Source organism: Protopterus annectens, chromosome 6.part1, assembly GCF_019279795.1.
Source record: "Protopterus annectens isolate FY-2018-M chromosome 6.part1, PAN1.0, whole genome shotgun sequence".
Classification (NCBI taxonomy): domain Eukaryota; kingdom Metazoa; phylum Chordata; order Ceratodontiformes; family Protopteridae; genus Protopterus; species Protopterus annectens.
The window spans coordinates 531,453,329-531,525,417 of NC_056738.1; positions in this window are offsets into that span (position 1 = coordinate 531,453,329).

A 72,089-nucleotide genomic window follows, 5' to 3' on the forward strand; every position below is an offset into this window, starting at 1 on the left:
GACCGCCCTGTGGAATGATCTTGTCCACAGGGTAAATGATGTCTGCCTGCATAACTGCAGTTATGAGGAGGTCCAGCATCGATGCACAGATCTACTTCACCATGCCTGTCTATGTGCTGCTGCAGTCAGGGGGGACCAGCTTGCAACAGAGGGGGTCATGCCATCCAGCCCTCCCAACATGTGTTGAGGAGCTCCTTGCCAGCCTCGTGGCACCTGCCCACCTGCACACACAACACCTGGCGGAGAGCATAGTGGAGATGGGTGCTACCCACACAATGGCAGAGGAGTGTGCAGGTAAGGCCACAGGGCACATCAGTAGACCACTGTTGTGTATCCATCCACATCTGTACAGTTAGATCATGTATATGTGAGATGATATATATATATATATATATATATATATATATATATATATATATATATAGTCTGTTGCTGTGTAGTAGTAATAAACAGATGTGCATAATCTGTAGTATTGTGGGCTTGTACTGTTGATGTACTGTAATGCTGCACCCACCCTGTACCAATGCCACAGCTGTGGCTAATGACATCACATTTCTCACACACTTATGTAGGTCCCTTTGGTATACCTCCAGTGAGTATGTTATTTGTTCAGGTTTGCCAGTACACCGGTCATGTTATGGCCATGGTATATTCCATGCACACATTTAACACACCTACCCATAATGCATGCTGTACATGTTCACATATTGTTGCTGTTAACTGCACTGCATCACAGTGGTCACCATGATGGTGTATCTGAAGGGTATGTATTAGGTGTGTTCCAGGTTACATAGGTTACATGTTACATGAAGAACATCCCCAGGCATGTACAGTATGGTAATGGGGGATGTAATGGTTGCTTATGGACAATACATAGTGTGACATACCGTCATATACATATCGACAAACACATAACAGGCACACATCTGAGAGACCTGGGCCTATCAGTGATAACTACCTTGTCAGTGTGGCAATTGTGTTACAAGTAGTTTGCACACTGCACATGCATAACTGGGCTAGGTAGTGTTATCAGTTACCTGTATGGTTGATGGTGACAGTGATCACCATACAGTGGTACATGGGACATGTACCGGGGGTACCATGGTGTAATGACAGTATACCCAGCACCCACACCCACTGTGGATATTGTATGCACTGGAATCCATGATGACACTCTGACATACCCACCATCACACATTGACCAGGACTGCAATACAACCGCTTGTCCATCCCAAGAGTGCTACTACAGGGATATGCATCTTATGCACATGCCATGGCATAGTAGGGTGATGCATTGTCATTCCTTTCCTATGGTCAGCAACATCACTATCCCTAATACTGTGTGGCAATGTGTATTGTAATAGGAGTATGTGGTTTTGGAATGCTGTACCCTACATATATACACACATGCACACATACACATACTTGCCAGAACCCAGTGGGTATCCCTTGCCTATCAACCCATTTGTACAACAGTGTTGTGCTGGTACTGCAAGGCTCATGTAGCCCTTAGGGAGAAGAGCATAACAAGGTACATATAATGTCCGGTACTGCAGCAGCAACATCTAACTATGGCAATGGGGGTGCGGTGGGTGTGAAGGGCTTCAGGGTATTCCCACCTACAGGTCTACAAACACACAGACACTGATATTCTCAGTAATGCACACGTACACATTTTTCAGTATTGGGGAGCAGCGGTGCAGGTGCTCATAGGTGTGTATCAGACTATTGTCCATGGAGAGATGGGAAGTGTAGGGGATGTGTGTATAGTGGTATCATGCCACCTGCCATGTGCCAGCAGGCCATCTATCAACAGACACCACTAGGCTGATCCTCAGGGTGAGAGTGATATGCATCAGCCAATCATTTGGGTGCCTCTTGCAGAGGGCCAGTGAAGTGTGCTAGTTGACATGTATGCAACATGTAATACATAACATGGTTAGTGTCTGTCTTGGAGACCTGTATTCATGCATGTTCTGTTGACTGTGGTAGTGTAGCTCAGGTATCCATGGCATGTGGTGCTTACAGGGTGTGGAGTCCTATCTGTGGCATTTATAACACAGCTGGGCAGACATGTCAGTGTCAGTCAAGTATAGATTGCCTGTAAGTATCCAAGATGGATACCTGACATCTGCACATCTGTACAGAGGACTGACAGACATCAGCTAGCCAACTAGCTATGCATTAGGATGAATGTGTTGACAGATAGATGTCTGACACAGACAGGTATGCCATTACTACTTGACAGCAGCCCTCACTGACATGATATACACACAGTAGTCTACAGTTATTTTTCACGTCAGATCATTATCCAGTCAGAAATATTTAATGAGACACAGCTCACACACCAGGAACATGACACTGAGGACTCAGAGTCCATCTTTGCATGCAGGAGTGTTTGTTTCCAGTACTACAGTTAGCAAACTACTCTTACTTGGGAAAGCACTGTCAACAGTAGTAATGAAATGATACATTACATGCCAGTGTGACTGCATATAACCTGGGATACTACCCATATATGTAACACATTCACATGGATAAGAGTGTTGTACAAGCCATATATAATCAAGTGTCCCAGAAAGTAGACTCACACCCCTTGCTATTGTAATGACAGCACATAGATGCATGTTATGTACATGCATTACATATACTTATTTCAGATGTCATTGCCCTGCTGTTTTATCAGACTGGAATGTGAGCACTGGTTACCCGGGCTGAGCCATGCTTGGCAGGTGTCAGCATTGCTGCAATATAACAGCTAAGCACATTTGCACACTGGTAAGTGAAACCTACATGGTGTAAGTGCCTATATATTTAACCATATGTTAGCACCGCTTAGCTTTGTGCAAACAAGCCCAAACATGCTTAAAGCAGCATGTAACATCAGATAGAACAGGACCAAGAACAATGACATCTACCACAGTCTGTTCACAGACCAAGGTACATATTTGCAATACACACACTGTCAATAATCAGCATAAGTACACAGACCTCACTACTGTACACACTACCACAGAATGCCCAAGTTATGTCCTTAAATATAACCCCTACTATACATAACATGTCTAGCAGTCTGATATCTCACTGGCTTGTTATCAGATATTATGTCAATAAATAATGATGTACAGAACATATGCACCTCTTACTGCATGACACATGTACAAAGGTTGAAAGAGTTGTGGCTGAGGCACAAACACAGGGTCAATATTGACATGTTGCTGTGATAACCGCATACATTTACAGTTGTAACAGGGTTTGTTGTGACATATGTTCTATGAGGGATATGAAGTCAGTAACTCTCATGGCCATCACCATGTACTGACTACAATCCTCAGACTATGCTTCTGCAGTTCTAAGATAGGTAATCTGTGAGTATCAGACCACAGATAAGACTCAAAAAATTGACTAGTCTGCAGATAACCCTACAAGTGGAAATTTCCTCACACACATAACACTGTCATGACAGGTATTAAATCATGTAGACCAGCCATATCCCCACAAACCCTTTTAAACCAACATTACTCCAAATGCAGAAGAGCAAAACTTACATTCTGTAGTCATGTCTGGAACATCCCCCTCCTGTTTGTTGGCCTGTCTCCACAGTGTATGTTGTTAGAAGTATATCTCACTACCATCTGTGATGCTGTTTGTCAAACACTGACATGAAGCCCTGCTCGCAGTGAATGAAAAGGGCCAACACCCACATGATGTTCCAAGTTATAGGAGCGTGTTTCCATTCAATTGGCTATGGGAATGTTACTATAACTGTTCCACATACAATCAGCTAGTGGGGGACTGCAATTCATGCACAGGCCATCAGCTGATCATGAGCATTACTTACAAAACACAAGCTGCTGCCTAAGCAAAGCAGGTGTACTTCTCCACATCCACCAGAGAGGGAGTGACAGAGACAGACAGAGACAAAGTAAGACAGGGAGGGGTTAGGTGAATAAAAGCTAAGCATGTTTGTGTCACACACTTACCAGTACAGGGTTTCAAATGACTGCCTGACTGTGTATTGCTATTACGTATCTATGCAGTTATTGCATGCACCACAGAGCTTACATGTTGAGGAGCTGTCCAAAGGTATATTTGACGATGAGTGATATCAGCAACAGTGATAAAGGAGGGATAAGGTAGTTTTAGTACATGTGCCTGTCCACAAGAACTGGTGTCAAGGACAACACAGCCACACTCTCTCAGGGACTCACACACATTATCACAGTTGGCAGGGTCAGGATTAGATTTCCTAACTAACTAGTTTGCCACACTACAGTAATACGCAGGTATCATATGCACCACAGAGGTTATCAGGCTGATATATGGGCAAAGGGTATGTCAAGGTGTCTGACATCAGAAGGCATGCTTCAGTAGGCCAATGGGAGGTGTAGTGAGTGTGAATGGTGTCCAAATCATTATACTCCACACACACACACACACACACACACACACACACACACACACACACACACACACACACACACACACACACACACACACACACAGGTTTGCCAGTACTGACATGCATGGGTGCACTGCTTCACAGGTGTGCAGTGGTTGCTGTGCCAGAAAGCTGTATAAGGCTAGGTAAAGGGTATAACTTGGCATCAGGCCACATGACAATGGTCTGCAGTGTGGCTCAGGGGTGTAGTGTCTGGATTGGCCCACACAGGTGGGTATTGTACTCACCATCCACTCATCTGGGTTACTATTGAGGGTGGCCAGTGCTGTGCAATGTTTGCCATGTAGGTGTTCTATATTCCATAACATGTATGGTGTCTGGGATGTGCACACATCCCACATGCATGTTCTGTGACATGTGGAAGTGTACCTGGGGTGTTTGGGGCATGTTGTATAGACAGATTGTTATCATCAGATGTGCCATTCCTGACCTCATGTGTTGAGAATTGGCAATGGAAACCAGGTTGACCCTGCACTTACACTGACAGCATGATACAGTTATTCACTGGTGTCAGTGGCATCTGTCCATACAGGGCATGTGTATAAGGCATGGTATGTCCTTTGTGGGTTACATTTGCTGACTCTACAGTTGTTGCAGTCGTCCAGTAGGGAATATAGAGAAGGAGCACTGTATGCAATGATTTGCCTATTGTAGGGATGGGACAGGGTGCCATGTCCCCTGTAGACCACTGCAGTCACACCATGGTTACTATCTGTGGGCAATATGCAGAGAACTACCAACATAGTGATTGTTGCCTAGCCAAGTGTGTTTGTGTATGAGACATGGGTGAAGAGTGTTCTCTGGGTAATACAAGGGTTGCTTATATTGTTCCCCAAGTCATGATGTCACATGTAGGGATATGGAATATCTACCCCAGCCTCTCTGCTGTTTGACATTTGTGATCCTTGTAAGGTGGACATTGTGACATATAATAGGCCCACAATATAAGAAATTTGCAAAACCTGCTCTACAATGAGTCCTGTTATTACACACTCACTGCTACCTCCACACAGGATACTAATGATAAACACACACCCCAAGTCTCACAGTTGCCAGGTCTGGGATTAGAACTCCTACCAAACTAGTACATCACACTATAGTATTACACAGTTATAGCACACACCACAGAGCTTACTGAGCTACTTCTTCCCCAGAGGTGTATTTCAAAGTGAATGACATCAGCAGGCTTGCCAAAGTAGGGCAGTGGAAGTTGTAGTGACTGTGAATGGCCTTAAAAGCATTGATCCCTACACAGACAAACAAACACACAAGGTTTTACAGTTGCCATGTCTGGGATAAGAATTCTTACCTAACTAGTAAATCACACTACAGCATTATGCCATTGTAGCATGCGCCATGGCGATTACTGGGCTATTCCTTCCCCAAAGGTGTATTTCAAAGTGAATGACATCAGCAGGCTTGCCAAAGTAGGGCAATGGAAGTTGCAGTGACTGTTTATGGCCTCAAAAGCATTGATCTGTACACAGACAAACAAATACACACAGTTTTACAGTTGCCATGTCTGGGATTAGAACTCCTACCTAAATAATCCATCACACTACAGCATTATGCAGTTATAGCACATGCCAAAGAGATTATTGGGCTAATCTTTTCCCAAAGGTGTATTTCAAAGTGAATGACATCAGCAGACTTGCCAAAGTAGGGCAATGGAAGTTGTAGTGATTGTGAATGGCCTCAAAAGCATTGATCCCTACACAGACTAACAAACACATACACAAAGTATGACAGTTGCTATGTCTGGGATTAGAACTCCTACCTAGCTAGTACATCACACTACAGCATTATGCAGTTATAGCACACGCCATGGAGCTTAGTGGGCTAATTTTCCCCAAAGGTGTATTTCAAAGTGAATGACATCAGCAGGCTTATCTAGGTTGGACAATGGGAAGTGTAGGTCATAGGTTCATCGGTGGGTACTAAGCTATCAGCCCTAGGGCCTATACATGCTTAGCCATGACAATTCCCTGGCTATGTCTTCCCACAATATTTACTACCCTGGACCCCTGTCAAGCAGGGCGACTGACATGATCCCTGGGGTCAATTTCCTATCACCCATCCAATCATCAAGGTTCCTTTTGAAGAGGGGTAAAGAGGTGCTCTACTTGACATGTATGAGCAGTCTATTCCAGAGTCTAGGGTGTCCCTGGGTCAAGAACACATCCCTCCAGCATGGATTGTTCATTGTGATGACAAGATTTGGATCCCTGGAGCATGTGGCTGTGAGGGATTTGGATTTCTTTAAGTGTAGCATGTCCAACAGCTCTGGGTTTGACATGACATTGTATGTAAAGCAGAGGTTGCCTCTGAGTACACGATATGCAACAGAGTATAGCTGGATGATTTTCAGATGGTCAGCATAGGGCATCTGGTTTAGGCCTGTGATTCTTTTAGTGAGGTATGTCTGCAGCTTTTCTAGTTGCTGCAGATGTCTTGTGAGGTACATACCAAATGGGCCGTTGTAGTCTGTACTGGGTCTACTGAGAGATGACTACAGTGGGACAATGACCTCCTTCTGCCTGGATGTAAAGCCCATAGTAATGAGGTGTGCCACAGAGGTGGATTTCCTGACTGTTGTGGTGATGTGGTTATCAAAGGTGAGATCACTGTCCACATGTGTCCCTATGTCATCACACTTTAGGTGTTTAGTGTACTGCCACTTATGTGGTGCTTCATGGTTACATGTCTCTTCCCAAAGGAGATAACTATACATTTCTTGGCATTGAGCTTGAGGCCATGGCTCAGGCACCAAGCATCTCTTTCTGTAAGGCCCTTCTGTAGAATATCCACATCATGTGGGGATTCAATATTGGCTTCCAGTGTGCAGTCATCTGCGACCTTTGTTAGCCAGAGTCCCTTAGTGTTGGCCTGTACTTCAGAGCAGTAGATGCCAAACAAGAGCAGTCCCAGGACTGAACCCTGAGATACTGCAACTGTCACTTGTCTGGGGCTGGATTTGGTGTCACCTACTTTTACAGTGTGGGTTCTGTCAGTACAGCAGTTGGCAGCCCATCAGGTGACGTAGGGATTAATGGCCAGCTTGGTATGTTTATCTCTGATTCCAGACTGGGGGATGGTGTCGAAGGCCTTGGTGAGGTCCGGATAGGCTGTGTGAACCACCTTACCTTTGTCCACAGCTCTGGAGACTGATTCAAAGATGTCAATCAGCTTCAGAAGACATAATTGGCCCTTCAAAAACCCAGCCTGGGTGGGGTCCAGTGTTTGCAGGTTGCCAATGTCTTTGTTTATAAGTTCCATGATAATACATTCCATGGCCTTCCAGATCAGGCACGTCATACTGTCGGGGCTGTAGTTCCCAGGATCCAAGGTGGACCCCCCCTTGTGGACTGGGATAACTGTAGCTGTGCACCATGCAGTGTACACAAAGCCTGAGGTGTGGCTATGATTAGACATGGCATGTAGGTGAGGTGCCAGTTCATTTTGTAGTTCATGTAGTACACAGCCCGGAATGTTGTCTGGTCCCATGGATGCTGTTTTCTTAGCTCTGGAGAGTGTGTTTTTTACTTGTGTGGCTGTTATTACTGGGATCTGGCAATCTTTCAGTGTTGAGATGGACCCTTTAGAGGGTGGGAGGGGGTGCAGTTGGCACTGAATCAATCTGCCAGGATATTGGCAATATTCTTGGGAGCAGTATATTTAATACCATCTTGTTGTAGCTCAGAGCAGATCTGAGCATTGCCATTTAGATTCCTGACATAGCTATGGAACGGCTTGCAGTTGTCTTTTACATCTTTGACTATATTATGTTCTTAACTAGCTTTGGAGGATGTTATGAGGGATCTCAGCTTCTTACTGAGGCTGGTAAGGGAGTATTTTACATCCTGGAAATTCTCTTGTTTCTGCAACAGTTTCTTCCTTTTGTTGTACAGTATGTTTATGGCAGGGGGCCACCACATTGGCTTCCTTTTCTTGGTGGGGAGCATCTTGGTTCTATACTGGATGGCATGATTCATGCACAAGTGGATATGCTTGTACAGTGCCTTAGTGTAGGATTCAGCAGTCATCCTTTCAGTTCCCATCTGCATGGGTGTCATGACATTAGTCACATCTGACATGTGCAGCATGATGTTAGATTTGAAGATGTGTGTTATGGAGGATTCCTTACTGGGGTGTGGGGGAGGTATGTGGATGTTAAGAGTGATTAGCTTATGGGCAGACCTGACAAATGATCTGGTACCATAGGTGTGGACCACTTATTTCCTATGTTGGAAAGACCAGGTCTAGGATATTTGAGCTCCTGGTGGGACTATGGGTTACTTGATCCAGGGCATTGGGAATTATGACTTCCAAGAACCGTGTTGGTACAAAAGTAGTTTTCCCAGTTAATGGCAGGGTAAAGTAAGTCACCCAGTATTAGGGTGTTTGGTTGTATCATAATATTTCCCAGGATGTCTAGAAAGTTGTCGTGGGAATCCTGGGGCATGGTGGGGGATCTGTAGCAAGCTATACAATTTGGATTGCAGTCTTACTTAGTGTAAGTTACACCAGGGATATTTCAGATACATTCTGTTGGGCAAGTAGCCTGATGGTTTGAATATCCTTGGTGAATATGGACACTCCCCCACCTTTAGTGTTTTGGTCTTGGTTTGGTGGTTGACAGGTGTGGTGTGAGCTGTACATGGTATTGCAGGGGTGCCCTCTGGAGCCTTGGATCAGGTCTCTGTTACTGCACAGATATCGATGTTCTCCATTTTTAGGAGTGCCTAGTGACTGTGAATGGCCACAAAAGCACTGAGCTCTACACACACACAAAGCTTTACAGTTGCCATGTCTGTAAATAAAACTCCTACCTAACTAATAGATCACACTATAAGTGTAATGCAGTTATAGCATGCACCATGGAGTTACTGGGCTACTCCTTCCCCAATGGTGTATTTCAAAGTGAATGACATCAGCAGCCCTGCCAAAGTAGGGCCATGGAAATTGTAGTGAGTGTGAATAGCCTTAAAAGCATTGATCCCTACAAAGACACATACATACAAAGTTCTACAGTTAAAAATAATAAACTCGGTGATAAACCAAACTGTGCTTTAATGCAGAAATTCAGTAAAAATCCAGTAAGCACTTTCATCTTTTCATACACAAGACTTCTTCAAACTGAATTAAAACCTCTCACTTCATTCATTAAATACTAAAAGATATCATCACATGACATTCCCAATTAATGTCTTAACCCTTTCTTTCTCAAATAGGCTACAAAATCTTCTCTGTTGTTTAGCCCAGGGGGATAGCAGGCATTCAACTTAACCTGCCATGTATATTCCAACCATCCCAACTCCTCCTCAGCATTCAACTTGATCTCATAGTCAGCAATATTTACCAAAACCAAAAATTTAAAATTGATTTTGCAATCCCCCGTTTTATAATGTTTACCTAAAGCATTAGCTTCATTGCCAGTTTCCATAGCTCTTTTATGTTCATACATTCTTTTGAACAGCTCCCTACTAGTACGGCCAACATAGAATGCATTGCAAGACTGACATACAATTAGATAAACAACAAACTTTGATTTGCATGTGTAAACCTTGTTGACATATATTTTTACATCATTAATAACAATTTCACTGACTCCTTCATAAATTAAATCACAGAAATTGCATGACAAACATTTTTCCATCCTGCCTCTTGTACTAAAAGACCTGGGATTCAAACTGCTTTGGAAAAAGTTTTTAAAACTCTTTCCCTTTTTGTACAGAAAGCATTGACCATTATCATCTGCTTCTAGTACTTCTTCACTGCTCTTCAAAATTTTCCAATTTGTTTTGATAATCTGTTTGATGGCTTCCGAATCTACACTATTCGATATTTGCATAGCAGTTCCAAAGTCATTGTTGATAGTTTTCTTAGAAAAAACTTCTAAATTTTCTCTAGTTCTTTTGACTTCACTAAGTGTACTTCTCACTAATTCATTTGAATAGCCTCTAGCTACAAACTTATTACATATAGCTTTGCTCTCTTTAATAAAATCAGCATCATCTAAAGTAAGTTGATGTGCCCTCATCAGTTGACCCTTAATATTTTCTTTCATATATCTGGGATGTATGCTTGAAAAGTGTAAATATGCATTGTTTTGCACATTCATTTTATTAATTTTAGTAGCTAACCTGCCATTTTTTTTATACACTACCACATCCAAATATGAAATACTTTTATCATTCAAAACTGAAGTAAATTTCAAATACGTACAAACCCTGTTTATATACAGCAAGAAAGATTCAAGGGACTCCAACCCCCCTCTCCAGACAATAAACAAATCATATATAAAGCGTTTGATATATTCAAAAACAATATACTTTGTTACAATCAAAATACGTCTTTTCTCCCAACCATTCATGAAAATGTTGGCATAACTGGGTGCCATCACTGCACTCATTGCTACTCCATTTTTTTTATGGAAAAAATCATATTTAAACTTGAAGTAGTTGTAGCTCAAAATAACATCTAACATTTCCATAAGTAAACTAGTAGTTTTATTGGAAAACAAACCTGAACTTAAAATTTCTAATCTCACTGCTTCCATTCCTTCTTCATTGGGAATAACTGTATATAAAGACTTCACATCTAAAGTGACTAAAATATCTGACTCAATAACATTCACTTTTTTGATGTGTCCAATAAAATCAATGGTGTCCTTAATATAAGCACTACCTCTGACCGCTACCTTTTGTAAATGTTTGTCTACAAAAATAGAAATGGTTTCAGTTTTGTTCCCTTCACTTGCTACTATAGGTCTGAACACAGGGTCTTCCAGATCTTTATGTATTTTAGCCAAGCCAAAAATTCTACTAAATTTAGGAACTTTATTCGAAATATATTTCTCAGTATCCTCTGTGATCCTTCCTGTATAAAACCATTCCTCAATTAAGGAATCAATAAAACAATATGATTTTTTAACAGCAGAAAAACTAACTTTTTCATAGAATTCATCATCAGCCAACATGTGATACATTTTCATATCATAATAATCTCTATCTAATACTACCAAAGCATTTCCTTTATCATCTTTGCTAACAAGAATTTTATCATCATTAATTAAATCAAAAAACAGTTTGTGCTCTTTTGCAGATATATTATGATATTTGAAACTACTTTTGTTATTCAACAATTCAATAATTTCATGCTCAGTCATACTAAGAAACATTTCCAATTCCTTTCTCAAAGGAGGATTAAAAGTACTTGGTCTACTGAACTCTACTTACATTGTTGTTACTATTTTTAAACAAAACTTTGAAATTCAGTTTCCTGACAAAATCTCTCAGCTCATTCAACACATCACACTTGTTCGCTCTAGTAGATGGAACAAAATTCCAACCCCTACTCAGAATGTCACAAGTCTTGGCATCCAAAAGTTTGGATGATAAATTGACAATTAAGTAACTGCTAAGATCAAAAGTACCTGAAAAACCAGTTATTTCTTCCATTTCTTCCACACCTTCTTCTTGGACTGATTGTTGTAATTCCCTGTGGTAGATAATGTTACTTCTGCCCAAGTCCTTCGGCCGTTCGGCCCTTTCTGATAAACCTGCACCTTCTGTGCCTGCTGTCCCTGCTGAAAATTTTGTGAAGATATAGGACAAGCTTGTGCATTGGAAGTCACCACATCATTTTGTTGCCCACGCTGCACTAGACGTTCCGAGCGTCTTGGCCCATCCTCGTCTCCACTTGCAGTCAATGCTGCCTCATTTTTGATTCTCAGGTGTGTTGCATCAGCCGCTACGTCAGTGCGCCCTGTTGTTACTCTAATATAAGCATTCCCTTCCTCATATTCTTTAAGGTCGCGCTGAAACTTTTTAATTTTCCGTTTGGACAAAAGGTTGTTTTCTTTTGCTAATTTGTCTTGAATAAGACTAAATTTGGCAACAAAATTGTCAGCAGTCAACTGATCTTTAAGAGAAAAGAAACTTGAATTTATTTTATTATTCAATTGTTCAATTTTTAGTTTATTGAACTCGGACAGCATTTCAACATATTGTAGCCCCACCTTTTGGTTTAATTCGACCCATCTGTCAATAAAGTCTTTGGGTAAATCATTCCCATTTGGCATTTTTGTAATTCTGAGGCCCTTTGGAACCCTCTTAACATGCAAACAGTTATCAAAATAAGCAACATCCCACTGTAGATGCTTTAGCTTTATGAGATCTTTTTCTAGATCTTTAAATAGTTCATAAGCATCAAAAGAATAACTGTTACTGGTGCCTTCATTGCTTAGAGTAAAAAAAAATCACCTGGAGGGGCTAAACAGTTTGACAACAGCTCATTAGTTCTTTTTGGTAACTGTCCATGCCTTGTTGCTTCAACATTCAGCAAGCCTTCCTGATTTAACATCAGTGACCCACTTAGGCCATCATGAAGAGTACATCCAGTTGGAATCATCAGAAAACTAGAATCTGCTTGGCTCATCTTGAAATGTAACAAAAATGAATCACTTTAAAATGTATTAAACCAAATAACTGATAAAAATAAAAATAATAAACTCGGTGATAAACCAATCTGTGCTTTAATGCAGAAATTCAGTAAAAATCCAGTAAGCGCTTTTGTCTTTTCATACACAAGACTTCTTCAGACTGAATTAAAACCTCTCACTTCATTCATTAAATACTAAAAGATATCATCACATGACATTCCCAATTAATGTCTTAACCCTTTCTTTCTCAAATAGGCTACAAAATCTTCTCTGTTGTTTAGCCCAGGGGGATAGCAGGCATTCAACTTAACCTGCCATGTATATTCCAACCATCCCAAATCCTCCTCAGCATTCAACTTGATCTCATAGTCAGCAATATTTCCCAAAACCAAACATTTAAAATTGATTTTACAACCCCCCCATTTTATAATGTTTACCTAAAGCATTAGCTTCATTGCCAGTTTCCGCAGCTCTTTTATGTTCATACATTCTTTTGAACAGCTCCCTACTAGTATGGCCAACATAGAATGCATTGCAAGACTGACATACAATTAGATAAACAACAAACTTTGATTTGCATGTGTAAACCTTGTTGACATATATTTTTACATCATTAATAACAATTTCACTGACTCCTTCATAAATTAAATCACAGGAATTGCATGCCAAATATTTTTCCATCCTGCCTCTTGTACTAAAAGACCTGGGATTCAAACTGCTTTGGAAAAAGTTTTTAAAACTCTTTCCCTTTTTGTACAGAAAGCATTGACCATTATCAACTGTTTCTAGTACTTCTTCACTGCTCTTCAAAATTTTCCAATTTATTCTGATAATCTGTTTGATGGCTTCCGAAGTTACAATATTCGATATTTGCATAGCAGTTCCAAAGTCATTGCTGATATTTTTCTTAGAAAAAACTTCTAAATTTTCTCTAGTTCTTTTGACTTCACTACGTTTACTTCTCACTAATTCATTTGAATAGCCTCTAGCTACAAACTTATTACATATAGCTTTGCTCTCTTTAATAAAATCAGCATCATCTAAAGTAAGTTGATGTGCCCTCATCAGTTGACCCTTAACAATATTTTCTTTCATATATCTGGGATGCATGCTTGAAAAGTGTTAATATGCATTGTTTTGCACATTCTTTTTGTTAATTTTAGTAGCTAACTTGCCATTTTCTTTATACACTACTACATCCAAATATGAAATACTTTTATCATTCAAAACTGATGTAAATTTCAAATATGTACAAACCCTGTTTATATAAAGCAAGAAAGACTCAAGGGACTCCAACCCCCCTCTCCAAACAATAAACAAATCATCTATAAAGCATTTGTAACAAAGTATATTGTTTTTGAATGTAACAATCAAAATATGTCTTTTCTCCCAACCATTCATGAAAATGTTAGCATAACTGGGTGCCATTGCTGCACCCATTGCTACTCCATTTTTTTGATGGAAAAAATCATCTTTAAACTTGAAGTAGTTGCAGCTCAAAATAACATCTAACATTTCCATAAGTAAACTAGTAGTATTATTGGAAAACAAACCTGAACTTAAAATTTCTAATCTCACTGCTTCCATTCCTTCTTCATTGGGAATAACTGTATATAAAGACTTCACATCTAAAGTGACTAAAATATCTGACTCAATAACATTCACTTTTTTGATGTGTCCAATAAAATCAATGGTGTCCTTAATATAAGCACTACCTCTGACCGCTACCTTTTGTAAATGTTTGTCTACAAAAATAGAAATGGCTTCAGTTTTGGTCCCTTTACTTGCTACTATAGGCCTGAACATAGGGTCTTCCAGATCTTTATGTATTTTAGCCAAGCCAAAAATTCTACTATATTTAGGAGCTTTATTTGAAATATATTTCTTAGTATCCTCTGTGATCCTTCCTGTATAAAACCATTCCTCAATTAAGGAATCAATAAAACAATATGATTTTTTAACAGCAGAAAAACAAAGTTTTTCATAGAATGCATTATCAGCCAACATGTGATACATTTTCATATCATAATAATCTCTATCTAATACTACCAAAGCATTTCCTTTATCTGCTTTGCTAACAAGAATTTTATCATCATTAACTAAATCAAAAAACAGATTGCGCTCGTTTGCAGACATATGATATTTGAAACTACTTTTGTTATTCAACAATTCAATAATTTCAAGCTCAGTCATACTAAGAAACATTTCCAATTCCTTTCTCAAAGGAGGATTAAAAGTACTTGGTCTACTGAACTCTTTACTTAAATTGTTGTTACTATTTTTAAACAAAACTTTGAAATTCAGTTTCCTGACAAAATCTCTCAGCTCATTTAGCACATCACACTTGTTCGCTCTAGTAGATGGAACAAAATTCCAACCCCTACTCAGAATGTCACAAGTCTTGGCATCCAAAAGTTTGGATGATAAATTGACAATTAAGTAACTGCTAGGATCCAAAGTACCTGAAAAACCAGTTATTTCTTCCATTTCTTCCACACCTTCTTCTTGGACTGATTGTTGTAATTCCCTGTGGTAGATGATGTTACTTCTGCTCAAGTACTTCGGCAATTCGGCCCTTTCTGATAAACCTGCACCTTCTCTGCCTGCTGTCCCTGCTGAAAATTTTGTGAAGGCATAGGACAACTTGTGCAATGGAAGTCACCACTTCATTTTGTTGCCCATACTGCACTTGATATTCCGAGCGTCTTGGCCCTTCCTCGTCTCCACTTGCAGTCAATGCTGCCTCATTTTCGATTCTCAAGCGTGTTGCATCAACTGCTACATCAGTGCGCCCTGTTGTTACTCTAATATAAGCATTCCCTTCCTCATATTCTTTAAGGTCGCGCTGAAATGTTTTAATTTTCCGTTTGGACAAAAGATCATTTTCCTTTGCTAATTTGTCTTGAATAAGACTAAATTTGGCAACAAAATTGTCAGCAGTCAACTGATCTTTAAGAGAAAAGAAACTAGAATTTATTTCATTATTCAATTGTTCACTTTTTAGTTTATTGAACTCAGACAGCATTTCAACATATTGTAGCCCCACCTTTTGGTTTATTTCAACCCATCTGTCAATAAAGTCTTTGGGTAAATCATTCCCATTTGGCATTTTTGTAATTCTGAGGCCCTTCGGAACCCTCTTAACACGCAAACAGTTATCAAAATAAGCAACATCCCACTGTAGATGCTTTAGCTTTATGAAATCTTTTTCTAGATCTTTAAATAGTTCATAAGCATCAAAAGAATAACTGTTACTGGTGCCTTCATTGCTTAGAATCAAAAAACATCACCTGGAGGGGCTAAACAGTTTGACAACAGCTCATTAGTTCTTTTTGGTAACTGTCCATGCCTTGTTGCTCCAACATTCAGCAAGTCTTCCTGATTTAACATCAGTGACCCATTTGTGCTATCATGAAGAGTACATTCAGTTGGAATCGTCAAAAAACTAGAACCTGCTTGGCTCATCTTGAAATATAACAAAAATAAATGGCCACAAAAGCACTGATCTCTAAACACACACACACACACACACACACACACACACACACACACACACACACACACACACACACACACACACACACACACACACACACACACACACACACACACACACACACAAAGCTTTACAGTTGCCACGTCTGTGAATAAAACTCCTACCTAACTAATACATCACACTATAAGTGTAATGCAGTTATAGCATGCACCACGGAGTTACTGGGCTACTCCTTCCCTAAAGGTGTATTTCAAAGTGAATGACATCAGCAGCCCTGCAAAAGTAGGGCAATGGAAATTGTAGTGAGTGTGAATAGCCTTAAAAGCATTGATCCCTACAAAGACACATACATACAAAGTTCTACAGTTGTCATGTCTGGGAATAGAACCCCTACCTAACTAGTACATCACACTATAGCAGTTATAACACGCACCACAGAGCTTATAGGACTACTCTTTCCCCAAAGGTGTATTTCAAGGTGAATGACATCAGCAGGCTTGTCAAAGTAGGGCAATGGGGAGTGTAGTGACTGTGAATGGCCACAAAAGCATTGATCCCTACACACTCACAGTTGCAATGTCTGGGATTAGAACTCCTACCTAACTAGTACGTCACCCTATAGCATTACACAGTTATAGCACATGCCACAGAGCTTATCAGGTTACTTGTTCAGCAAAGGTGTATTTCAAGATGAATGACATCAGCAGGCTTGCCAAAGTAGGGCAATGGGGAGTGTAGTGACTGTGAATGGCCACAAAAGCATTGATCCCTACACACACACACACACACACACACACACACACACACACACACACACACACACACACACACAGTTGCCAAGTTTGGGAGGAGAACTCCTAACTAACTAGTAAATCACACTATGGCATTATGCAGTTATAGCACACACAATGGAGCTTATAGGGCTACTCTTTCACCAGAGGTGTATTTCATGGTGAATGACATCAGCAGGCTTGCTATAGTAGGGCAATGGGGAGAACAGTGTGTGTGCATGGGCCATAAACCATTCATCTGGAAGCAGACACAACACATACAGGTTTATATTTCACAAGTATGTGTATACAACTGCTAGATGAATACTGACTTGTACAGTCATGTTACACAGTTATCACAAGCACCACATACACTAGAGTGCTGAGGGATACCAGATGCAAATGTCTACAGTGATTGACATTTGCACATAATGTGGTTTTAGCCAATTGGATGTGTGCTGGGTGGGACAGTCCTCATTATGGGAGGATGTTTGTCACTGTCTGTCACTCTCTTCCACACATCTATGTATGTGTAATTGTGACCTATTATAGTGTGTTGTCCTTGGATATAAGTGTGTATTCCTATCCAATGTGTGTGCAATGTGGAGTGTGTGCACAAACATCTGTGACTGTCAGAGATGTATAGTCCACTGTTGTTGCCAGACATGGGCTTCATTTATCTAAGTGTGGGAGGATGCCCAGTATGATCTTCTGTACTGAATGCGTGAATCCATTCCAGGTAGGCTGTACTCCAGTGCAGGCTTTAGTGTTCTACACCTACAGCTAGCAACCTGTTTATGTGGGATTTCTGTAGATTGGTTGACAATATGGGGTCAAAATGGGGTAAAAATGGGCAAAGGATAGTGGGTTACTGTAGGTAGTTGTGTCTGTGCTGCTTCGGCTACATAGTTTTGGTGTTACCAGAGATATTCAGACATATGTACTGTTTTACACTGTGATGTTTTATGTCATCAACTACTGTCAGGTATGCATCTTTGCTTGCAGTAATTTCCTGGGGAACACAGGGTGAATGCAGCTGTGTCCAGTATTGTCGTGTGCAGCCTACATATTCTTGCACAATCATGCCATTCTGAAGGGAAGCTGCAGACACTTGCTGATTGGTCTGTGTAAATGGTTCAGCACCTTGGTACAGTGGTGGCTGAGGATCCCATGCTTGTACATCCATCAACGTGCCAGTATCGCCATATCCTGCTGTGGCCATACCTCACAGCTGTACAGATTCACACAGGTTACTCAGAGGCAGGAGTCACATTTCTGGACATTACCCCTTCACATTATGGTTTACGAGCAGGTTTGTAGCCACCCATTTCTGGGTTTTCAGGCAGGGATAGTATGTACACACGGCTGAGTTTCAGACTTCACACACTCCATGGCGCCCATGCTCCTACCCCCCATTATTTTATCCTCTTCCAAACATTATGCAAACATTATCTGATAAGTTCCCTATTGTTATCACCTCATCCCAGCAGTAATTTGGTGTTGGTCCACAGTTCATGCAGTAGAACATGGTGGATATGTTACTGGGATTTGTCCACATGGCTTTGCATTCGGGTTCTGTGGATTGTGTTATGTTATTTGGGAGTCCATGACATAACATACATTGGCATTACAGGTGAGACACAGGCCATTGGCAGAGGACTGTAGAGCATTTGGTAGTGATGCAGGCCAGCTGTAGCAGGCCGTTGTATTGTGTCACTCCTACAGTCCCACACTGCAAGCCACTGTATTCCCCTGGGTTGACAGGGTAGGTGTGCAAGGTGTTAATGTCAATACTTTCTGTCATTATTGATCCAGTGGTGTGGATGCTGGCAGGGTGCTGCTTACAGCTAGGGACACACCTGCATAGAACACCTCTTCAGCATGCTGCATTCTGTGGCTATTTACATACAGAGGTGGGGGTCATGTTGTACTCATTCACGACAGCAGGGATAAGACCTGTGAGGTACCTGTGAGTGAAGGTGGGGTGAGCTGGGTGCATGTGTGCTATGGACACTACTTGCATCTGACTCACACATATACATGGGACATTCCACTTATGCTGGCTTGTGCAGGGACATCATTAGTTTCTCAGTACTTCATACTTGTGACCTTTGTAGTCTGCCAGTGTTTGGCCAGATGACATCGGTATTCCATACTACATACCCAACTAATGTGCTGCTAACCTGTATGTACAATTCCAAAGGTGTGTCCATTTCACAGTAACATATTATACACTGTCTGTCTCGGGTATTTCCACCAGTGTACTGTTTGTATGTCTGGGCCCACATTCATGCCATGTCCATCCTTCAGATGGTGACAGATATTACATTAAAACAATTACTATGGCTTACTGCTGGAATGTGTTTTACTGGGATGCATTGTGTTTGGCACTGCAGTTGTGAAAACTTGGCCCTGTCATCGGCAGTACTGGCAAATGGCCACCAGGACAAACTTCACCATGCCTACATGCTGACCACTCTCACACAATATACAACACACACAAACCTAGCACACACAGCCCTGCATATTGTACATGTGCTACAATCTATCCTGTTACTTTGACTGGCTTAGGTAATCTGTGCTCCACTGTTATTATACCTACACATACATGTTACTACATTTTTACATAGGATTGTGGGGGGGGCACACCTGACAACTGTACATATTTGCTATGACTGTACTGGTATTTCATTCTGTATTCTGACCTATCATGCAGACTAGAGGCATATCAGTGTACTACAGTTCTTAGGTTTGATTGACCTCCATTTCAGTTTCACATTACTTACCCTTCAAAACTAGCATCCCACTGCCTGACCTGTTGTAGTCTGTCTGTGTAGGTCTGGAGGGGGGCTGTTCTCCATAGCCATCAATCAGAGGCCTTAGCACAGCCTTTCTTTGTGTTTGTCTATGCCTGTCCTGCTGGCTGAGACTGTTGTTGGGTATGTGAGCCTCCCTGGCTGGCATGTGTGTGTCCTATGGACACACATTTGGCCCACCACATTTCCTGCAGTGTGTTTTGTCAACTTGTCTAGCACTGGCTACTATGGTAACACCAGTATTTGTTACAAATTTCATGCTGCCTGTCTACTATCTGCTGGCATCCCATTCAGCCACCTGATTCCCTTGCATGCTCACATCCATACCATAGATACAAGTAACAAAACATACTACTCCATTCAGCAATTGATAGGGAGAGTGACTTACCTTCTAGCTGTGCCAGTATTGAGGATGGTGCTGGAGGGCTGACTATGCCAGATGCACATAGTACACTCCCTATACATGGTTAAGCACAGGTAGTGTCATGTTTGACATCCCTTTTACTGTATGTGCGAGTTAGACAGAGGTGTCATTCCCTGGGATCCTACCGTGTCAGTGTATGTGCTATGCGTTGCCTCTTTGCCAAGGCCTGGGCATACTGGGCATGCCTCCTTCTGCCTACTGGGGCAGGCTCAGGTTGTTCCTCTTCCAAGTCAATCTGTGCCTGTGCAGGCCTTGGCAATGGTGTGGGGCTGTGTGGCCCTGCCCCGTGATGTTCCTGCTGCAGCTGTTTCTGCCGGATCATATTGTGTAGCATGGCACATATGATTACAATTTGGGTACATGTAGCTGGTGAGTACTGCAAGGCTCCACCGGATATGTCCAGGCACTGGAACCATAACATAAGCATCCCAAACACATGCTCTATTATGATTCTGGTCTGTGCATGTGCGTCATTATGGAGCTCTTGTTTGGGTGTGTGTATGCATTTCTGATGGGTGTCATCAGCCACGGCACCAGTGTGTAACCAGCATCCCCCACTAGGTGGCCATAAGGGATGTCCCCATTGGCAAATCTCTGGTACAGCTGTGTCATATGCCAGATGTGGGAGTCATGATACCTTCCAGGGAAGGTAGCACACACATTCATTATAATGCCCTGGGCATCACACACAACCTGGCAGTTGATGGAGGAGAAGCCCTTGTGGTTGATGTACACCCTACCCCACTCACCGGGTGGTGCTTTGATGTGTATGTGCATGCAGTCTATAGCACCCACTACCTCAGGGTATTATGCTATTTGGTGGAAGAGATACATATTGCTGGTCAACGCCTCATGGCTGTTGTGGAAATATACATGCTCACCGGCATGTGCTGACATGGCATGCAGGAACTGGTGGAGTAGATCCCCATGATATCTCCAGTTGGCCTTTTGAAGGTACCTGTGGCTAGTATTCTTAGACCTACACATACTTTGGTATCCACTGGGATGTGTTCCCCTCTGTTGGTTCTGTGTGTGAGGCATGGCCGGCACAGCTCAACAATTTACTGTAGGAGGTCTCTGTCCACATTATAGCGCTTCACTATCTCCAGCTAATGTAGCCCCTGGTAGGTTACCCTGGGTCTGTACACTCTTCTCCTTCTCCACACTGTGGGTTGGTCATCAGCATTCTCATCCACACCACTCTCAGCCTCTTCCGCATGTTAATTTATGAGAGCGAATGCAGCCCCTATCATTTTGTTGCTTTTGTTTGGTAAAATTTCCCCGCTTGTGTACACCAGTGGTGTAGAGTTTGTGGGAAAAACCAGAAAGAAAGGTGTTTGCATAGTTTATAGTAATGTGCTGGGCTGGGCTGCTGCCTATGCAATTGGCTGATTTTGATATATTTCATCTGCCAGCTATGCTAGTTCTCCTTGATTACCTTCCTACTGCTGTTTTCCCTACCCATTGCCTTCCTGTTTAAGCCCAGGGGCATGCCACACAAACACAGTGCTCAGATGTGCATGGAGCTGCTATTTCCTTGTTTACTTTTTTTTCCCTTTAAAACACGGTGCGTGGTATGCACACCCGCTTAGGCAATGTAAAGAGTGCTTGGCAGCTTCAGACACACGCCCTTACTTAGTTCTGCTAAGTTAAGGGCAAACTCGAGCCACAGGGCTCCAATAAGCATGCAGTATGCCTGACACACCCCTCTATGATGTCAGCTAGCTCTTAGGCTTGCACCATGGTCTTCCTGCACTTACACGGTTGGGTGCAGGCTAGCCATGAGGGGAAATCTGGGATTCAGTATCCTTCCCCTCATTTGCATAGGATTGTCTGCTAATGCCTAGTTACAAGTGTGACACTGAGCCTTCCCCCTTAGCAACCCTATTCACTGGCCATGTTGTCTTCTGCCTGCCATTGAGTATAATGGCAAAATTGTGATTCTGGATAGAATGCTTTTTTCAAATTTTTTTCTTTTTTTATTTTTGGGCTGATCCCATTTGCCCGCCACTACCCTATGCTTAAACAGCCAAAATTGGCCAAAAAAAAAAGTTTTTTTTTTAATTTTTGCAACTCTTTTCCATGCCAATGGCCATATATTTGGCCATTGTCATGCTTTACACGTTATATACACCCTTTATTTGGAGCTGTCATGGCTCCATTTTGTAGTTTGTAGAAATGTACTCGCTTAGTAACTGAGTACATTTCTGCAGATTACATTAGTCCTGCATGGCCAGCTGCCAGCTTCCTGGATAGCAAATTCACCTCATTTGCATGGTTTTCACCTGCAAATGTGGTAATTTGCATACAGGAACTGTGTCCGTGCAGGAATAGCGCAGCAGCACTTGTGCAAGTCCAGGGAGCTTGTTCCTGAATCTCTCGGCGGCCATATTGCCTCCAGCAGCTCCTGCACTATTCCTGCACACCATGCAGAGCTTGCTGAATCCCAGAGAAATTCATTTAAGCACTTATGCAGCATGGGATCTGATCTTAACAAATGTTAAACACCCCCTGCATCACTTGTTAAGCTCATGTATCACACTAGGCACTTAAATGTGCCAGAACTGACCAGCAAATAACAGAGGTAGAATAAAAAACAGAGCACTTTCTCACTGCTGTCTGTGCTAATAATGTGTCTGACTTTGTGCAACATAAGACAGTGTGTTACTGCCTTTCTGTCAGTGCTCACTAAGTGCTTTATAGCTCTGAAAGCTAGAAAAACACTTGGCACTTTTTTCTGTAACTAGTAGCACATGAAGCAAATAAAGCTCCATGCTCTGCAAAAATTATGAGTGGGCTTCCTAGCATAACCGTTTATTATGTGTATTCAACATGGATGCCAAGAGTCACCTCAGGAATGAATTTCTAGGCATCTAAATCTCAAACACATAATAAGATGGTTACGATGGGCAACCCAATCACAATCCTCTACGTAATGCAATGCAATGTCTCTTTCCTTGTTTCTTTCCTTGTTTCTTTTTGTATGTGACACCTATGTTGACTAAAATTACCTAGGTTTGGTTCAAATGGAGTTTTAAAAGCATCTCAAACTACACATATATTGAAAAATAAATTTGGCTCAAATAGTTGATTTTCATGAATTCAGTATAAAATATCATTCAACTTTAAAAGTAATATAAATAAATCCAAAACCAGCCCAGAAGTTGAAAATGTTGAAACACAGGTACCCAGCAGGAAGGTAGCTGTAATAAAGAGGTTGAACCACGACAAAGTAAAATCTTCTTTTTTAATACAAAATGGTGAGCACTTTCGCAATGGTAACCATTGCTTCATCAGACAGTTCATTCAAACAGCAACAGCATGTAAATATTTTAATTCATTACTAGAACAACTAATCCTACCACTCAAAATTAATTCAGCACTCAGTTAATTACTATGGTTACATTTTGCCCTTAGTTAATTGCTGAAGTCAGAAAAATTCTGTTTAAAAAACACATACACAAAATGTAAAGACAAGGACATGTGGATAAATATAAATAAGATACATAAAATATCAATGAATAAATACATATACTCATGTTCCCCATTTAGTAACTACTTATGTGCATAAATATAAACATAAAAATATATATAAAAAAAGTATAAGCAGTGCACACTCAACAGCTTAATGAATGCATATATTCTGCCTAATAAATGCACATTGCACCTCTGTCCCTTTTGCGAGCGGTTTGTTTGCCGTGATGACATCAGCGCATTTCCAGCCTTTATGTGCGAGCAGGATATTCAGAAGCTGCTGCAGAGTTTGTTTCCAGCTATTTGCAAGCAGGATATAAGCTGCTGCAGAATGGAGTTTATTTTGTCTAGACTGGGACAGGAGTTATTGCAGAGTGGAGCAGGGACTATCAGAGTGAGTACACCAATTGCAGAGCAGCAAGGGAACTGGTGTGTGAGTGAAAATGCCCCTAGCAGGGTAAATCTGGTGACTAGATGTACTTAGGCTCAAACCTTGTACCTTGGGTACAGGTAAAAAGTGCCTAAAGTCCCTAGCCACCAAAACCTGTGAATTTATGCCTCACATTTTTGTTCTTTCTGGTTTGCAGGAGTGGTAAAACAAAACCTATTATTCTAGCAATTTTCTAAAGTTATAAAATCAGTATTTGAAATGTGTCTCTATTTTGGGGCTGTATTCCACCATTATTGGCTTTGTTCTGTATTTTTGTGCTAAGAGGTTGAGAGCTATGGAGAGAAGTGAGAACTGAATTCACTAAATTATATGATAGCCATTTAAGTTTGTCTTCCTGTCTATCAAGAAACCGCTGGTTAGTTTAGTGGTATGTTGCTCTAACTGTAACGCACACTGTTCTGGGTTCAAGATTTGGCAGTGAAATGCATGGTGGTAACAATATTTTATGCAAACAACTTTCCAAAATTATATTTCTAAGGTTCTAAAATCAGCATTTGCAATGTGTCCCTATTTTGGGGCTGTATTCCCCATTATTGGCTTTGTTCTGTATTTTTGTGCTAAGAGGTTGAGAGCTATGGTGAGAAGTAAGAACTGAATTCACTAAATGATATGATAGCCATTTATGTTTGTCTTCGTGTATTTCAAGAAACTGCTGGTTTAGTTTAGTTGTATATTGCTCTGGCTGTAGTGCACAGTGTTCTGGGTTCAAGACTTGGCAGTGAAATGCATGGTGGTAACAATGTTTTATGCAAGCAACTTTCCAAAATTATACACGCAATGTTTAAAATGTTTCCCTGGTTTTTGGCCTTTTGACCCCCAATTGAAAATAAGTTCAAGAAGCTGTGCAACATGCCTTTACAGTCTACTGCGATTCTATATTTATATATTGTGTGTAGACGTAGACTGTTATCATGGAAATGTTCTGAATAGGGCAGTTTTGTCATTATTGGTGCATGCATTTTGCCTCATTGCCTACTGCAAAAATGTTAAAACAATAAATTTAAAATGCAGTTATGTGTGGAAGTAGACCTTTATGATGGAAATGCTCTGACTAGGGCAGTTTTGCCATTATTGGTTAATGCATTTTTGTTTCATTGCCTACTGGAAAAATGTTTAAACAATAAATTTAAAATGCGCTCTAACTTAAGTTTATCAAGTGTGCTATATTATACAAGGAATATAATTTAATACAATCAGGAGGGTGAATCAAGGAATGCATACATGTATGCATGGCTCTAAAAATGTGTTTGAAAACAGCCCAGAGGAAAGTGTGAAAAGCTCAAAATCATGGGCAAATTTTAAGCTTTACTCTTGTTACCAAAGCAATGGATGAAGGTAAAACAGTTCACACCACGTTACCTTGACCTGGCCAAGCCTTTTGACACAATCCCCTACTCAGGTGTAGAATAAAAGATGAATAATGTAGGAGCAAACACTTACATCGCCAGCTGCATTGCCAACTTGGCTCACAGGATGCAGAAGATCAAAACAGGGGATGAGACCAGTCACCAATGGAGTTCCCCAGGGTTCAGTGTTGCGACTTTTTCTGTTTGGCATATACATCTCAAAAGTAAAAGGAAATACCAAAGAGCTTTGGCCAGCTAAGTATGAGATGACTGCAAGCTAGGAGAAGTTATTGAATCCCCAAATGACTTAACCATCATGCAGGAAGGTTTGTCCCAAATAATAACTGGTGTCATAATCATGACAGTGCCCTCTGAGAACTGATCCAATTGTTTGACATTTGGGAACTGTGTGTAGAGTGACCTAACTTTTGACCAACATGTGCACTGAGTCATAAAGCCTTTCTATACTGCACAGCTTATAAACAAATTGATTGTGACTAGATCTAGAAATCATGTTGTCCTCCTTTACAAAGCTCTCATTATGTCAATCATTTTGTATAATGCCCACTTTGGCATGTATCTGTCCAGCCCCATGCAACAATTGGAATACCTTCAGAGGTACCTTACTAAAAGGATACAAGTCCTAAACAATAGATCTTGCATGGACCACCTCAAAGCTTTATTACTATACTCAGTATCCTACAGAGTGCTTAGAGGTGACATGTCTGGCATACAAAGCATCCTCCGACATAATACAGATGGACCTACTGAACATCAGCAAGTCAAATGGCATCAGAAATACTCAGTCCAGGTATCTAAACTGAATGTTGTGGAGAGTTCAATATATATCACAGAGGCTACCACTATTCTGGAACAGACTATCCATAAAAATAAAGCAAAGCTTATCCATCCATATTCAAATGCAACATGGATCTAAGGATGGGTAATAGAAAATGTACTCCAAGATTTCCCCTCATGCCACTAATGGATAGAGGCAGTTCCTAAATGCTACATCCATTACATGGCCCCCTCAAATTATCTATGGTATGATCACAGTTGTTCTCACTAGGGCTAATATACAATTATCAGCCATGGGGATAGCTAAGACCAATCAGAAAATGTTAATTCAAGCACCAAAAGGGAATTGGTTAAGCTTAAAATGTCCTCCAAGTGAACCTATGTTGTGGTAGCAAATAGTTATAAAAAAATTACTCTTTTTAATTCACTAAGTGCCCCTTTCACCCTCCACCCCCCCACCCCCGTCTTTAACATGTTTAATACATACATCTCAACAAATGCTTGTCTTTAATGATATCTATGCTAAAAATAGCTCAAGAAATACTGTCATATTGACCCAAAGCCCTGCATGTGTTTATGTGGTCTTCTCTTGTTAAAATATTATTATTATTTTTTATTTACTTTTACCTTCTAGATTTTAGCACTGGCTTCAATGGAACACTATCATAAAAAAACTCTATGTGCTCCTAAATGCAAAATCCATTTTACTTCCATATTTTCAGTAGTATTGACTATGTCCCCCATCCTATTGCTGAAATTATGGATGTGTAAAACCTGAAACAAAAATATATGGTCATCCCCCTTATCCAATGTATGCTTAGCCAAAGCACTATACAGTTGCCCTTTTGCCCTTTTCTAGTGCAGTAAGGGTGATCCCTTATCTGTTCCCTAAGGTGATGGTTGGTTTTGCCAACATAGAAATGTAAACATGTTGTGCAGTGAGCTACATACACTACATTCTTAGTATTGCAATCAGCAGAATTCCTTTGCTCCCATAGATGCCCTGTTTCACGGTGCTTAAAATCCTTGATTCATCTATATAAATGCATTGTGTACATTTTCCACATCTATGGGTACCATTCACTGTGCTATCCATCAGAACAGATGTCCTTGGATAGCAAAGCTGCCGTTTCAGATTTTTCTTATTTCTAAATGCAAAATGTGGTTGTCCACCCACTATGTTGGTAGTATCCTCATCTACTAACAATATACACCAATTTTGTTGTTTGATGGTTTCAAACCTTTTCACATCCCTTGTATATGGTAAAACCATTGGAATGTATGGTAATGCACTGTTCCTAATACCTACCATGTCACTACCTACTCTATCAGAGTAGTAGGGCTTAGCTTTACCTTTTCTTTCTTTGTGTACATTATGGTACACCTTATCAATTTCATGTTCACTATACCCCCATTAATGAAACCTGTTCTTAGCTTAGTTAACTCATTTCTATATACTTCCTCTTGACAACATAGGCGAGATGTTCTCATTGCCTGACCTCTGATTATGTTAGGAAAAATCATAGGATTATGCATACTGTTTCTGTATAGAAAAGATGGCCTGTAGCATTGTTTCCTATGTAATTTCGTAGACCATTGGTCATTTTCTCTATATATAGTAACGTCCAGGAAGTCTAAACTCATCTCAGAACAGTTCATCGTAAACTTTAAAAAGTCACTGGTAATATTTAAGTATGCATACAGGGATTAAAATTGTTCACCATCACCTTCCCAAAACATAAAAAGATCATCTAGGAAGCGCCTATAAAAGGCTATTTGGGGATTACCTAACATGTTCATATTCCCAGTTAACCATAACTAGGTTTGCATATGTGTTGGCACAACTTGTGCCCACGGCAACCCCTGACAACTGCTTGCAGCATGTGCCATTGAAAATAAATATGTTGTGCTCTAGTACCAATTCTAATAACATACAGAGAAAGTCTATCTTAGTATTATAGAACTTTCCCTGCCTTGTCAACACTGATTTTACCATGCTTATCCCCTGGTCATTGGGTATACTTGTAAATAAAGACACTACATCTAAAGTGGCCAGCATCCCCTTATCTGCTGTTCCCATTTGCTTCACTGCCCCATTAAGGTCCACTAAAAACTATTCTGTGTCTTTCAAGACATGTGCATATTCATTGAATGCTGTCTTCAATTCCTTATCCAGGTATATAGAGATGGGTTCTGTTAGCCATCCTGCCCCTGCTACTATAGGTCTAAATTTCGGGTTATATGGGTCTTTGTGTATTATGGGGAGGGCATGGATTTGTGGTATGAGTAGATTTTCAACAGTGAAATAATTAAAAAGATCTTTACTTAATAGTTCCATACACATGCATTCATATAAGGTACTAGCAATCTGTTCACTCATTTCAAACACAATTGTTGTTGGTACTTCAGCATATACATTTGGATCCAATAACATTTCTTGCATAGCTGTATTGTAAAAGTCAGCATTCAATATCACCACTGGTCCCTCTTTGTCAGCGGGTCTTATAACTATGCTATCATTAGTCTGCAAGTCACACAATGCTTTGTGCTCACTCTTTGTCAAATAATACTTTCCTTCTTCTAAAAAAATATTGTTTCCTGTGTTATAAATGGCATTTTCACAAGCTTTTAAGAAGGTTTCTATATTATGCAGCAATATTGGTACATACAGACTGTTTTTCTTAAACTGAACATCCCTTGCCTCATTGCCATTTCCAAATTGTTGTTTCAATGTTACATTTCTAGTAAACATACGTAGGCATAACAGAAATTCACTAATGTCCATTTTAGTCAAAGGTATACAATTTAAACCTCTGTATAATAAAGAAGTCTCAGCTGCAGACAGTTTTATTTGGAAATATTCCATATTAACTCTCCTGCCCATACTCCCACATTTTCTTCAAAGTATGAGTTTGTAACTGACCTGGTGCATCTTTCCATTTCTGGCCCTTGTAAGTGCCCTGTTCCACAGATTTTCTCCTCCTGCTCGAAACGATAGGAGTAGAACAGGAAAAAACTGTTGTTGTCCTCCTTCCATATTAATCTTCCTTCTTACCATGGCTGTAGTTGTAGAGGCAGTTGTTGCCTTATCATTGGTTTATGAAGGTGATGGCACTTCCATCAGTGTAGAGTAAACGGAATGGGACTCATTTGGTGAAAGGACACTCCCTTCTGGCGGTTGATTCGTTGTTTCCTCTTCCTCCCCGAGTGTATTTGTCGTCTCCTCAGACTGTACCCGATGCTTCGCCCTCGGTCTCTCATGCCACTAAAACAATTGAACTCGCCCTCTCCTCTGCTGACAGGCTGTTGGTGGTACCTCTGACTGCCCATTAGTTTCTCTCATAAATCACAAATTGCGGTTGGTAGTAGACTCCTCTGCAGACTGTGCAGGTTTCGGCCAGGTAAAGATATGCAGGTTAGTGAAATCTGTTAGATCCCTACACAGTTTCTTTTTCTTTTGCTCAAGCAGTCTGGTTTCATAACGGAGTATCTTATCAATTAGTTCATGCATGAAAACTTCAGTAGCTGCTTCTCCATAAAGCACAGACAGTTCGTGCTGACATATCTTTTCATTAAGCTCTTGTGCCACCGGCTTGAAAACGTCCAGCAACAATTGTATATATTCTTTACTGGTGTTAAGATTAATTTGTTGCCACTGGGCTAACAAAGTGGGATAGGTGTTTCCATATGTGGGCATATTAAGTACTCTGAGTCCCCTTGGTATAACATTTAGGTTTAAGCAGGCTTCAAAATGGAACCGTTGGCTCTGGAGCCGCTTAAACCTATACAAATTGTTCTCCGCATTTCTTTTCAAATTGCGTATCTCAGCTTCATTGATGTTGTTAGTATTAACAGTCTCAGAGTTCATATTAAGAATACCTGTTTGTAGCAGTGGATTATCTTGATTTGTCAGCAAATTCAGAAGTCTCCTTTCCACATTTACACCAACTGCTGCATCCTCTGCAATGTTCACAGTACCTTCCACCATCATTAGATACACAAGCAGCAAACAAATCCAAACCAGCCCAGAAGTTGAAAATGTTGAAACACAGGTGCCCAGTAGGAAGGTAGCTGGAATAAAGAGGCTGAACCACAACAAAGTAAAATCTTCCTTTTTAATACAAAATGGTGAGCACTTTTGCAATGGTAACCATTGCTTCATCAGACAGTTCAACAGCACTTAAATACTTTAATGAATTACTAGAACAATCAATCCTACCACTCAGAATTAATTCAGCACTCAGCAATCAGTTAATTACTATGGTTACGTTTTTCCCTTAGTTAATTGCTGAAGTCAGAAAAATTATTATTTATTTATTTTACATTTGTTAACCGGGAAATTCCGACTGGACCAGGTCCATTTTCAGCGGAGGCCCGGGGAGAAAAGCTCCAACATCAAGTTATACAAATACAGTACATCCAGCATAATACACAAAACAGGTTACATCATGTATGCTGAGCATAGTAATATAACAAGAATCATACACAAAATGTAAAGACAAGGACATGGATAAATATAAATAAAATACATAAAGAGTCAATGAATAAATACATATACTCATGTTCTCCATTTAGTAATTACTTATGTGCATAAATATAAACATAAAAATATATATAAAAAATATATATAAAAGTATAAGCAGTGCACACTCAGTAGCTCAATGCATGCATATATTCTGCCTAATAAATGCATGTTGCCCACTTAGTAAATACATATGCTTTAATACATACATCTCAACAAATGCTTGTCTTTAATGATATCTATGCTAGAAGCAGCTCAAGAAATACTGTCATATTGACCCAGAGCCCTGCATGTGTTTTTGTAGTCTTCTCTTAAGATAGTATTATTATTATTTATTTTATTTTAACCTTCTAGATTTTAACACTGGCTTCAATGGAACACTGTCATTCAAACCTAAACCTCTATGTGCTCCTAAATGCAAAATCCATTTTATTTCCATATTTTCAGTAGTATTGACTGTGTCCCCCATCCTATTACTGACATTCTGAATGTGTAAAACCTGAAACAAAAATATATGGTCATCCCCCCTTATACAATGTATGCTTAGCCAAAGCACTATACAATTACCCTTTTCTAGTGCAGTAAAGGTGATCCCTTATCTGTTCCCTAAGGTGATTGTTAGTTTTGCCAAGATAGAAATGGAAACATGTCGTGCAGTGAGCCACATACACCACATTCTTAGTATTGCAATCAGCAGAACCTTAGCCCCCATAGACACCCTGTTTCAGGGTGCTTAAAAAACCTTGATTCATCTATATAAATGCACTGTGTGCATTTTCCACATTTATGGGTACCATTCACTGTGCTATCCATCAGAGCAGGTGTCCTTGGATAGCAAAGCTGCCGTTTCAGATTTTTCTTATTTCTAAATGCAAAATGTGGTTGTCCACCCACTATGTTGGTAGCAGACCTCTCAACTGTACCGAGTTCCTCGGTAAATGCCGGTTTTGAGGGCAAAATATTGGGGTGCCACGAATTCCCGTGTGGCCCCTTTAATTTCCGAATTTCCCAGGGTCTTTTGAAGTTTTTTTTGACTGTTCCTGAAGTCATCACGTGTAGGGCATGCACGATGACGTCAGCACAAGGCATCCAGAATTCGGCTGCCAAGCCAATACCATTACCGGCACTTAATTTAACTTTACCGGTATTCAACCAATGTCATTACTACTTAATTTAACTTTACCAGTATTCAGGCAGTGGCAGTGCGTACAGGCAAAGCACTTCTTTCTTCCCCCGGTAAGGCAAAAAAAAAAAAGATTGTTTACCTTTTATTGCTGCATAGAGATTAGTTTCGCTGCATTGATTTTTTTTCTTATAAAGGCAATGTGCAAGCTTATCTATTGAAACTGCTAGTTTCTTTGCTCTGCAAGTTTGTGTATCTATCGAGATTTGAGACTGCTAGTTCCTTCATGTTAAGGGCTGACTATGAGACTGTTATTACGAGACTCGGGCTCTCATTTGAATGTGTATCTGTCGAGACTGCTAGTTTTGTTGCTTTGCAAGTGTAGTTCAGGGCTCTCATTTGAATATTACTGTGAGACTGTTATTACAAGACTCCTAGGACTCTCATTTGATTATTATGAGACTCTCATTGAATGCTAGTTCCTCGAGACTGATTTGAATGTTAGTTCCTTTGCATTAAGGGCTCTGCAAGTATAGTTAAAGGCTGTCATTTGAAGGTTATTATGAAACCGTTAGTTCCTTTGCAAGATTAAGGGCTCTGCTGGGAGAAATTTGGTCAGGGGGCACCGGAGAACTTTCCCTACTGTTTTAGATACATGGCTGGATCTTACATGCACTTTGGATCGTTTACATCCAGCATGGTAGGTTTTGTTTTTATTAGCTGTTGCGTTCCGTAACATGTTTCAAAACATAAGCATATTTGCCAAGAAAAAAGAGTGCGCTTGACTTACCATTGATAACTTTTCCCATCACCACATCTGCTTTTCATTTCCAAGCATGGATGCTAGCAGGCATACTGTACACTACATCGTATGTGAACTCAGCTGGGGGGATTGTTAGCAAATGCAAATACAGTAAACAAAAAAAAATGAATAAAGTGTTGAAGTTCTTTGCAATCATCCCATACCCACACATTCCCTAAGTGCTAATGCTAAAGCTAACTCACATCGCACCAGAACTTAACACTACTTTTGTTTGTCTGAAGAAGAAAAAAAAAATGTAATGAGCCCCATTCAGGTTTTTTTTTCTTTGCAATTATTATTTGCTTCCTGGACAGGCAGGGGCTCAGTAAAGAAAGGTGAATAACTTATTTTTGATTGAAAGGTGATGACCGGCAGCAAGCAAAAAGTCTTCAGATATTTCCTAACTGCAGGGGGCTACCGATACTGAATGCATGTGGTAGGAGGAGTCATGATGAAACCGATAGTTTAGAACTTTGTGTCTGCAAACTATATTTGTAATGTATTGGTGGGCTGTTTAATTTAAGTACGGGTACAGCCTTACTGTTCGAGCTTATGAATAAATTCCTTAAGTGCCGATTTGCTGGTTCCGGTTCTATCGCGATCGCGCCTATTACAGCTGAATCAAAACCCAGTAATGTTGATAACTTATTAATGCTGGGCTCTAAAGTTTGATGTGTTTATATGTTGCTTTTGTTGCTCTGCCAGCTGCTTTTGTGTTTGTTTTCTTGCAGGTTGTGTAGTTAGGGAAATTAAGTATTTTAGATATGTTTTGTTGTTTTTTTCTCTCTTTCTGCATAAAGGCAGTTTAGAACTGACAAAGTTTTTCTTTTTTACTTCCATTTAACAACCATAGCTCATTATAGCATCCAAACACTTTTCAGACTGCCTTCCTTAAACAGCTGACTTGCCAATTAATATTAGGAAGCAGGAGAAACAGAAAGATTAAAAAAAAATATATATATATATATATATATATATATATATATATATATATATATATATACTACTGTTGTTAAATCTACAACACCCTACAGTAGAAATGTTAATTTTTTTCACTTGTTCATAGTTTGCCATTTACATTCATATTTTAAAAACTGGTCTGGGAGAGCTGCATTTTATTGAGGGCACGGTATGAAAACCAGTTGTGGGTGACATAAAAATGTATTGTCAATATTCAATTACATTATAGGGGTGTCTTGCTAATATTTTAGTTAAAGCAGTCAAAAGCTACATCTAAAGAATGGTCAAGACAAACTGCAAAAAATTTATGTTTCCTAATGTTTCTCTCTTAGATTCTCACTAAATACCTTGATATCATGTTTATATTTGTTTTTGTGTTTATATTTCACAGACACACAACAATATTTCTCAGTATCACAATGTCTTCACTGGAAGGTGAAAGGCATGTTGCAATGTCAGTTAGACTCCTAAAAAGTGTAATATGTTTTTCTCCCTGTTTTATCTGTAAAACTTTAATTGCATTTTAAATATTGTCTTTCTTTTGTAATACTTGTGGAGCTTTTCTCCCTGGGGCTCCATTGAAAATGGGTCTCTGACCCAGTGGACTTTCCCGGTCAACAAATGTTAAATAAATAAAGTAAAGTGAGAAAATGAGGGCTGCATTTTGATAATTTTCTTGCTGTTGTCAACATTTGTGAAGTATCTTTGCTAGTATATTTATCCATTCATCTACAAACTCTTTTTTCCATTTTTGCAGATAGGGTCAGGTTGTCACAGCAACAGTGACAATCCTCTTTAGTCAAAGTTCACTGTGAACATTGTCTAAAGATGATTGTCACTGTTCTAAGATTAATAGTGCACAGCTATTTTATATATATGATGTTACAATTACTGATGTGGCCATATTTTGGTTGTCTGTTCTTCAGTTTGAGTTTGAAAGGTGGTATCCCACAATTCCACTGGAGTGGGTGGAGTTGCATAATTATGTATGCAAATTGTATGTTAATCAGTGTACAGATTTGTACCTATTTTTCATGGGCCTTTGTCCAGATTTTTGATGTTTCCAGGTTGAGAGGTATGGTTGGTAGTATCCCTATCTACTAACAACATATGCCAATTTTGTTGTTTGATGGTTTCAAACCTTTTCATATCCCTTGTATATGGTAAAACCATCGGAATGTATGGTAATGCACTGTTCCTAATACCTACCCTGTCACTACCTGCTCTATCAGAGTAGTAGGGCTTAGCTTTACCTTTTCTTTCTTTGTGTACATTATGGTACACCTTATCAATTTCATGTTCACTATACCCTCTATTAATGAAACCTGTTCTTAGCTTAGTTAACTAATTTCTATACACTTCCTCTTGACAGCATAGGCGAGATGTTCTCATTGCCTGACCTCTGATTATGTTAGGAAAAATCCTACGTTTATGCATACTGTTTCTGTGTAGAAAAGATGGCCTGTAACATTGTTTCCTATGTAATTTTGTAGAGCACTGGTCATGCAAACACAGTGCTCTGATTTGCAGGGAACTGCTATTTCCTGGTTTACTTTTTATTTTTCCATTAAAACATGGTGAGTGGCGTGCACACCCACTTAGGCAATGTAAAGAGTGCTTGACAGCTTCAGACACACCCCCTTACTTAGCTCTGCTAAGCTAAGGGCAAACTCGAGCCACATGGCTCCAATAAGCTTACAGTATGCCTGACACACCCCGCTATGATGTCAGCTAGCTCTTAGGCTTGCATCATGGTCTTCCTGCACCTACATGGTTGGGTGCAGGCTAGTCATGAGTGGGAATCTGGGATTCAGTGTCCTTCCCTTATTTGCATAGGATTGTCTGCTAATGCCTAGTTACAAGTCTGACACTGAGCCTTCCTCCTTAGAAATCACTATTCACTGGCCATGTTGTCTTCTGCCTGACATTGAGTATAATGGCAAAATTGTGATTTTGGACAGAATGCTTTTTTCAAGTTTTTTTTTTATTTTCAGCCTGATCCCATTTGCCCACTGTTTGCATTTTTCGATCTTTTGAGCTTTTCGACTACTGTTTGTGCCTATATTACTGTTTTATTACCTTATTTTCCTGTTTTTGTGAGCTTAAATTGTTGATTGCACTTGTGGGCTAAAGTATTGCTTAAAAGTAACAAACAGGCTAATACACTCAAGTGTACCAGCCTTTCATAGCAATTTAGTCGAAAACAAAGCATTTTTTTCTGTTTGTTTGCAAAAAAAAAAAACAAAAAAATACTTCTCCTTTCCTAAACTTTCCTAGCTAGTTGTTCCAGTGATCAGATTTTGCTGATCCCTGGGCTTTGTATTTGGTTTCTGTGTTCCTCCATTTTCTTGTGTGGCCAGAGGTAGTTTCTTTACTCACCAGTGGGAGTGGGGAGTACTGAGCTGCTTGTTGTCCTCAGAGGAGTGGTTAGAAGCAGCAACTAGTAATTCGTTGGCCATTTTGGGTCATTTCCTGTTTTTTCCAGCCCCCTGCTTTAGCGCGATTTAGCGCGGAGCTGCTACCGTTGCACACTAGGTTAATCAGATTTAAACTATTAGGGCTACCTAAAGTCCACTCTTCAAATTTTCCCTTAAAACTACCTTCCTCAAAGTATACTACTGTTCTATTTAGTGTATCCTACAACTATAAATTATCTCTACTTGACTCCCAAGTAGACTATTCTCTATCTGTATAGCCAAGTACTTGCTCCTACAGTACTTATCACCTCGATACAGCACTCTTGTTATAGAAAGTACCCCAAAAAAGCAAACCCCGTTTCTCGGTCACCCACATCCCCCAAAACCTTTTCTTTAAGTTTTTCTGTCTATTCCTCTAGCATGTCGTGGGATCAGTTGCTAATGTCCTCTCCTGCTCAGCTGGTGAACCTGGGAATATTGAGGCAATGTTACAATTGCCTCATGTACACAGACAATCCTCTCCTCCTCCCACAAAATACAAATACATGCGAGAGATGCAACTATACGGCCAAACTGGAGGCTGAGCTCTCTCAACATAGGACTGGCAAGACCAGACAGGAGGAGAAGGTAACCACACACACTATAGACCCAGTCTCACATAATACCATCACAACCTCAAATCATACACATAAACACACAAAGACATACTCGGAGGCTCTGATCAAAAATCTACCAAAACAGCAGAGGCCACCAAAGCAGACACCCAAACAACTACCACCTCAGAACACAACACCTGCAACACATAGACCACACAGTCAGAGTGTCAAGCAGTCACAGCCCTTAAGGCCAAACACAATGCCAGACACACTAGTCATTGGTGACTCCATAGCCAGACACACTGACGTCCCGCTCACCAGACTGAGTAAGGAGAAGGTCACAGTAAGCTGCCTGTCGGGTGCTAGAATCTGCCACATAACGCATGCACTCAGGTCTCTCAACAGCAGGTACAAGTACGACTCAATCATTGTCCACGCTGGTGTTAATGACCTGAGATGTACCTCCTTGGACTACATGAAAAGGGACATAGAGGAGCTCTCTGATTATGTAGCCCAAGCAGGTATGACCATGACCTTGAGCAGTATCCTACCTTCACCAAGAATGATGCCACAATACAGAGACAAGATGATCAGCTTTAACAATTGGCTTAAACTCTGGTGTCATTCAAAGGGGATCCAATGTCTGTCTGCCTGGGATGACATGCTGGACAAGCCACGCTGCTTCGTAAGGGACGGCTTGCACTTGTCACCCCTGGGATTCCGGATTTTGGCAAAGGCTCTTGCCACCCCCATAGTGCCTTTTTTAGGCAAGGCTCAAATTCTAAACCTACCACCCTAGAACACAACAAAGAAAAAAACTAAGGGTAATGCTGCTCAATGCCAGAAGTCTCAACCTCAAGATGCACGCACTCGAGGCCCTTCTCAGTATGGAGAACATCGATGTCTGTGCTGTGACAGAAACCTGGTTCAAGGTTCCTGAGAGCACCCCAGCACTATCAGGTTTTACCTCATATCATGCGTTCCGGCCCCAAAACCCGGACAATACCAAGAAAGGAGGAGGGGTATCCATATTCATCAAGGACACCCACACCTCAAGATTGGTGGCAACGCACGATGCATCGGAAACCATCCAGGTGCAATTAAAAATAGGCAAGACTGCTCTGCAATTTGTAGCATGTTATAGGCCACCCTCGCAAACTCAGGAACCTCATATGGCCTTCCTGAAAACACTGGAGGGGATAAATGTATCTCTGAACACCATCATACTAGGTGACTTCAACTACCCTAATATAGACTGGGAACACTACTCAAGCCCAAACACCCTAGCCCAAAAGTTCCTGGAATTCATAAACTCAAATGCCATGGAACAACTAGTCACCATCCCCACAAGAGGAGAAAACATACTTGATCTCATCATCATGAACATGGGAGCACAATGTTCAACACCAGAAGTATACTCCTCACTGGTGAGATCAGATCACAAACTAATCTCGCTGGAGGTCCTCATCCCGCCCCCACCCGAAATGAAAAAGACCACAGTAAAGAACTTCTCGAAAGCCGACTTCACACTTCTAAAGACTAGTGTGGTCTCCTTTAAGGCCCCTGAGCTGGCGGTAAACATTACTCAAACCGCTGAATCACTTACAAATGCCTTCTACCAGCACCTGCAGGGCTGCATGGATCAGGCAATCCCAAGCAAAACAAAGACTCTTTGTACCAAAGGCAAGCGTCCAGTCTGGTGGACCCCAGCCATAAACAAACTCTACAACAAAAGGAGAAAGCTACTACAAGATAGAGCAAAATCCTTAAAAGCTAAGACACCGCTGATCACTATAAGTAAAATGCTAAGAGCTCTCATAAAAACATCCAAAGCTAATTTTGAGAAAAAAATAGCTAAGGACTCTAAAGACAACCATAAGGCATTCTTTAGCTATGTCAGAAACCTAGGAGGAAACTCCCAGATATGCTCAGAATTAGTTCAAAATGATGTGAAGATTACTGATCCTACAGACATTGCCAACATACTGGCTGACAGGTTCAGTGCAAACTCCCCTAAAGGAGAGATATCTATACCAAATGATTGTAGCCCCAAACATCTCTAACGCCCAGGTGAGAACTGCTCTCTCCAAGGCAAAGAACACAGCATCCATGGGACCTGATGGTGTCCCCAGCTGTGTGCTCCATGAACTCAATGAGGAATTAAACCCACAGTTAGGACAGCTGTTTAATCTTAGTCTCACCTCCGGATACGTCCAGGAGTGGCGCAGCGACTGTGGTCCCACTCCACAAAGGCGGTGCCTCCACCGACCCTGGAAATTACCGTCCCATTAGCTTGACAAGCCTTATCTGCAAAGCCATGGAGAGGATCATAATGGATCTCATAAATAAAGACATAGGGAATTTGCAGACCTTGGATCCAACCCAGTTTGGCTTTGTCAAAGAGAGATCATGCCTTTTAAACTTGGTTGACTTTTTCGAAACAGTCACCAAGGCAATTGACGAGGGTAAGGCAGTCCATACAGCCTACGTAGACCTGGCGAAGGCTTTCGATACAATACCCCACTCGGGTATCATTGAAAAACTCATCAACTTAAATGTAAACCCATACATTACAAGATGGGTTGCAAACTGGCTGAGTGACAGAACCCACAGGGTCAGAGTTGCTGGCGCCATGTCAGACTCAAAGCCTGTCACAAGTGGTGTCCCACAGGGCTCAGTCCTGGGCCCACTCTTGTTTGGCATCTACTTTTCTGAAGTACAAGCAACCACAGGAGGGTTATGGCTGACAAAGTTTGCAGATGACTGCAAACTGGGCGCTGTAGTTGAAAACACATCCGACACAGATATCCTTCAGAAGGGTCTCACAGAAATGGATAACTGGTGCCAGAGCCATGGCCTAAAGTTAAATGCCAAGAAATGCATAGTCATACCCTTCGGGAAAAATAAGGTTACCCTAGCTACCATATAGGTGGCAATCCCCTGATCACAGAAGAAGTTATCAGGGACCTAGGAACCCAGGTTGACAGTAGCCTTTCATTCGACACTCATATTGCTAAAGTAGTTAGGAAGACCTTCTACATTGCCCACCTTATCATGAAGGGATTCACATCTAGATCAAGGGAAGTCATAGTCTCCCTATACTCATCACTCATCAGACCAATGATCGAGTACAATGCCCCATTCGGAATGTATCTGACCCGACACTTGCAGCAGCTGGAGAGGCCACAAAAGTTCCTCACCAAAAGGATAAAGGGTCTCAAAAATCTGTCTTATGCTGCCCGACTGAAAGAACTCCAGCTATATTCAGTTGCTTACCGCTTGCTCAGAGGTGACCTATGCCTGACATACAAGGCCATGTCAAACCCAGAGTTGATGAACATGCTTCATCTCAAAAAATCTAGATCCCTCAGAGCCACAAGGGCGGGAGACTTAAACCTCGACACGGTTATTAATAGGACGTGCTGGAGGGATAGATTCATCACCCAAAGACTCCCTATGCTATAAAACAAAATCCCGGTTTATGTGAGGCAGAGCACCTCGCTGGCCTTGTTCAAGAGGAATCTTGACCAATGGATGGGAGACCGCAGATACACCCCAGGGGTTACCTCAGTGTCACTGCTCGACAGAGGCACAGTAAAATAATGGGCATAGTCTCCAAACTAAAGGGGTGGTGTAAGCCACAAAACTATGGGCTAGGCTTATAAATGCCCTCGGGCAGATAGCCTAGTATGAACCTATGAACCTATGCCCTATGCTTAAAACAGCTGAAATCGGCCAAAAAAAATAAAAGTTATTTTTTATTTTTGCAACTGTTTTCCATGCCAATGGCCATTGGCATGCTTTACATGTTATGTACACCTTTTATTTGGAGCTGTCATGGCTCCGTTTTGTAGTTTGCAGAAATGTACTTGGTTACTAACTGAGTATATTTCTGCAGATTACACTAGTCCTGCATGGCCAGCTGCCAGCTTCCTGGATCGCAAATTCACCTCATTTGCATGGTTTTCACCTGCAAATGGGGTAATTTGCATACAGGAGCTGTGTCCGTGCAGGAATAGGGCAGGAGCGCTCGTGCACATCCAGGGAGCTTGTTCCTGAATCTCTCGGCGGCCATATTGCCTCCAGCAGCTCCTGCACTATTCCTGCATGCCATGCAGAGCTTGTTGAATCCCAGAGAAATTCATTTAAGCACTTATGCAGCATGAGACCTGATCTTAACAAATGTTAAACACCCCCTGCATCACTTGTTAAGCTCAGGTATCACACTAGGTACTTAAATCTGCCAGAACTGACCAGCAAATAACAGAGGTAGAATAAAAAACAGAGCTCTTTCTGCCTGCTGTCTGTGCTACTAATGTGTCTGACTTTGTGCAACATAAGACAGTGTGTTACTGCCCTTCTGTCAGTGCTCACTAAGTGCTTTATAGCTCTGAAAGCTGGAAAAACACTTGGCACTTTTTTCTGTAACTAGTAGCACATGAAGCAGATAAAGCTCCATGCAGTGCAAAGAATTATGACTGGGCTTCCTAGCATAACCCTTTATTATGTACATGCATGCCAAGAGTCACCTCAAGAATGAATTTCTAGGCATCTAAGTCTCAAACACATAATAAGCCGGTTACGATTGGCAGCCCAATCACAATCCTCTATGTAATGCAATGCAACGTCTCTTTCCTTGTTTCTTTCTGTATGTGACACCTATATTGACTAAAATGATCTGGGTTTGGTCCAAATGGAGTTTTAAAAGCATCTCAACCTACACATATATTGAAAAATAAAGTGTGTCTCAAATAGTTGATTTTCATGAATTCAGTATAAAATATCATTCAGCTTTAAAAGCAATATATAGAACCATGCCTTGTATTTTCCTTCTGCACAATGATTGCAGAATTACATGCCTTGCTTATTAAATAAATGTGCTAGAATGTCACTATATATATAACACTTCTTTATGCATAATTTTGTGATGGAAGTGCATAATATACATGAGATAAGTATTTTAATATTTATCTTACATATATGTGGTTTTATTACCTTTGAAAATGTGCTATTAAAATAGGCACAGGTAACAAACATGTCTTTCTCAGTTTTACTGCAGCACTATAATCAAACATCTTCAGGAGATATCGGAAACAATACTGATGCTGCTATCTGCCTAGACTATCACTTTTAAGACTCAGCACTTCATTTCTAGCTCACTGTTGTAGTTAATGAAGCAATGAATATTTGGTATATAAATAAATTCTGGCCCAAATAGCTGATTTTCATGAATTAAGTATAAAATATCATTCAACTTTAAAAGGAATATATAAAACAATGCCATTTTTGAAATACTTTGCAAACATTTTGAATGTGACATTAAAATTCTCTTTTTTTAATCATGCACTGGAATGTTCTTGATCCTCCTTTCTTAGGATTACAATTTTAAAGAACTGAAAGCAGAATTTTACAAATGCAGCCATGTCCCTTTGGATGTCTCTACAATACACATGTTAATAACTATCATCTGTGATTTAGTATTCAGTGATGACTCATGCTTTATGGAATTCAAAATTACATTTTTCATTATTAAATGCACTTTGGTTTTCAGCTTGCAAAGAACTTAGCAGACTATTTTAACAACTAACATTACATTAAGAATTTAAAGTACATATAATGCACTGTTTATCTTTCTTAGAAGATAATAAAATATCCGCAGTATCTCATAGTTAATTTAAACATGTTTATCAGTTTCTGTGTTGAGTAGAGTTGGTCGATGATGATTTGCTGAATGAAAAGTATTATTGTGCCAAAAACTGTGCTCCGCTAAAGTCATTGCTGCCTGTATTTCTTGTAGATCAACAAGCGTCTGTATTTTAATATGCATGTATATAATTTAATCTGACATGCTAAAACAAAGTAATGACATGTGGCTTCCTCCGGTGTATCATCATTTTTACATCTTGTGACTTGTTACAATGGTGTTCTTCAATAATAGGACTACTTCTCGGAGATTTGTTTACCAGCAGTACCTGTACCAGCAATCACCAGCCACCAAATTAAGATAAACGAAAAGGGTTCCCCGACACTGTCATGCAGAAACCTATATCACCTGTAACTTTGGATTAATAGATCTAATTGTATGTGAGGGGAAAATATCTCTGACAGCAGAACACTGGAATGAAAAACTCAACGTGAGAGAGAGCTTCTTCTTTCAAACCTGTTTGTGCTGCCAAACCGAGTGTCACCTGAATGTTATTTGGTGACTACATTCATTGCCAGTAGACCATCAGTGGACCATCAGCCAATAAAAATCTGTAAGGTAAAGAAAGGACAATGAATAATTCAGAGTGGATGAGGTTGTGTCAGCCCATCTAAGAAAAGAAAATAAATTGAGTTTTGCTTCCCACTGCAGTTAATTGCTTGAAACCTAGGCTGTGATTTTGCAGTAGACAAACATTAAAATGTGTAATCACTCTGTTATGCTGTCTACTCAGTTACTAAATTCCATTAATAAATAGTTAGCTATGCCAATTAAATGATGCTAAATCCAATATTCAAGACAGATGATTGCCTAAAATATTAGGAAGGCTGCTCTTCAAATCATGAATACTGTTTTTAAGGCAAGCATGCCAATACATAATTCTCATGCTGGGAGTCAGTTACCCAGCTAAAGATACCTCATCCAGCAACTTCCTGGTTTTGTTTGGAAGGATAGTCTCTAACATCAATGACAAATTACTGCTCATTATTGCAGCTGTTTTACTGTCATGGTAGATTTAGTCATTGCAAGGTGAAGGTACAGAACAGTTAACACAAATTTCCCATGTAACCAGCCCAACAGAGGAGGTGATGAAGGAAGTATACCTAGAACTGCTCATAAATCCTGGTAATAGTTATTTAGGCACTGTGATATGACTGCTATATTGTACTGTCATCAACAGCATTTCATTGAGCATTCAGTCATGCCCAATGACTTTATTTCAAAAAACTATTTTTACAGCAACTTCAGTCATGGCAGAACACTAAATGGAAACCTGACAACAACTGAGCATCACCTTTTTTCTTAAAAGATATACTGTTTTAAATATGTGCCCCCCCCAACGGACATGGGAAGATAATGGTAATAGAGTCAATTACTCAGACATACACATGTACACACACAGAGGCAAACACACATTTATATAGACAGAATTACAGATTAACCAAAGTGCAGTTGGATCATGCTGATTATCCAAGTAATTTTTAACACAATTAAGCCATAATACAACAGTAAAATGCAATGTAAACATTCTACTTTTTTACAGCAGACTGTCTGTATGCTACTTAAGCTTTTAAGTTTATTTCTGCTGTTTATTGTTGTACTGTCTGTAGTAAGCTGCGGTGGTGCAGCGGTAGCATTGTTGCCTCAAAGCAAGAGGTTCTCCTGTTCAATTCTCGGCTGGAGTACCTTCTGTGTGGAGTCTACATGTCCTCCCTGTGGTCGAGTGGTGTTAGAAAGACATGCGTAGAATGGGTGTGCCTTCGTTGAAGGTTGGGTGTCGAGCTGGAACCTTGACACTGTAAAAATCTACTGCCAATCATTAGCGGACTGGAGTTTCACTGTGGTGACCCCTAACCAAGACAAGCTGAAAAAAGAACAATTATTGTACTGTCTGTAATACTTGTACATATGGGCATGCCTCTGGGACACATTAAGTTGCATCTGTCCTTACTGCTGAGTAGTGGTTCTGTAGATCACAGCATGTGTACCATTTGCAATATGACCTATGATCCAACTATTTGCATTATGAGACATGCAAGCTGCACATGCATCACTGCTGAGTGTAAAGGTCATGCATATGTGACTCATATTCATAGGCAAGTACTAGGCTAGCTGCCACTCTGGGCCATTTTAACTATAACCAGTACTAGGCCAGCTGCCACTGTGGGACATTTTAACCATAACCAGTACTAGGCCACTGTGGGCCATTTTAACCATAACCAATTTTCCTTTTGGTGCATGAATTAATCAATCCTGTTTGGTGTTAGATTGGTCTTATCCATTCCATGGTCAATAATTATATATTACCCTCAGTTAGAATAACTGGGATCTTACTAAACATAATTTGAGGAGACTCATTAATGACAAAGCATTTAGGAGCTGCCTTAGTCCATTAGTAGTATAGGGGGTTAGTCCTGAGGTAAAATTTTCTATTATTCATCCATGCATCAAAGTTGTGTCAGTGACACAACAGGTAACACACAGACCTTTGGTGTAAAAGGCTCTGGGTTCTATTTCACCACCGAGCAAATTGATTGCTGACAATACAGTGCAACATAATGGGGATTCTGCACTCCCAAGTGTGTTGTCCTTTTGAAGAGATATTAAATTGAGGTCACATCTGCTTGAGTCACTGGTAACTCTGGTTGATATAAATGATCACAAGGTTCGTATGGAAAAGAGTAGGGGGTCTTTTATTTAACACAATATAAAAAAAGTTATTAACATATTTGCAAAATGTAAATTAAAAACACACGTGTAGTCACCAGAGATATATCCCAATGGCGTTTTTAATTAGTGCTTCTGTTCACTTCATTAAACACACACACTTCATGAGATTACAAATCTCCCTCAGCTCTATTTCTTAAATAGTGCAATCATTTATTGCCATCTAGTGGCTGTTAAGACATACTTTAAAAAATAAAACTATTTTATAACAAAATTGTATCTTATGATAAAATCTTGTTCATAAGTCAATTATTTCTATTTTACTCTAAAAAATAACTATAAACTCAGATATATTAAACCCTAATGGTAGTAAAACATGTCATAAATGTTAATCACTCACTGTGGCATAATATAAACTATTCGTATAGATTCATAGATTAGTACTAAGCTAACTGCCCTTGCGAGCCATTTTAAGCCTAGCCAATTATACTTTGTGAGACTCAAACCCTGCATCTTGTGTTTGTAAGGCAAACACCTTAACCATTAGGCCACCCTCCCAGCCTTATTAGACAGTAAACCACTGTTGAGAGATATCCTATTGTTAATGCCTGGGGGAATAATGGCATCTAACAATATTTGCCAATGAAGTTTTTGCTTTTCAACATGCACTTCCCAATTACCACCCCTCTCAAAAAAGGAACTTTTTCCTGTACAAAAATAGACATTTCTTGAAATTTGCATGTTTCTGAATGTTTAAATAATAGTGTAAATATGTTGGTAAATTCTGACCTTCAGATCCTTAATGTTTTGCCAATATAAATTGCAGGACATGAACTGCATCGTGCTAAAGAGATATCACCATTAGGGCTGCAACTGAATTTTCCATTAGGTAAACCAACCATGGAAACATGCTTGTAGAAAAATTAGCACCCTCAAAAACATATCTACACTGGCTACAGGTACCACTTTAGTACATACTCTTCACAGCCATATTATCTTCCCACTTTTTCATGCCACAATTCTTAAATCTCTTCCTTAAATTGACCCTTGTTCTAAATACAAAAATAGGGCCTTTTTCCAAAAATTTGTCCAAACCCTGGGCATAATAAGCTAAACTAATTTCTTGTAAGAATGTCTTTAGTATCCTTGGTAGCTGTAACCACACACTAGTGCTCTAGGGAAAGAATTATTGTTAACCATATCATTATTAACACTCTCTTCTGTAACTGGGGCTCTCATATTTGATCTTACCTCTGGGACATCAAGCCTGTACCTCAAAATGGCTTTCCAATGATGGGACCTCTCTGTAATAACTTCTTTATTTAAATGTTGTATAGAGTCTAAAGGGTAGAACTTGTCCTGAAACATTTGTGTTAAAATATTGACATCTTCACCAAATTTTGTATCATCAGAAATCAGACGTGACAATCAAATAAACTGAGTTTTAACCACATTTCTTTTCTGCCATAAAGGGTGGTGACTGTTAAAGTGCAATAAACTGTTAGAATATGTTTCCTTCCTATACATTGTTGAGGAGAAACAACCATCTTCAACTTCTTTTATCATTTTAACATCAAAACAATCAATTTCCAAAGAGTTATAATGTCTTTTGAAAGTTAAAAATGATGTAGTGTTATTGATGTAACTCAAAACGTCATCAATTAGGTGGAAATTGTCTATGCATAAAATAAAATCATCATCCAAATATCTCAGGTAAATCTTGCTGTTGTTTGCAAAACCAGAGGGAAAAACAAACCTTTTCTCCTACCATGATAAAATGATATTTGCAAAAACTGGTGCTGCGATGCCCCCATGGCTACCCAAGTAACCTGTTTAAAATATTCGGACTAAAAAATACATAATTATTAGACAACACAATGTCTATGATTTCAACCAAAAAAGTGATAGTACTAGAAGACAACTCTGTGCTACTAGTTAAAACTTCACGAAACCATCGCAAACCCTCCTGATGTAGAATTATTAAGAACAAATCCTTTCCATCAATTAGCAAAAAAGTAACATCTTCATCAAACTGAACATGGTATAATTCATTCAAAAAATGCCAAGTATCCTTAAGAACATAATCATAAAAAATGTTTTTAGGGTATAATCCACAAACTTGGCAAAAGGCTCAATTTAAGAACTTCCCACTGCCACAACAGGACAAAGTCATTTGTGAACCTTTTGAATACCAAAGATGTTCAGTATAACAGGTTTGTCAACCCTCAAAAATTCTAAAGTGGCATAATCCGGCCCAAAATTGGTGGTAATGTCATTCAGCCAAAAATCAATCCACTGGTATACAATGTTAATTTCATTTTCACTAACGCCCACAAAAAATCACCATTATTAAGATATTGTAACATTTTTGGAGAATATAAGAAACAGTCTGTCAGCACAGCACCACTCCCCTTGCCAGGCTCCATTATTCTAATCGACTGATTACTGATGAGCTCCCTCAATAGTTTGTTCTCCTCAGTCGATAAATTGCAAGTAATAGAGATGAGGGAAATTTTTAATCTGATGAAGTTTACATGTTTAATGAAGTGAACAAAAGTGCTAATTAAAAACATTGGGATATAGCTCCGGTGATGGAATGTGTGTTTTGAAGTTGTATTTTAGTTTTTTGGACACATCTTTTGGTTAGTGCTTTGGATATTTACAAAATGCACATATTTACAGGCACATATACTGTATACACATTTCTCTTTTACTATTTATCATTTTTCTTATAACATCCATATTGTTATTCTTCCATAATTGAAACCCACTTCTCCTTCCACAACTATAATCTAATTTTTTGCAGTGTATCTGCCCAAGTCCATTTCCCATTAAACAGAATGTCATTTAATCCTTCATTCCAACTAACCCATATTATATAAAATAATCGTATCTACCCTTCTTAGATATTTTTTCTTCCTATACATCATATTCATCTATATATTATTTATGCCATTAATATTCTCAAAACATTTTTATTCACACAACTTTTTCCAGAGTTTCACCACTCTTTTACATTTCAAAAAATATGCTGCATTGTCTCTTTCCCCACAAAATAATCACACACTTTCAACGTTCTTTTTATGCGTCATATTCTCCATTGCGGGTAACTTATTTATTAACATTCTGCATAGGAAATCCTGATGCTCTACTATCTTGGTCCATGCGTTGTTACTAGGCTAATGACCACTAGGGCCCTTACAAGCTTAGCCATGCATCCCAAACCATTTATGGTCCAAGTATCATATGGGAAGGGGCATGTTGGTAGGTAGGTATATAATGATTTGTAAGGGGGGTTTGGATAATAGTTTTATTATCGACAGCTTCTGTCCATTAAGGGACATGGAGGCCATACCAGGGGTAAATTTACAATTTCCCCATCCATTTGTCAAGGTTTCATTTGAATAGGGTCAGGAATGAACTCTGTTTTACATGGATAGAGAGCCTATTTCATGGTGGTAACATTTTATTTTAAGATTACCACTATTAATTTCTCATTCTCTTTCTTTACCCTCATTAATACTCTATGCAAGTTTAAAGAAGCAGAACAAGCAACTGGATTTAATAACCCCAATCCCCCTTCATCTTCACTCATATACAACACACCTCTTTTCAATGGGTTTAATCTTGAACCCAGTATAAAAGAAAACAACAGTTGCACAATTTTCTTTTAATATTTTTCTGTGATCATATAAACATTTAACACAAATGTTATTTTTCCCATTAATACAGAACTCCCCAGATAAAATGTTTTCCTCAGTGATAATGTATATGTCTTCCACATAAGACATATTTATTTTATCAAGGTGTCCCATTGTATCACAACTAAATAATTTTTCCCAAATTTTATCCCTAGCAAAGCCATGTTATTCATGGAAAAAAACACACCACCAATTTTCACCACATCACCCACAACCTTAATTTATCTTTATTTGAAGTCATTCCCATTTCCTATAAACATCCATTTAGACAAGCCAGCACTTCTGTTACCCATATTTTGTTCTTAGCAACTACAATTATGTGTATGTCAAAACCTCCTTTTGCATCCCGTATCCAGCATCTTTCATTTTATAAGCTACTTTACTCACTATTGCATTCATCACCAATTCAAACAACATTCCACTCATGGGACATTCTTGTCTTATACCACACTTTATGCACATTTCTTTACTCAGCCACCCACTCAATAACACTCTCACTCTATTATATTGATATTCTGAGATACACAAAGTCCTCATTCTATTACCTATTTCATACCTCTCCATAACATCCCACAAAGCATTATGTCCTTCTGTATCAGATGCCATGCTAATATCACCTACCATAAGTTTCACATCCTCCCTTTTACTGAGAATATTATGCACAATGTCTCTCACAATAACAATTCTTGGCATTCCTTCCCTTTTATACCATACATACTTTCTTCTATAATATTCCTGTATTATTCTCATAGCAGTTTTATAATCTGTGTTATTTAGTGTGATGGGCCTCCATTTTTCTTTCATTCTACTCATCTTTCATAAATATAAATTTTAATTTCCAACTATATACCCTTTTCAAAGATGTCCACCATGTTGAGTAAGCAGGACCTTCCCTTGACAAATCCAAAATGAAATGGGTCCAGTGTTTGGAAGCTCCCTATATCCTTATTAATTAGTTCTTGATAAGTATTTCCATGGCTCTTCATATGATGTTAGTCAGACTTATGATGTTGTAATTGCCTGGGTCGGCTGAAGGTCCTCTCTTATACAAGGGGATGACTGTAGCTGCTCTCCATTCATTTGATACAAAGCCTGCATTGAGGCTGAGGTTGAACAGTGCTGTTTGGGGGACGGGGTGGCTAAATTGTGCTTCATGCTATTTCAGATGCATCCAGAGATATTACCAGGACCCATCAATACAGTATTTTAGTTTTTAATAACACTTTCAGGACTTGGTCTTGTGTGTGAAGGCAAGCTGGTTTTAGGTATATCTTGTAGGATAGATGGAAGGGAGAGAGGATTAAAGTTTGAGCTGAAGTTATCAGCCAGTATATTAGCTATATCTTCCGCCACAGCTTAGGTAACACAGTTCAAAATCAGCTCAGCACATTGCTGCATTGTGATTCTGAAAGTACAAACATAACTAAAAAGCCTTGTGATTGCCTTTGGCTTGGGTAGCTATTTTAGCCAACAACATGGCTTTGGTGGTTCTTGTCTTGGGGAGGGGGAGTTGCTGCATTACATATCTCTATCTCTCTCTCTCTCTCTCTCTCTACCATGATTTATTTGGTGGATCAGGTTCAGATCTCTGGTTTTAGTGTTCACGGACTGTTTGAGTGGAGAAATAAGAGGCTTTGGCCCAGAGTACAAGACACAGATCATTCCTAAGGAGTCTGTAAGACAATGAAAGCAAAGACAAGGCCTTCAGACTCTTTTGATAACTCAGGTCATTTAGTCCAATGATCTTTCTTGGCAGGAACCTTTTGAGTCTCTCTAATTGCCTGATATATTTAGTAAGGTACATTTTAAATGGGGCTTTGTATTCTATACGATCTGATCAGTGGAGAATATAGAGAGGTCAGAATTTCTTTGGGCCTACAGAACATATCCTTTCTGATCAGCTGTGCCTAATTGGATTCCCTGGCCACTGTTGCAACATGAAGCATGATGATGAAAGGAAAGGGAGGTATGTACCCATATTCCAAGGTGTGCCACAACATCTTCATTTTGGAGTGGGGTGTTTTCTACACTATAAGACAAGTGGAAGTTTGTTTTCCAAATGCAGCAATGTTGTATTTTGTTAACATTTGGCTATAGCCCATTGTCCACATGCCAGCTATTAATATGTATAAATTCACTTTGTAGCTTCTGCATATTGGAAAGATATTCAAGTACAACACCCAGTTTACAATCATCAGCAAACCTGGTTAACCAGAGTTCCTGATGCTTGCTTTGGAGATCAGAGAAGAATGCCAGATAGCAAAGATCCTAGCATGGAACCCTGTGCTACCCCACTGATTACTTTCATGCTCTCTCTGGCTGCTCCTGCCACCCTCATAGTGTGGGTTCTGTTCCTCAGTCTGTTAGTTAGCCAGTTATCTACATTGGAATTGATTTGGAGTGCATTTTAGTTTGTTTGTAATGCTGCCATGCGGTATAGCATTAAATGTGTTGGAAAGGTTGAGACATGCTGTGTGGGCAGCATGACAACTGCCCATGGCTTGCATTACCCTCTCAGAGAAATTTACCCAATTCATTAAACAGGATCTATCCTTAAAGCTCAACTGCTGGGGTTCAGATCAAATAAGATTTTTATATCATACATTATTGGGAAGGTTATAACCCATTTCATGGCCTTGCAGATTAGCCTTACAGGTGGATGCATCTGTATTTCCCAGGGTCTGTGGTGGGACCATCCTTGTGATGAGGCATCAAAACGGCTGTGTGCCAAACCTTGGAGACAAAGGCAATGGGCAAACTAAGGCTGAATAGTTGTAGGACCATGTCCAGTAGTGCATGTTTAGCAGATGGTTTGGTATGTTATCAGGTCCCATAGAGGGTGGATTGTTTATTTTGGAAAGTACTTTTAACAAGTGTTCTTTGGTGATAATAGCGGGGTGTAGGTCTTTAGGTATATGTGGATTTGGTATACATGTCTCTGGGGGTGAAGTTAGCACTAATTTCTTTGCCAGTATATTTGTGATATCCACAGGATCAACGTAGGTAGTGCCATGTTAGGAGTTCAGAGCAATGTTGGGTGTTCCTGATGTAGTTAAGATTTGTTGTAATGCTTTGTTTCCAATGCTAGACTAACTTAAAGGGAAACTTTAGTTTTTATCTGCTAGTGTTTTTCAATACCATGGATAGCCTTTTGATGTTAGCCTTGATTTGTGGGTCTTCATTTTTCCTGTACATGCTAATGAGCTTTTTTCTCTTAATGTTTTATTTATTTATTTATAAATGTGGACCACCAGGCAAGTTTGCTATTTCCTTTCCTTTTTTTTTGTTTAGTCTTTTTTAGAGACTGACAAGTTTCTACAGTTTTCTGTGGGATCTTAGAATTTACTTGTATAAGTACTAGCCATGTTTGCATTTTGGGGGCTACAGTTATATTTGAATTTAGAAATGCAGAGCATTTTACTTCTGAGGTCTTTGCATATCGTTATATTTCCCTCAGCTGATTTAGGGATTTTGAAAAAAGGTTATCAGTTTGTGGTCAGAGTTGTACTGTCCCACAGGTATACCCTTCTCTAATCATACAGGTGGCATATTTGTAAGCACCAGTCCAAGAACATTTTGACCTTTGGTGAGCTCTTTGACTATTTGACCCAGGCAATTTTTGTTTTATGGAATCAAGAAACTTTTGAGCATAGTCTACATTTAAGGTATAGGTCTCTCAGTTTATCAACAGATAGTCAAAATTTCCTAGGATGATGAAGTTTTTTGTATATAAAAAGTTCATCCAATATATTTAAGAGCTGGATATGGTTTTCAGGGGTTATCAAAAGGGTCTGATTTAGGTTCATAGGTTCATAGGTAGGTACTAGGCTATATGCCCGAAGGCATTTATAAACCTAGCCGAAATGTGTTGGCTTTCACTGCCCCCTTAGATTACTTCCCTGCTCCTCTGTCCAGCAGAGCCATTGAAGTGATCCCCGGGATAAACGTTCTGTTTCCCATCCACTCGTCAAGGATTTTCTTGAAGAGGGTTAGCGAGGAGCTCTGCCTAATATAGATTGTAATCTTGTTCCAGAGCATGGGAAGTCTCTAGGACAGGAATCTATCCCTCCAGCACATCCTATTTATTGTTGTGGTAAGGTTTATATCCCTAGAGCATGTGGCTTGAGGGGATATTTTTTTTTTAGGTGGAGCATGTCCATCAATTCTGGGTTGGACATGGCCTTGTATGTCAGGCAGAGATCACCTCTGGGTAGGCAGTATGCAACCGAGTACAGCTGGAGTTTCTTCAGTCGAACTGCATAGGGCATCTGTTTGAGACCAGTGATCCTCTTGGTGAGGTACTTCTGTGGTCTTTCCAGCTGTTGCAGGTGTCTTGTAAGGTACATCCCAAATGGGGAGTTGTACTCTATGATGGGTCTGATGAGTGATGCATAGAGGGGCACAATGACCTCTTTTGATCTGGATGCAAACCCTTTTGTGATTAGGTGGGCCACATAGAAGGATTTTCTAACCTCTTTGGCAATGTGATTATCAAAGGAGAGTTTACTATCTACTTGGGTCCCCTGATCCCTTATTACATCTTCCGTATTTAGAGGGCTGCCACCTAGGTGGTAGTTTGTGGGTACTTTGTTTTTTTTCCAAAGGGGATGACTATGCACTTTTTGGCATTTAGCTTGAGGCCATGTTTTTGACACCAGGTATCTGTCTCAGTGAGACCCTTTTGGAGGATGTCTGTGTCAGCTGGAGAGTCAATTATAGCCCCTAGTTTGCAGTCGTCTGTGAATTTGGTCAGCCATAGTCCTCCTGTGCTTACCTGTACCTCTGAGAAGTATATGTCGAACAGGAGGGGTCCTAGGACTGAGCCCTGGGGAACGCCACTTGTAATTGGTTTAGAGCCAGACCTAGCTCCTGCAACTCTTACCATGTGGGTTCTGTCAGTGAGCCAGTCGGCAACCTATCTCGTGATGTAGCAGTTTATGTTCAGGCTGGTGAGATTGTCTATAATACCTGAAAGGGGAATGGCGTAGAAGGCCTTTGCGAGGTCTAGGTAGGCTGCGTGGACCACCTTTCCCTCATCTATAGCCTTGGTAACCATCTCAAAAAAGTCCACCAGGTTTAGGAGGCATGATCTGCCCTTAACAAAGCTGAACTGACAGTGTTTGGAGGTTCTCAATGTCTCTGTTAATGAGATCCATGATGATGTGCTCCATAGCCTTGTAGACCAAGCTAGTCAGGCTTATAGGGCGATAGTTCCCGGGGTCTGTTTGGCTCCACCTTTGTAGAGTGGAATAACCGTTGCTGTGCACCACCCTATGGGCATGTAGCCTGTAGAGAGGCTGAGTTTGAACAGTGTGTTTAGGTGAGGGGTTAGTTCATCTTTGAGCTCATGTAGGACATAGTCTGGGACACCATCCGGTCCCATTGATGCTGTGTTTTTGGCTTTGGAGAGGGCTGTTTTAACCTGAGTGTCTGTGATTTCAGGGGCACTACATTCTTCTGGTATGGTTATGGGCCCTTTTGGAGGTGAGAGGGGGGTGAAGTTTGCACTGAACCTGCCTGCCAGGATGTTGGTGATATCAGTCGGTTCAGTGTATTTTGTGCCATTCTGCACTAACTCCGAGCAGATCTGAGAATTGCCACTTAGATTCTTGACATAGCTAAAGAATGCCTTGTGGTTATCTTTGGAGTCCTTGGCAATTTTTCTTTTGAAGCTAGCCTTGGATGATTTTATGAGGAATCGCAGTTTCTTGCTGATACTGATCAGGGATGTCTTGCCTTCTTGGGATTTTACTCTTTTCTGTACTAGTTTCCTCCTTCTATTGTATAGCTTGTTTATGGCAGGGGTCTACCAGACTGGTTTCTTTTTCTTGGAGGAGTGAGTCTTGGTTTTGCTTGGGATAGCACAATCCATGCATTCTTCTAGGTGCCCGTAGAGTGCATTAGTAAAGGATTTTGCAGCTTGGACAGCATTATCCTTTAGCATGGGGGTTTTGAAACTTTCCACCTCGGTCTTAAGTAATGTGAAGTTTGCTTTTGAAAAGTTTTTCACAGTGGTTTCTTTGAATGGGGGTGGGGGCGGAATATGGATATCCAGAGTGATTAGTTTATGGTCAGATCTAACCAGCGAGGGGTTGACCTCCGGTGTGGAACAATGGTTGCCCATGTTGGTGATGACCAGGTCCAATATGTTGTCACCCCTGGTGGGAGTGTTGACCAATTGATTCAGGGTGTTTGAGTTTATAAAGTCTAGGAATGTTGGGTAAGGGAGTTAGTACTTGAGTAGTTCTCCGGGTTAATGTTTGGGTAATTGAAATCACCCAATATCAGGGTGTTTGGAAGGACCTTTATGTTTCCCAGTGTTTCCAGAAATGTGGAATGGGGGTCCTGGGTCATGGTGGATGATTTGTAGCAAGCTACAATTTGTATTGCAGTTTTGCCTGTTGTTAGTTGCACATGGATGATTTCTGAAGCATTGTGCTGTGCCACTAACCTGGAGGTGTGGGTATCCTTGATGAATATGGATACGACCCCACCTTTTGTATTTCGGTCCTGGTTTTGTGGCTGAAATGTATGGTATGAGTTGTAGCCTGGTAGTGTGGGGTGCTAAACCAGGTTTCTGTTACTGCACATATATCGATTTTCTCCATACTGAGGAGTGCCTTGAGTGCATGCATTTTGAGGTTTAGACTTCTGGCATTGAGTAGCATTTCCCTTAATTTTTTGTTATTTGTGCTGTTTATGGTGGTGGATTTGTCTTTTGAGCCTTGCCTACAAAAGGCACTATGGAGGTGGCAAGAGCCTTGGCCAGTATTCAAAATCCTAAGGGTGACAGGTGCAAGCCATCTCTAGCGAAGCAGCGTGGCTTGTCGAGCATGTCATCCCAGACTGACAGAGACTGGATCCCCTTTGAATGACACCAGAAGCTTAGCCAGTTGTTGAAATTCATAATTTTTTCTTTATACCGTGGTATCATTATGAGTGAGGGCAGGATGCTACTTAGGGTCAGGGTAATACCGGCCTGGGATATGGGATCAGAGACCTCCTCCATGTCTCTTTTCATGTAGTCCAGGGGGGTATGGCTCAGGTCATTCACACCAACATGGACAATGACAGAGTCATATTTGTACTTGTTCTGGAGTGACCTGAGTGCTTGTGTTATGTGGTGGATCCTGGCACCTGACAGGCAGCTAACAGTAACCTTCTCCTTGTTCAGCCTAGTGAGTGGGATGTCAGTGTGCCTGACTACAGAGTCACCTATTACTACTGTGTTGGGTATGTTATTTTGCCTTAAGGGCTGTGATTGCATGGCACACTGGTTTTGTGAAGTATGTGTTTCATGGTTTGTGTTGGGGGGTGGTGGTTGCTTGCATGTCTGCTTTGGAGGTCTCTGTTGCTTTTGCAGATTTTTATTTAGAGCCTCCGAGTATGTTTTCGTGTAATTATGTCTTTTTTTTGCCGGTGCTGGTTTCATAGGACTATGTGAGACTGGTGGTGTGATGCAAGTAATTCCCTTCTCTTCTTGAATGCCTGGTCCAGTCTTTGGTTGAGAGAGCTTAACCTCCAGTTTGGCTGTGTAATTACATCTCTTGCATGTATTAGTGTTTGGTGGTAGGAGTAAAGGGTTGTCTGTGTACATGAGGCAGTTGTAACATTGCCTCAAAATGCTCAGATTCACCAATTGGACCTGAGAGTACACCTAAAACTGCCCTTTGGACATGCCTGAATAGGTACAGTGAACTGTTTTACTGATTGGCTGATAAGGTCGAATAGAGAGCCTTGTCCTTCTCTACAGTAAGGGGGAGGTCTAGTGCTAAGGTTTATTATTGCTAGCTATGTGTTTTGAGCACGTGTCGAGCTGAAAAGTGAATGGTTTGAGTGCTTAAGTTGAAAGTTTGTCTAGTTCCAAGGGAAAAATTGAAGACTAGACTTTATGGAGCCGGGAATAGTTATACCCTAGCTAACCAGCGCTGCCTGGCACGCAAAACCTCACTAATGCGGGTTTATCGCAGGGAAATGAAAGAGATAGAAATGAACCCAAAATGGCCAATAAACTGCTAATTTGTGGGCTGAAACCACTCCACCAGGGACAGATAGGCTGCTCAAAGCTCCTCTCTCTCACAGGTGAACAGAAAAACTTCCTTCTATCCAAGTAAGATATGGGCAAACACAGAAACTTGTAACACAGCTCTGAATTTAGCACTAACCTGAAAACTGGACTATACTAGCTTAGAAAGGCAGGAAACATAAAGCAGATACAATAAAAAAAAAAAAACACTTTAAATGCACAGAAATGGCTATCACACTTGAGTGCGTAGCCTACAACAGTTAAACAGGTAATTTAAACACAAAAATGACTTTGTTAAAATGCAGGCAGTAAAATAAGTACAATATGTAGCTGAAACAAGCTTTTTAAATCAGAGACAAATTGACATTTTAGGCAGAATTAGCTAAAGGCAGCAAGAAAATGCAGAAAAATTATACTTAATCACTCCAAAGTCTCTCTTTTGTCTCTCTGCTGCTGTAGAACTTTGCAGGGCACCAGACAGGAGCTTGCTGAGCTGTATACAAGCGTAAAAACCTCGCAAATGCGAGTTTTATAGCAGGGAAATGAAAGAGATAGAAATTACCCCAAAATGGCCAATAAAATTCTAATTTCTGGGCTGAAACCACTCCTCCAGGGGCATACAGGCTGTTCAAAACTCCCCTCTCTCACAGGTGAACAGAGAAACTTCCTTCTATCCAAGTAAGGTATGGGCAAACACAGAAACTTGTAACACAGCCCTGAATTCAGGCGTTTATATCACGCTATCGAAAGATGAAAATAGCAAATGCTATTACATCGAACCTAAAATATCTAAACCGCAAAATATCAAACATTTAGAACAGTGAATTTTTTCCCATGGAAAAAATTTGCTATTCCGAAACACATACAACACAAGCACACCAAAAAAACAGCAATCCACACACATACACTTAAAATCCTACATCTAACCCTATACTAAACTGTACATCCACTACTATCTATCCACTTACCTTACCTAAACCCTAACCCTACGGTCCGCCACTATCGCACACTCACCTAACCCGCACCCTAACCCTAACTCACTTAACCCGCCCCTAACCCTAAAGTTTGTCATTATCGCACACTCACCTCACCTGCACCCTAACCCTAACTCACTTAACCCACCCCTAACCCTAACATCCACACAATCGCAGACTTACCTGAACCTGACCCGTAACTTTCCACCACATCGCTGAAAATAGCGAAGCGACAGAACCAGCCAACCAAATTCTTTCCCTAGGAAAAAAATCGGTGTTCTGCACCATCACTATTTTTAGCGTTCGCTGAATAGTGGTCGATATTAGAACATTCGAAGTTTTAAAACTTCAATGTTCTGATATAGACCCGAATTCAGCACTAACCTGAAAACTGGACTATACTAGCTTAGAAAGGCTGGAAAACAAGTATATATATTTTTTTATGTTATGATCTGATGGCTGGTTTTATTTAGGATGAGTGAATATCAATAAGTCTGGTTCATGGATCTCTGGAAATCTGTCTTGAGGTAATGTGGTTTTTAACAAATATGGATATTCCACCACAGTTTCCATTGGGTCTAAAAGCATGACAGGTGCAAATCCATAGTATAGACGGGATGTTTTTTGTTATTTTAAACCAGATTTGAATAATAATGCACATATTAATGTGCTCCAAAGACAGGATGGCATCAGGTCTGGCAATCTGGACTCCTAGTATCACACTGATATTATCCAGTGCTTTTTTAATCATGTTTTTTTAGTGTAGAACAGGCCATTAGCTGGACTTTGTATAAAAAGGCACTATGGGGGCAGCAAAGGCTTTAGCAAGTATGCGGAAGCCTTGGAATGAGAGGATCAAGCCATCCTTCACAAAGCAAATTAGACAGCGCAATAGTTCATTACATGCTGGATTCCCCTTGAATTCACCAGTTAGTGAGAAAACTGTTGAAAATCAGTTATCTTTTCCTTGTACCTCTGCATCATTCTTGGCAAAGGTAGGATTCTACTTAATACCAGACTCTTTACTGCACTTTTGACATGTATGGAGAGCTCACAGACATCTGTCTGCATTTCCCTTAGAGTTATACACACCAGATCATTTACACCCACATAGACTACCACCATGTCATAGCTGTATTTGTTCATCTTAAGGCCCTTGGGGGCCCTTGAGACATAAGAGATCTTGGCATAGAAAAAGGATCTCTGATCATCCTGTTTTTGTCCAGCCTGTTTGTCTTACTATAGTCACAAATAACTGGTATGTTATTTTGGTGGAGGATAAAAGAATACCTGCTTTGGGATGATTTTTTTTCCAGGTGACTCTCAATTGTGAATGTAGCAGCATGTGTTGTACTTAATTTTCACGGAGAGCTGGTTATATTTGTCATTAGAGGCATATTCCAGCCTTAGCATATGACAAATTTTAATGTGTTTGTGTGGAGTGCTACAGATGTATATGGTACTCACAGAGTATATTTTTTGTGAGAGCATTACCTCCGTCTCAGTTAAATAGTTGTATCTCTCACAGGAACTTTATGATGGAGTAAGTAGTAATTAATTGTCCATGAATATCCTGCACTTGCTACAATGCCTAAGTATATCAAGTCCTGAAAAGATCCTGGAAACTGAGGGAAGGCAATATGGCTGACCTTCAGTTTCCTCCAAGAGTGTAGAAACTTGGGGGAAATAAGACTTATCTAACCATTATTATAAGACCTATCAGCACAAGTGTAGTACTATAGTTAATTAGTGCAGGTGCTCTTCTAAGGAAGAAGCACTTTACAGTAACTTAACCTGGTCCTAAATAAAGAGACTCACAGAATAAGAGCCTCACAAGAGGAAGATACGTAGGGGAGGTGAAGATAGTACAGTTATGTAAGTAAACGTGCCATAACAGTAGATGTTGGAATGATCACTGCTGCAGTTGCCTTAGCTATATGGGTTTTATCCTGCCAAGGGTATAACAGCAGGCCAGCTTCCAAAGCTTCACGCACCTTCCATGCACCCAAACTTTCAACCAGCTCATGCTGAGCTGACTAAAATAAAAGTTTGGGCATGAAGCCCTTCAGATCTTTCCTGTTAGCAGAGAGAGTGGGCTGAGCCCTGAAAGGGCAAGGCTAGGAATAACAAAAAATAAATGTCCACACCCTGGCATAAAAAACACACACCAAAAAAACACGGGGAGTGGAGGGAAGGAGCAGATACTGCAGCAGTGATCATTCCAACATCTACTGTTATGGTAAGTTCACCTTACGCAACTGTATTATGTTCTTCATGTAAATCACTCCTGCAGCAGCCTTAGCTATATGTTAGGTTACCTTAGCTAACTATGTTTGGGAGGTGGAAGGAGAAGGGTCCAGGAGCCCCTGGAGAATGGTCCTGGCAAAGCATGAGAAGGAATCCAGCTTGTAGTACTTTGCAAAGGCATGCACAGAAAACCAAGCAGCAGCTTCTAAAATATTTCTAGAATCCAGCCCTTTCCAAAAACACATAGAAGAAGCCAATGTCCTTGTAGAATGGGCCTTGACTCTGCATGGAATACATTTGTCATGTGAGTATAACAAAGTCTAATAGCCGTTTGGAACTAGTATATTTTGACACCAGGTATCCCTTAATCTTACCTTCATAAGAAATTAACAATTGAGCTGATGATCTGAAATATTCACTTATGTCATGATAGTACTTGAGTTGTCTGTGGACATCCAAGTTATGGGGTATCATTTCTCTCTCATTTTAAGGTTCAGGAAAGAAAATGGGGAGATGGATAGTTTGACTTAAAGTTAACTCCGATACCAGTTCAGGCATAAAAATAATGATTCGTTTTCAAAGAAATCCTGTCCTTGTGGAAAATGAGGGAGGGCTGACTCACCATGAGAGCTTGCAACTCAGATACCCTTCTTACAGAAGTCAGAGCAATCAGTAAAACTGTTTTCCATGTTAAGAACCTCAAGTAATCCAGATTAGCTGGTTCAAATAGAGCAAATGTTAGTTTCTCTAACACAAAATTAAAATTCCAAGGAGGGGGCCACTAGTTTACTTGGCCTTTGGGTCTATATTTGGCTACCAAATTAAAAAAAAAACAAACAAACCTCGAAATGCATATTACCAAGAACTGCAATGTTAGCAAACAGTGACAACAGAGAAAAGAGTAATCAAATGTCCATAGTTGGCCAACATCGCACACAACTAGCCAAGGTGGGGGGATGCACCTCCACCCCCCCCAACTATATATACCAACTCCAAGATCGCACTACAGTGGGGGACAGGGCAATTCTAAAAGGTTTACCTTCACTTACCTTGTGCATTGCATTACTTCCTGGTTGTTGGTCAACTATGGCCATTCGTTGAAGTTTTTTTTTTTTTTTGCTGTTGTCAGTGTTTGCTAATGTTGCAGTTCGCTGTTTTCCATTCTGTAATATGCAGTTCGAGCTTTTTTAAATTTGGTAGCCGAACATAGACCCAGCCTTTTATGCATAACCTCTTTCAAGACTATTCTGACATGCCATTGCCTTGAAAGAGGAGGATTCATGGGCAGACATGCTGAAATGGCTGATAAATCATCATTGATAGAGGAATAAAAAAGGACATAGGATAGATAGCAACTCATACTGATATTGTAAAACCAGAGAACAACTAGCCCTGAATGGGTGATGGTTATGTTGTTGGCACCAACTAGCAAAGCTTTTTCCATTTGCTAACATGTGATTGTCTAGTAGCAGGCTTTCTTACCTTAATTAGTTCCCACTGCATTCCTCAGAAAACAGGTGCCTAAAAGAAATTAAAACTCTATCATCTAGGCAGTCAATTGAAGATGACTGATGTTAGGGTGCATTAAACATCCCTGTTCTTGTGTGAGCAGATCAACTATTTGAGGAAGTTTGTGGAAAGTGACCCTAGTCATTTCCAAAGAATGGAGAACCATGGTTGCCTGGTCAGAAGGGAATCACGACAATGATTTTGGGGGATCCTTCTGAATGTTCATAAATACCCTGGATATTAGTGGAACAGAATACAGGAACATTCCTTTACAAAGAAAATAAAAAATTCTGTCTTCCAGGCATTCTTGCATGTAGTCCTGGAACAGAATTGTGCCCGTTGATTGTTCAGTGAGGAGGCAAAGAGGTCTATTTGAGGAACTCCCAATAGATCGATGGATGGATCAAATCTTGTAAAATTCCTGATCTAGCTTCCATTTGTGAGGGTCTATCGTGGTCCTGCTCAGTTTGTTTGCGTCACAGTTTTACTCTGAGAGAATGTAGGATGCCTGTAGAGTGAGATTGTGCTATATCACAAGCTAACATGGCTAGTCTGCAAAGGTGAGTACAGCCTGGTTCCCACTTGCTTGTTGATGTACCACTGTAGTATTGTATGTAACCACTTGAAGAGTTCCCAGGGAGCAAAGATGGTTCAGAGAATTGAATGCCTTGATGAGGGCAAGCATTGTCTTGATATTTACGTGCTTGTATCTGCCCTTGGTGTCCCACACTCCCAGCACTTTTATCTCTCCTGAAACTGCTCCTCAAGCAAAGTTTGAAGCATCTGTGATAACTGACTGCTTTGGAGCAGGGATGAAAAAAGGGGAGATCTTGATTTAAGGATATATGTTGCCTCTACCAAGTGATTTCTCTTCTGACAACCTCCAGCGCTGGGAACTGAAAAGATAAAGGATGCTGATGCTGGGATCGAAGGGATTTGAGATACCACTGTGTTTGTCTCATGTGGAGTCTTGCCAGGAGTATCATTGGAACCATATTTGCCATGAGACCCCAAATCCTGAAGTATTCCCTCACAGTGTAGAAGAAAAGCTCTTAGGACTGAGGTGTCTAGTTGGCATCCCAGGAACACAATCTTGTGTGAAGGAGTCAAGAAAGACTTCTGAATTGTCTCTTGGAATCCCAGCTTGCGCAAGACATCTCTCACCCAAGTCAGAGAGATTCCTGACATTATGAAAAAGACTCTCCAAACATAAGCAAGTCATCTAAATATGGAAAAATCTGGACACCCTGTAGCCTTCCATATGCTATAACTGGAGACAGACACTTCATAAACACTCTTGGTGCAGTGGATAGTCCAAAGAGTAAGGCAGATAAATGATAATGTGATCCAGACACATAAAACAGTAAGAAACACCTGAAGTAAGGATCAATATGAATGCAATGATAAGCATCTTTTAAGTCTAGAGTTACCAGGAAACATGAAAGAGGAAGAAGACACAACAGTTGTGAAGTGACATCATTCTGAATTTGGGCACTATCATAAACAGGTTTAGGGAAGAAAGATCCAGAACTGATCTGGAAGAGTTTTCTTTCTTCGAGACAAGGGACATCCTTGAATAAAACCCATTCCCCACCTGGGAAGGAGGAACTGGTTCTATCACTCCTTGGGACAGCATGTGATGATGAATGGGTGGAAACAAAACAGTCTGATCTGCAGGATGAAGAATGACCCCTTGGAAAGGAGACATTTCCTCCCACTGCCATCTGTAACCCTGATGAATGATTTTCAGAACTCATTTGTCTGAAACAATCTGTTAACAAAGAGAAAAATGGAGATTCAGACTTTCTGGAAGAAAAAGAGGACCAGGGTAAAGGGGGTCACAAAGTGTCTTGAATAGTCATTTAGACTTGTTGGAGTATCACTGGTATTGGGAGGTATGAAACTTCTCTTTGGACACTACTTGCCACTTCTTAAATGTCTTTTTACCTGAATTCTGTTGAGACTTGTTTTTCTGTTTTTTTTTTTCCAAAATTAGATGAGGTGAAAGAAATTCCTTTGGACAACTGGGAAAAGGTGGGCTGAAAAATCTTAGAGATTCCCTTGGATCAGCTTGCTCCTTTCATCACACTTTTTGATGACCTTTGCATCAGATAGGTCAGACACTAAATCTCTATCCAATGGAGAATTTAAAATCTAATTTTTAACATAATCTGGAAGGTTCTGAGAATGCAGCCAAGTAAATCTCCTTAAAACTGTACAAGTGACAATAGCCCTGAAAGAAGTATCAACAGAGTCATACACACACTGCAAACAATGAGTAGTGACTTGTGCAATAGGTTCATAGGTTCATAGGTAGGTACTAGGCTATCGGCCCAAGGGCCTACATAAGCCTAGTCAGCAAGGTTCCATGGCTTACGCCACCCAATAAAGTTATTTTCCTGTGCCACTGTTGAGCAGAGACACAGAAATTATCCCAGGGGTGTATTTCCTATTTCCCATCCACTCATCAAGATTTTTCTTGAAGAGTGCTAATGAAGAACTTTGCTTGACATAGATGGGTAGCTTGTTCCAGAGTATAGGAAGTCTCTGGGACTGGAATCTATCCCTCCAGTGTGTCCTGTTTATTGTGGTGACAAGGTTTAGGTCCCTAGAGAGTGTAGCTCAGAGGGATTGGGATTTCTTTAGGTGTTGCATGTTCAATAGCTCTGGGTTTGACATATCTTTATATGTTAGGCAGAGATCACCTCGGAGTATACGATATGCTACAGAGTAAAGCTAGAGTTTTTTGAGGTGGTCAGTGTAGGGCATTTGTTTTAGGCCAGTAATCCTCTTTGTGAGGTACTTCTGTGGCCTTTCCAGCTGCTGCAGATGTCTTGTGAGGTACATTCCAAAAGGAGCGTTGTACTCTATAATGGGTCTAATGAGTGTCGAGTAGAGGGGAACAATGACCTCTTTTTTCCTGGATCAGAACCCTTTTATGATGAGGTGTGCCACGTAGAAGGACTTCCTGACTACTGTGGTGATGTGACTATCAAAGGAGAGACTACTGTCCACCTGGGTCCCAAGGTCTCTTATCACGCATTCGGTGTTAAGTAGATTGCTGCCTATATGGTAGTTCATGGGTACAGAGTTTTTACCAAAGGGGATGACACTGCACTTTTTGGCACTGAGTTTGAGGCCATTTCTCTGACACCAGGCATCTGTCTCAGTGAGGCCCTTCTGTAGGATGTCCACATTATTTGGGGACTTGACTATGGCTCCTAGTTTGCAGTCATCTGCGAACTTTGTTAGCCAGAGGCCTTCTGTGTTAGCCTGTACTTCAGAGAAGTAGATACCAAACAGGAGAGGTCCTAGGACAGAACCCTGTGGTACTCCACCTGTCACTGCTTTGAGATCAGATTTGGAGTCTGCAACTTTTACAGTGTAGGTTCTGTCAGTGAGCCAGTTGGCAACCCATCTTGTGACGTAGGGATTTATACCTAGTTTAGTGAGTTTAGCTATAATTCCAGAATGGGGGAATGGTGTCAAAAGCTTTGGCGAGGTCAAGATAGGCTGTGTGAACCACTTTACCCTCATCCACAGCTTTGGTGACTGCCTCAAAGAAGTCGATCAGGTTCAGGAGACATGATCTGCCTTTCACAAACCCAAAATGGGTGGGATCCAGAGTCTGGAGGTTACCAATGTCTTTCTTTATGAGTTCTATGATGATACGTTCTATGGCCTTGCAGACCAGGCTCGTCAGGCTAATAGGTCGATAGTTCCTGGGATCAGTGGTGGCTCCCCCTTTGTGGAGTGGGATAACTGTTGCTGTTCAGTGGGCACAAAGCCTGATGCAAGGCTATTATTGAACATGGTGCTTAAGTGGGGAGCCAGTTTGTTCTGAAGTTTGTGTAAAATGCAGCCTGGGATGTTGTCTGGTCCCATGGATGCTGTGTTTTTGGCTTTAGAGAGTGCAGCTTTTGCCTGCATAGTTGTGATTACAAGGACTCTGCATTCTTCCTGTATAGATATGGGCCCTTTAGGGGGTGAGTGGGGGTTAAAGTTAGCACTGAAGCTATCTGCCAGGATGTTGGCAATATCATCTGGTTCTGTAATTTTCGTGCCTTTGTGCTGTAACTCAGAGCAGATCTGGGTGTTGTCATCTAGATTCTTGACATAGCTATAGAATGCTTTGTGGTTGTCCTTGGATTTAGTGTGATTTTTTTTTCCTAGCTAGCTTTGGAGGAATAGAAGAAACTAAGTTATTTACAGCAGGTTCTCATAAGAAGAAACTGTAGATAAAACATTCCTTATATCTTCACAATATGTCAGAATAAAATTTAACATCTGAGCCTGACAATTTAAAATTCTGAAGTTCAAAGCTGCAGACATAGACACTTATTCCCATACTTACAAAGAATGTTCAAATCCTTATTAGAAAGATTAGAATTGGAATTAAAATTCTTAGCAGTAGAGAAGTCAACAAAGGCTATAGCCACTGGCTCAAGTTTGGGAATAGTGTGTAAAAATTTAAAAGACTGGCAAACTTTATACTTCCTATATGCCTTTTTAGGGACAGTTGGCTGACTATCAGGAAAATTACAGGCAGTAAAACACACATCCTCTAAAGCAGATGGGGCAGGAGGAATGGGTGCAGGTTCTGGAAAATCCTTTTGTAACAACTCATAATATTTTTTGAGGGACTAAGAAACCTCACTGTTATCCCACTGAAAACCCTGGGAACTTCTAGCAACAGTCTCAGAGAAAGAGAAACTCCTACAGGGAGAATCAGAAAGAGAACTCTCCTCTGGGTCTGAGTCTGAAATCTGAGGACAAAATCCTGAGTTTCAAGGGAAGATAAGTTTATTGTTGCTCATGCTAAGTCTGTTTTCAATGTGTAACCGGTTTGTTTAGCAAATGGCAATCATCACTGTTTGTGCTATAGAATTTGAAAGTAGTATTAGTAGCACAACAGGTGGTATACTTGCCTTTGGTGCAGAAAGTTGTGGGTTCTACTCCCACAACATGTAGATGGAGTGCTGATATTGCAGTGCTCTTTAAGGGGGGATAGGGGTGTTGCACTCCTGAGTGTGTCCTCCATTGGATGAGATGCTTAGTAACTGAACTTTTTGCTGGTTTGACAGGTATTCCCTATTGCAATATCACCAGCTTATCATTTTTTAATATAACATGGGCAATTTATTGTTCAAAGGCAATAGTCATTGATTTAGTACATGAAACACTGAAATGTAAAGTTGTTTGCCACCAGCAACCACTTCATTACTTATAGACATCTTTAATGTGGAATTGTTCAGATGACCTTTACTTCTGTAGAGACTGTACATTGATTGATATTGGTGGATTATAATGACAGAAGTTTCAGTAGCCTTTTGTGGTTGAAATGTTCTGTAATGGGCATTACTGGTTCATACATTTTGTTTCATTGCTTACTGGAAAAATGCTTAAACCTACAAACTTAAAATACACTCTAACAAATGGTGCTGTAATAAACAAGGAATATAATTTAATGCAATCAGGATGGTGCATCAAAGATTGCATGCATGTATGCATGGTCCTAAACATCCAGAAGGTAAACTTAATCCTCCACTGGCCAGATGCATTTTCTTTGAATGTGAGTTTCAGTGCCATTTCAATGAATATCAGTTCAAGGGCAGAGAAGCTTACTGTTCATGCTAAGTCTGTTTTCATTGTGAGACTATATTGATTTATTTAGCAAATGGGTATTAGTGTTTGAGCTATAACATTTGAAATACAAGTTTTAAATCTCTGTAGCCATTGTAGAAGTAAAGAAGAAAATAGTATGCAAATTGACAGATTTAAACTGTTTTTATGGCAACTGGGGAGAAACGGCCAAGTAATAGGACACTGGAATGGCTGCGGATGGTGCTGTCAGGGTGAGGTGGGGAGCTGCTGTGAGGGAGAGGCCCTGCTCCACTATTCTGCCTAAGGCCACATTGGGCCATGATCTGGCTCTGCTAGTACCTAGCTTTAAACTGATAGACCATGGTACAGTACCTCCAAAGTTTCAGAGAAAAATTACATTCAGTCCAATTAAGGTACCTTGATTTGCTATACACGTTGAAGGATATATTTAAAACCATAGAAGAAACACAGAAATGTATAGACAGATCAAAATTTCCAAAAAACAAAAAAAAAGTTTCTTTGCCAAAGCTGGTGCCCATTGCACAGACAGAATAGTAAAAATACAACAGAAGAAAAAGACAGCAATCCATTTCAAATTCATTAACAAAATCGCCATATCAGAAGAAAGGCAAAACAGAGAAACCAAGTTGAATTCTACAACCTTCTCACATTTCTTCAAATAATGAATTTGAAGCCCCATTGAACTGGCATAATCAAAAAATGAAAAGGAGAATGTTGTGGGTTTCCCACAACTAGAAACTGAACTTACAGAAATGACACAAACTGAAGCGATAAGGACACTATCACTGTGCTCACAGAGTCCCAAGAAAATGGACCAATAAACCAGACAATACCACCAAATAGATGAAAGAACATGCTGTACATATTTGTTGGGTTACTCCTTATTCCTACATTTTATTATCCCTGCATGCTATATCCTACATTTTATTATTCCTGCATGTTATATCCTACATTTTATTATCCTGGAATGCTATATCCTACATTTTATTTCCACTAAGCTTTTCGTTCAACTGATAGCTGAACTTCTTCAGACAAACAGAGCAAACAACACCACACCCATATATACATCTCCCTTTACAAACACATGTTAAAACTAATTAACATTTAAAGGGACTATACCATAAATAACAAGACTGCAAGTTAAAAATAAAAAACTTTTATACATGATCAATCAAATATTACCCACTAAATAAAAACCAACATCCTCAAATGCTGGACATATAAAAATCCTAGTTAGACTAATATAAAATAAACCTAATCCAGTAAAAAATCAAACAATCATGAAATGTTACCCCAACGTTCACATTTCAAGATTTATAAAAACATGCTGTTAATATAATGCTTAAATCTCATACGAACATGCAGACTAATGGAAATAAGTACACGCCAATGTATGTGCAACTACCATCAACACAAACATCAGATGGCCATTGCTCTATCTCAGGAGACTTCTTAATTTCAGTATACATGAAAGAGAAACCTTGCCATTAAGACCCGGAGCTCTGTAAGTATTCAATCTCAGCTGCCAAATCAATTCCTGTCTCTCTAACAGTAACTGGTAAGGGCCCCCTTTTACATCTGATGTAATTTGATTTAAAACCCTAAACACAAAAGAGTGAGTGGGATTCTCACTACAATGTTTGGCCAGGGCATTCTCTAACCTAGCCTTCCTTATGCTGTATACATGCTCATAGATCTTGTCTTTCAACTTCCTGTCAGTCTTGCCCACATAAAATGTAGGACAAAGCTGACAGGTAGGAAGGTAAACTACAGACCTCGAAGAGCATGTATATCTTCCTTTTATCCTGTAAGTTTTGTTAGCAATTGAAAAACTGGCCCCAGTTGCCAAGTGCCTGCAACAACTGCACGCCTCACACTTGAAAGTCCCATCAATCAGGTGACACATTCCACTCTTTTGTTTCCGTTGATGAAAATAATGTGGAGGATAATGGGTGGAGTTTTACAATGAGATTTATTACCCCTTACAGTATAGAGGCAGATTTAATAAAGTGTGTCCTGGTGAGAAACTGGGGTTTGTTCAGTTTTGATTCTGACATAATAAGTAAATTGGGTGACAGACCTTATGTCACTTACAGAAAAGGTTACAATTTAAAGAGTATCGTGGAGATGAATAGTGGAATGTGTCACCAGATTGATGGGACTTTCAAGTGTGAGGCGTGCAGTTGTTGCAGGCACTTGGCAACTGGGGCCAGTTTTTCAATTGCTAACAAAACTTACAGGATAAAAGGAAGATATACATGCTCTTCGAGGTCTGTAGTTTACCTTGCTACCTGTCAGCTTTGTCCTACATTTTATGTGGGCAAGACTGACAGGAAGTTGAAAGACAAGATCTATGAGCATGTATACAGCATAAGGAAGGCTAGGTTAGAGAATGCCCTGGCCAAACATTGTAGTGAGAATCCCACTCACTCTTTTAGGGTTTTAAATTAAATTACATCAGATGTAAAAGGGGGCCCTTACCAGTTACTGTTAGAGAGACAGGAATTAATTTGGCAGCTGAGGTTGAATACTTACAGAGCTCCGGGTCTTAATAACAAGGTTTCTCTTTCGTGCATACTGAAATTAAGAAGTCTCCTGAGATAGAGCAATGGCCATCTGATGTTTGTGTTGATGGTAGTTGCACATATACTGGCTTGTACTTATTTCCATTAGTCTACATGTTCGTATGAGATTTAAGCATTATATTAACAGCATGTTTTTATAAATCTTGAAATGTGAACGTTGGAGTAACATTTCATGATTGTTTGATTTTTTTTACTGAATTATGTTTATTTTATATTAGTCTAAGTAGGATTTTTATATGTCCAGCATTTGAGGATGTTGGGTTTTATTTAGTGGGTAATATTTGATTGATCATGTATAAAAGTTTTTTACTTTTAACTTGCAGTCTTGTTATTTATGGTATAGTCCCTTTAAATGTTAATTAGTTTTAACATGTGTTTGTAAAGGGAGATGTATATATGGGTGTGGTGTTGTTTGCTCTGTTTGTCTGAAGAAGTTTGGCTATCAGTTGAACGAAAAGCTTTGTGGAAATAAATTGTTGCTTAACAAGTTTGACTTCAGTTCTGCTCTTGCCTGGAGTTCCTTTGGAGATTTGTTGGTGTGTGTTCCAGTGTGCCTTGTGGATTTAACTGGAGTTTCTTTGGTATACCTAGTTTATATCCTACATTTTATTATCCCTGCATGCTATATCCTACATTTTATTATCCTGAAATGCTATATCCTACATTTTATTATCCTGGAATGCTATATCTTACATTTTATTATCCCTGTGTGCTATATCCTACATGTTATTATCCTGAAATGCTATATCCTACATTTTATTATCCTGGAATGCTATATCCTACATTTTATTATCCCTGTGTGCTATATCCTACATTTTATTATCCTGGAATGCTATATCTTACATTTTATTATCCCTGCGTGCTATATCCTACATGTTATTATCCTGAAATGCTATATCCTACATTTTATTATCCTGGAATGCTATATAGTTATAAATATGGTTGGTAGTAAAGCATGTATGTGAGTGTTACCAGTGTCAATTCAATGTAATTCTGTTGAGCATAAGTATGCGAGGGTGTATTGCATACTCCTCTTACAATGAGAAAGTAGAGGATGAGGTGGGTACAGCACCAAATTTGGGAAAAAAGATTAGTGCATGCATGTCAACAAATAATAATGCATGACTGACATGCATATGTCAAGTTGTTGTTCGAGTGTCTCAATTACCCGTAACAGTGGACAAAAGCAACAGCTCATGACAACTGTCTTTTTCATAGCCAATCCAATGCATTCCGCTATCACACCTGTCTGCTAAGGAGGGTACATTTCCTTGATTCTTTAGCCGACTTACCAAACAAATTCATTATATACAAGGTTTAAAAAAACAGAAGATTGTAACTTTCAAAAGAACCTGTTAAATAATAATTAATGCCTTTTGTGCAGACTCAAAGCATCTGATTTACATCTGATTACACCAGTGCCTGGTTTTAAAATGACAGACCATGGTATTGGACGTTTCATTTTGTAGCATCATTTATGAAGTAGTCTTTACCATTCAATATTGTTTGCAAGGTTATGTATAGAGAAGTATGTACCATTCAATTAAATGTTTATAAAGATATTTGATATTTCTATAGAAGCAATTTTGATGTTGTGTATATATATTATTTTAGCCAATGTTACTTTAAATTTGGAATGATGGTTAGTCTGTTGGTGCCAACATGTTTTTAAATATCAGGCAGTTTTTTGCTAAAGTGTTCTGATGAAGTCCACTATTTTGTGGATGAAAGCGCTTAACGAGGATATGTAGCATTATTTTTATTCAATAAATTCTGTTTTTTTACTATCTTGGTCCGAGCTTTGGCTTTACTATAAGAACAGGTACATCTTGCCTTCCTGCTCCAGCAGTTTTGTATGTTTCTTATGTTGTTGGCTGTTTGCTGATTTCTGTAGAAATGCCATGCTTCAGTTTAGATTGTTTTCTAATGAATAATTAAAACATGCAGAACTTTCCTAACTGAAAATTACTTTAGGGACTACAGTACAGTTGTCAGCTTAGGCACACAAGCATTCAATAAACTGAGATGTTGCCCATAGAAGTTCTAACAACACACTACTTTATAGAAATACAAGTAAAAATATAAGCTGAGTATTGTATGACAGACATTTTGCTATCTGAGTTAGCAGATTACTTAAGGTGTTTAAATATT